Consider the following 72089-nt stretch of genomic DNA (forward strand, 5'->3'; position numbering starts at 1 on the left):
TAAAATCTTCATAGTTACTATGTTAACGTAACATTTATTCGGAACCTCAGTACCTTGCCTGTCTGCTTTGGTGGCATACCGGATCTTGCCTGTAGGAGCCTTCATTTTAACTTCATCATCTGTCCCTACTTGCCTGGTGAACTTGTACATTGCAGCTGTTAATGGGGGAAGTACCTGCTTTGTGTGCTTATTCTGCGTGACTGAGGTAATGGCGAACTTCTTCATATTAATTAGCAGCAGTCAGTACTCCTGCTTCAAAGCACTGGGAGTTTAAAAAAAATCACATTAGCAATGCAGTCTTTTTTACTACAGTCCCCTCTGCTGACAAATACAGAAGTAGTAGCATCACTAGAAGCAGAAAAATATTTTAAAAAACCCAAAAAGCAGCCCCCAACTCTTGAAATGCTAATGAGTCATGGGGGACAATAAATCAAACTGCTGATAGGAGAAGAGGTACCTTTAGATACCTGTGAGGAACTTCTGACTCATCTAAGTATGAGACTTAATGACCATAAGCGAGATGTGAAGAAATAGAAAGCTCAGCATTAAATCTAACGACAGGACCAATTGTACAGTTAGAGAGATTTTTTTTTTTAACATGAAACTCTTAGTGAATTAATTTAGGAAGATAATGGAAGATATGAAGATATGAAAAGAAAACTCAACATGCTGAGTGTTTAGCAACAGTCTAAGAAAGGAAAGGAAAGGTATTAAATCAAAGGAGGTCTAACATGTTATGTAAGTTATTGAATCAAATTATTAGAAATTGAAGATTAAAATTAAAGCTGAATGAGACTTCATGCCTTAAAACTGAAGACTGCCAAGAGTGTAGACTTCGTTATTATTATAAAAATACTAATTTGACAAAAAAAGTGTAATAGTGCAACACTGACTTTGGTTTGGCACTGGATAGGTACCCTGGGATTAATACTGGCATAATTATATCTGTAGTTTTAAGAGTGAAAAAACTCAGACCTTGAGAACCCATTAGTGACTTGCTGTTGGTTGGGTTTTTTTAATCCATTGAATGTTATTCAAGCTCATCTGGTGCAGGCTTGTTCTTTTGTTTTGTTTTGACCCATTGACCTTCATGCAAATTTAATTAGAAAGTAAGAAGGTAAAAGAAGAGAGCTGATCTCACACATAAGCTACGTTGTCTTTATCACTTTGGGCAACGTAATAATTCAGTCTTTAATAGGCTGCTAAAATTTTTAGTATTTGAATAGACATCAGTGAAGAAACTGTGTTTACTTGATCCTACTGCACACCTGTTTAGAAAGGATTCATCATGTTTCTGTGTCTTGGTATGAGTCTAATGAATGTTGCTTTGAAATCAATGACAAAATACATCTTTACTGGTAATGTGCTGGCTGGCTTGTTACAAGCAGGGTTTTAATTATGAGGAATTTTTTAATTTGGAGATTTTACAAGTGGTTTACAGAGTGGGCTGTGCATTTTTTCCATGCAGATCTCTTCCTTACCTTCTGTGTTTGCATCATAGATCGCTCTTTAGCATCTACAGTAATTGCCAGCTGGGGGAAGTTATCTTTTTCGACTATTGCAAGTTGTCTTCTCAGAGTTAACTGAGAGTTGTAAGGGTTTGGGCTGTGGTGTTGGGTTTTTTTGTTCAGATTTGAGATCAAACCTTTCTTACCTTCTCTAGCCATTAAGAACTTTATCTAGATTTTAAAAATGGTGTTGCTCCATGACTCTGAATTTAATTTAGGGTAATGTCAGGTCCTTGCATTGTGTCGTTGCGCTCTGTATGCTCCATGTCATTGCCTGGATGTTCTGGGACAGCTTCGCAAGACACTCCGCGTCTTACATGGGCGAGTAGCTAAATGGAAGTCTGAAATCCGCAGTCGTTACACACAGAGAAATGTGCTCAAAATCATGAGAAAAGTTCTGTCTCCCTGCGGCGAGGCTCGGGTACGGTCAGGAGCAGCGCAAAGGCGGGTGCTTCAGCTGGCTGCTGGCGCGGGACGGGCGAATGGTGCTGCGGTGGCTGGTGTGCGGCTTCCTCCGCTCTCCTGCGGTGCACGCTGTCAGGCTTCTGGTGGAGTCATCTTGTGCACCAGAGAGCTCTCAAAAAGTGCCAACCACCTTTTCGTAATAAACATGAACAGGAAATTCTGTCATACCTCTTCTTCCAGTAGTTACAGGAAAGGCGTTTTTGTTTCTTTTGAGTATCAGTTTCTTGTCCATTAACACTGGCAGATGCTGTAGGACCTTCCCCTTGTCCAGTTGCTGTTCTGCTCTTAAGATCCTTTGGATTCAGGAAGATACATCTTTGATCTTAGAGCCTTTTGCTAGATTTAATGGCAAAATCTAGTTAAACCAGAAAGGTAAGAGTATCCAGCTGCAGCTCATGCTGTTTTGGCAAGGGGGGGGAATCTGGCAGTTCTAATGGTTGTTTTTTTTAATCGTTTTAATTTAATCAAAGTTTTTTTTCTCTTTGCTTTGAGTCTGTGAAGACCTGTGTATCTGCCAGTTTACATTTCGGGAAGGGTGGGGAAGCCAGGTTGTCTCTCTAGAAATGATGTGACATACCAAATGTGACATTTTAGAAATGAGAGGAAAATGTCCCTTAATTTCTTCCAGTAGTAATTGGTGGTTCTAGCAAGTAGCTGAAAATACTTGTTTTAATTGTGATTTTTATCTAGCTCATGTGAAAATAGCTTTTTGTAAGTAGCTAGTCCAGTTCCTTTACAGTTGTACTGAAGTGCAACTTCCAGAGCCAAACTGATCTAAAAGATCAGATCTAATGTCTGTTCTTTGGCGTATATACCAAATAATAGAATTCAGTTACAGGTCTTGCTTATTTTGAAAAGACCTTGTGCACATGCTTTTGACTCTTTCCTATAGTTTTTTATTAGTCATTTAAACACCTGTGTACAACAGAAAAGAGATTATAAAGCTTTCACTTTTCCAGTTGATTTTTCAAACAAAGTTTGGGGAGTAAAGGCCTCAAATGCAGAGAGGTGTTTGTTGTGTTTATGGCATTTGTTTTGATTGTTGAGCTTGTTTTTGTTTCTTTGTTTCACCTCTTATTCCTATACGTGGCTGTTCTTAATTATTTCTTCATGTCTTTGGAGTTGCGGTTGGGGTGGGGTTTTTTTCCTTCTAGTTAGAATAAATCCCTTTTGTGTATTTTAGTAAATTATAATTCAGTATATTTAACCTTTTGTTTTTAAGGTGAAAAAGAAAACTATCTAATCAAAGAGCAAAGATGCAGAGCACTTCAAATTACCTCTGGCTGTTGTCTGACATTCTAGGACAGGGAGCTACTGCAAATGTTTTCCGGGGACGACATAAGGTTTGTGAGGAATTACTCATCTGAGTAACATGTAAAATTGAAATTTTTTCATATGTAAATAGTGTCATGAAATCAACAAAAAACATTCAAGATTTAGGCCTAAAGCAAATATATCTTTGTAACTATTCATACTAAGTTTTTAATATCCATCCATTGGATTAGAGTTCTATACAGTTATTTCTGAGGATTTGTTTTTGATATTGTATTATTTGTCCTTGTAAAATATTAACTGTTATTAATTCTTCATTCCTCCATTCTTCAATTTTATGGAAAAAATACTCCTTGCTTAAGAATTTAAATAGGAATAAGAGTCTTAGAAGTTCTTATTACATGATACGTTATTTTTTTATTTGTTAAACTCTCTTTTCATAGTTTTTCCCTGTTCTTTTAAAACCTGTTTTTTGTGATTTTTATGATTTTGTACTGTAAGTGAAATATTCTTAACATATTATCATATTGGATGAAGTTGCTGTTAGTCTTTGTCTGTAAGTCGATGCTTCATACATGTCTGTGACACCATCTTCTTGGTGACATGCCTTGAGTAATCAGTACCAAATAGTACATCTTTGAGCAGTTCTGCCATGTAAATGATACACAGTTGTGGTTTAAGCCTAGCCAGCAATTAAGCACCACGCAGCCACTGTCTCGCTCTCCCCACGGCAGGATGGGGGAGAGCATTGGAAGAGTAGAAGTGAGAAAACTCGTGGGTTGAGATACAGACGGTTTAATAAGTAAAGCAAAAGCTGTGCATTCAAGCAGAGCAAAATAACTAAAACTAATTCATTCACCACTCCCCATGGGCAGGCAGATGTTCAGCCATCTCCAGGAAAGCAGGGCAGGGCTCCATCACTTATAATAGTTACTTGGGAAGACAAATGCCATCCCTCCAAATGTGTCCCGCCTTCCTCCTTCTTCCCCCAGCTTTATATGCTGAGCACAACATCCTGTGGTATGGAATATCCACTTGGTCAGTTGGAGTCAGCTGTCCCAGCTCTGTACCCTCCCAACTTCTTGTGCACCCCCAGCCTGCTCACTGGTGGGGTGGTGTGAGGAGCAGAAAAGGCCTTGACTCTGTGTAAGCACCGCTCAGCAATAACGAGAACATCTCTGTGTTATCAACACTGTTTTCAGCACAAATCCAAAACGTAGCCCTGTACTAGGTACTATGAAGAAAATTAGCTCTATCCCAGCCAAACCCAGCACATTTTCCATCCTTTATTCCATACCGTTTACATCGTGCTCAGGTACCACACTATACGATACATCCTCATTAACCACCACCCCTGTTCCCATCCTTTGATATAATACACAGATGTCATTCCCCTAGTCTATGACCACCCATGTAAAATGTCCATAAATGTCCACAAAATGTCCACTGAGTTCATTTGAGGGAGATGATTCTGTCCCTCTGCTCTGGTGAGACCTGCGTCCAGCTCGGGAGCCCTCAGCATAGGAAAGACACGGACCTGTTGGAGAGGATCCAGAGAAGGGCCACAAAAATGGTCAGAGGGATGGAACACCTCTCCTGTGAGGACAGGCTGAGACAGTTGGGGTTGTTCAGCCTGGAGAAGAGAAGGCTCTGGGGACACCTTGTTGCAGCCTTTCAATACTTAAAGGGGGCTTGGAAGAAAAATGGAGACAGACTTTTTAGCAGGGCCTGTAGCAATAGGACAAGGGCTAATGGTTTTAAACTAAAAGAAGGTAGATCTAGACTAAGTATAAAGGAATAACTTTTTCACAGTGAGGGTGGTGAAACACTGGCAGAGGTTACCCAGAGAGGTGGTGGATGCCCCATGCCTGGAAACATTCCAGGTCAGGTTGGATGGGGCTCTGAGCAACCTAATCTAGTTGAAGATGTCCCTCATTGCAGAGCGGGTTGGACTAGATGACTGTATTGGATCTGGCTGAGGTGGATTTAATTTTCCTCATAGCGGCCCTCGTAGTGCTGTGTGCTTTGTACCGGTAGCTAGGAGGGTGTTGATAACACACCAGTGTTTTGATTACTGCTGGGCAGTGCTCGCACAGCATCAAGGTTGTCTCTCCAGCATTTCCCTCCACCAGTAGGCTGGGGGTGGGCAAGGGGACACAGCCAGGACAGCTGACCCAAACTGTCAAAAAGGGATATTCCATACCATATGATGTCAGCTCAGCAATAAAAGCTATGAGAAAGCACGAGGAGTAGGGGGCATTCGTTTTCTGGTATTTGTCTTCTGGAAACACTGCTGCATGTACTGAAGCCCTCCTTCCCGGGAAGTGGCCGAACATCACCTGCTGATGGGAATTAGAGAGTAAATCTTCTGTTTTCTTTTGCTTCCACGCACAGCCTTTGCTTTCTGCTTATTGAACTGCCTTTATGTTGACACACATGTTTGGGGTTGTTTTTTTTTTTTTTTTTGATCCTAATTTCTGCCCCCTGTCCTGCTGAGGAGGGGAGTGATAGGGCGGCTTGGTGGCACCTGACGTCCAGTGAAGGTCAGCCCACCACAATGACCTTTAAAGGTCCTTTCCAAGCCAGACTGCTGTATGATTTAGTCCATGACTTTAGGCTCCATCTGTTATGGTGGTCACGTAGGACAGGAGAGGTGGTGTGTTGTGAGGAGTTACGGAGCCAGCCTAGATTGGGTTACTGCTGCACTGGCACTGCTTCTTGTAAGGCTTGTCCTCCATTGGTTCGGGTGGTTACTGCTATAGTCATTCCTATAACATGCAACTTGAATAATGGGTTACAACAATTTAAAGGTATTTCCATTACAATCTCCACGCCTGGTCCCTTTGGGCCAGGTTGTAGGGTTTAACATTGAATAAACTCCCCATGCTCCTAGCCTGGCTAGCTAGGAGCTACAGTGTTTTCTATATTCCACATTTAACTGCGAAGCAACACTAAGCAATAATTTATCAGTTAATGTGCATTTCTCGGTGGGTGAATTTCAACACAGAATGTTTCCCCTGTAAAGCGTATGGTAGCATGGTTGCACCCCTCATCACCCTCACTAGTCTGAGCACGCGACCTTGGAGCTTATTGTCAGCAGGAGAAAACTTTTACCTGGGCACCAGTGATGCACAACACACCTAGCCTAAGCCCAGGAAGGCTTTGTCCTTAGGAAGAATCTGTCGCACGCAAGACTGCTGATGTAAGCTTATTCCTAGAGTGGGTGCAGGCAGGTACATTTCCCTAAGACGGACAGGAGTTGCACTCTCTGCTGGTCCTGGTGAGTGCCTGAGCATGTTGAGGCTTAGTCCCACTTGAGAACTTAAGTCTGAGATTAAGCTCATGACTGTTCTCCTGTCACTTATTCTGTGGGTTTGCATTGCTTCAGGATTTTGCGTGAGTGGTGTATAGTGCTTGACACTGCTGCCTTTGGAAAAACAAAATACTGTTTTATCAGTATAAACAGAACAACAAAGAAAAAGAAAGCAACGTTCAGCTTCAAAAGTTGCCTCTTAAGCAAGCCAAGATTCTCAACTGTAGTATGTGCATGTCTCTCATTGATTTGTGCAAGTGGCTTACCTCTTGCTGAAAAATTTATTTTTCAGCTAATTTTATGGGTCATTTGTAAATGTTGAATTTCAATTCTGATAGTCTGTTTGCTTCTAGTCTATATTAAACTAAACCAATATATACCTAACTTTTTTTAGTAGAATCTTGATTTCCACCTTAACACAAAATACTATTTTGAACTATTTCTAATCAGGGTATGCTCATATGCACAACAGATCTCAAAATGCTTAGATAATGGGTATGTGTACATTTACAATCTTATGCTTCTGTTGGATTAGTAATTTGTTTGTTTGTTTTAAACAGAAAACTGGGGATTTATATGCTGTCAAAGTATTTAACAGTATAAGTTTCCTTCGTCCTGTGGATGTTCAGATGCGAGAGTTTGAAGTATTGAAGAAACTAAATCATAAGAATATTGTCAAATTGTTTGCCATTGAAGAGGAGGTAATGAATTGTTGCAGTTGTGATCTAAGATGCATGGTAGTAACCACAGTAGCAGTCTTTTTGCTTTACACTTAACTACAGAGGATATAGTTACATTTTTAAGGAATGATAACTTATATGATGATACAAATACTCTGACCCAACTAACACCATTTTTTGTTTTTCTTTCTTTTTTTGTTGTTGTTGTTGAAAGAATATGCTTGCTTTTACTGTTTAGGCACGGGTTATGACCCTTCAAAGCCATCTCAAGAAGGCACTGTCCAAAGCTTTATCTTGAATTAGGATTTTTAAGATATCTACATGCATGAATATTTAATACATACTGATAGCTGGAGGTGTTTCAATAATCCTGACAATTTTATGCTTTTGCTTTGCAACCAACTGAATGACATAGGACATGTAGAACTGTATGTTGTGCTGAAACTGAGACTGATGAGTTGAAATGACCCAAATGCTGAGATTAGTAAAGAGGAGGACAGCTGATGCTCTCTGCTCTTCTGTGCTGTAGTTTCTCATTTGTCCACCTATCAATACTGCTGTCAGCCCTCTAAGTGCATAGGACTCGAGACTTTCTTGATTTTTTTTTCCCTTCTCTGAGTTAGAATACGTGAAACAATATAAAAATTCACCTCTGCTGCTTTTGAAGAAGATCACCAGAATGGGGTTTATGATCCAGATACAGATTTTATTTTTCTTTTTTTTTTAAAGTAAGATCCTGTGGTTATATTTAATGTATGACATTGTTTTCACAATAGTCACAAACTTCTCTTTTTAAATTTTTTTCCAGACAACGACTAGACACAAAGTACTAGTTATGGAATTTTGTCCATGTGGGAGTTTGTATACAGTTTTAGAGGAGCCATCTAATGCCTTTGGTTTGCCAGAGTCTGAGTTCTTAATTGTTTTGAGAGATGTGGGTATGTAAACTTTGCTCTTTAGTCTAATTTGTTGACTGAACGAACTCATACTTGTTCATCTTGAAACAGCAAGAGACGAGGAATTTGAATGACTGTCAACTAACTGAACAAATTAATGTGGTCATATGGAGTCACATCTTTTATTTATGTCTATATTGGTATAGATAGCTGCATTAAGAAGCCATTTCTGTTTAAAGCATTGCTATAATTCTTTTTTGTTTGTTTCAAGATTATTTGTCACATCTTGTACTTGATTCCTAATGATAATTAATCTCAGAATAGTAAATTAGAAAAATAATGAGGTTTACCTGTGTCTGCCTGTTACAAAATTTTCCTCCATTAGTTTATGGGAAAGATGTTGCTGAGAGCAAGAAATACCATAATTTAGCTGTTTGGAAGGAAAAAAAGGCAAAAAATGCTTTGAATATTCTCTGGTCCTGGTCTTTTTTTTAATTGAGTGTCTCTTCTTGTTCCCATTTTCCAATGAGAAAGTAAACACATATGTCTTTCTCGCCTCAGTTACAATTCAGTGCTTGTGCAGTCTGTGTCAACTGTGTCAATTCACACATGAATTCTGTACTTTTTTTTGTTTAAGTGGCTGGGATGAATCATCTCCGGGAGAATGGGATAGTGCACCGTGACATCAAACCAGGCAATATAATGCGTGTTATAGGTGAAGACGGTCAGTCTGTTTACAAACTTACAGACTTTGGTGCTGCAAGAGAACTTGAAGATGATGAACAATTTGTTTCTCTCTATGGCACAGAAGAGTATTTAGTAAGCCCTTATAATTTTACTTTCTGTTAAAGAAATGTTTGAAGCCCAGGACCCTTTTTGATGAGAGTTGAATAGGGTGAAGGTCAGACTGTTGGGAATTAGGATTTAAACCTTTGTATTATAATTGTTTTTATAACTTTCCACCTTTTTCACCTTGGGTCATGCTAGTTCTTCTGCTGATCTGAGTATGGTAGCCTTTAAATAATTTCCAGGTCCAACTTCCACTGTTGCCTTGTGTGAAAGGAAGAACAACAGTATTTTAGTTATGAATGTCTTTGCCTTTATCTCTGTACATATTTTTCAGTTTGTATTTGAGCTACTTGGATGATGTTAGGTGTAGTTAAGATTCACGTGACATCTTAGTTAACCAAAGAGAGGCAGGCAGAGAAGCATCAGTACAAACATCTTGGGCATAATTTTCTTCCTGCCATGTTTTCCCACATGTAGTATCATAACTGAGATTCTCCTCTGCTATGGATCTTTTTACAATTTGGTTTCTGTTGTTTCAAAGTCATCTGGAGGAATACTGGCTTTCCTCTCTTCATGTTTTATTCTAGTAGTCAATCTTTACCTAAATTTTAAAATACTTTTTGCAAACCCTTAATAAAAGTGGCTATCATACCTAGGGACACTTTTGTGATATTCTGTCAGAATAACTTAAGCAAATTCTATGATACAAGCTAACTTTGCTTTTTGATTAAAGAGCTAAAAGTTTAGAATGCAAATTATCTTGCTGTGAAATGATAGAATGGGTTTTTGTTCTTTATATTTTTCATAAAGTAATTCTAACTTCCTTTTTTCTGGGTTTTTTCCTCTTTTAGCATCCTGATATGTACGAGCGAGCAGTTTTGAGGAAAGAGCATCAGAAAAAGTATGGAGCCACAGTTGATCTGTGGAGCATAGGGGTGACCTTTTACCATGCTGCAACAGGGAGTTTGCCTTTCCGACCTTTTGAAGGACCTCGTAGAAACAAGGAAGTGATGTAGGTAATTTAAAAGGAGAATTTTATCTGTTCGTAAATTTAAGTCAGTCCATGAAATGCTTTTTATCAAGAAATCCTACCATCATGTAGTAAATACTAAAATAGTGAAAATATTTAAGGAAAAACCTTCTTTAATTTTGTTGTGGTTTAACCCCAGTAAGCAGCTAAGCATCACACAGCTGTTCACTCACTCCCGCGCAGTGGGATGGGGAAGAGAATTGGAAGGGTAGAAGTGCGAAAACTTGTGGATTGAGATAAAGTCAGTTTAATAAGTAAAAAAAAACCCCAAACCAACAAAAAACCCCCACCCCTAAACCCAAGGGAAAACAAAACCAAGAAAAACAAATGATGCAAAAAAACCCTCCAGTTGCTTACCACCAGCCAACCGATGCCCAGTCAGTCCCTGACAAACTGCCACCATGGCAGATTTCCCCCCCGCAGCTTATATTGCTGAGCATGATCTCATACGGTATGGAATATCCCTTGGGGTCAGCTGTCCTGGCTGCGTCTCCTTCCAACTTCTTGGCTGCCCCCAGCCTACTTGCTGGTGGGGCAGTGTGCGAAGTAAAAAAATGCCCTGATGCTGTGTAAGCACTGCTCAGCGATGGCTAAAACATCCCTGTGTTATCAACACTGTTTTGGTCATAAATCCAAAACACAGCACCATATGAGCTACTGTGAAGAAATTAAGTCTATCCCAGCCACAAACAGCACAAACATTCTACTTCAACAAGGATTTTACCGTGTGGCACCTTAAGACCTGAATTAACATCAGGGCACCCCCAAAACACTCATGTTTTTTCCAAACATCCTTCCTTCACCATGGAACTAGGCAAGTCTGTTGCAGTGTGGTGTATATAACTTAGATACTCAGGCAAAATTATGGTATTCCAAAATGGGGTTTCAGTGTTCCAATTTTTTAGTGTCCTTTAAATGGTTGTCTTCCTAGGCAATCTTGAAATGCATGCACTGCCCATGAGACTGACATTTTTTGAGTAGTATAGTTGTGGACTGAGGCTGAAGATAACAGGTTTCCAGAATTAAGTTGTGTCTATGATTTGCTGATTGGAACTGATTCCTGTTTCATCTCAGCCTAGCTCTATTTTATTGTTGTTGTGTGTGTTGCATTTAAAAAAATAAAGCAAGGTGGTACTTGGGAACTCTTGATAGGCTAATAATGTCTCTGTTCTGGTACTCCTTGCAAAGCTGACTCCCATTTTCTTAGTTTAAGGAACTGCACATCCTGTGATTATCCCACAGGCATTCTTGTTGTATCGGCTTGAGAGATAAGCAGGCAACATATGTTTTTTATGTACCTCATCCTCCAAAAAGAGAAAGCACAACTGAAATTTTCTGTTGCAAAAAGCCTATTGTTCCTGGTTCATTTCATGAGAAATTTGAGAAATACTAGCCTGTTCAGTACAAAGCTAGACAATGCCAAATCGTATCCAAATTGCTAGATGTTTCCAAGTTAAAGTAACTTCTCAAAGCCCACCTCCTGTTCCTTCTTTATCACCAAGTGACTCTGTGGTGGCTAAATGTCATGTCTTGCTGTGGAACATGCTAGAAGTTAGTCATGTAAATGCCTGAATTGAACTGCCTTGGAAATCTGACTTTGATTGACTAATTAACACTTGGGAAAAAACTTCAGCTTCCTTCAATGATGCCTGAAATCTTTCCTAAATTTTTCACAAACTTGAGGTAGACAAAGTTGCTTCTTCAACACAGACCGAAATGTTTCCTTTTCACTGTTTACTATTTTAGCACCACTCTCTGTCAGCTTGTAAGTGAAGCTTCCTAATTATTGCCTGACCTAGAAATTTAGGCCAACCTGTTGTTTAGGGTTATATTGTTGATCCTCCTTTCAGGATGAGTTACTAGACCTATGTATGTACAAGAGATAGTAGTTGATGTCTGTATTATTTTTATAATGTCTCGCAGGTATAAAATAATCACTGGAAAGCCTTCTGGTGCTATTTCTGGAATACAGAAAGCAGAAAATGGACCAATTGAGTGGAGCTGGGAGATGCCTGTTTCTTGTAGTCTTTCAAAGTAAGTTTGAACTTCTCAAAAAGTGTTTCAATGCTACCTGATTGGGCTTTTCCAGTTATTCTCTCAGAATTGGGTCTTTGGAACAGAGATCTGACTGTTGCTGTTGTTTTTTTTGAACTCTTCAGTAGATCGGTACAGGCTACTATTAGGTTTTCATGTGTTTTTTTCTTCCCACCTGTCCAAATAGTTTTATGACTGCTAATTTACAAATGAGCACCTGAGAATCTGAAGTGGTATGAGTAGAAGAAAGATTATTACTGTATTTTCTCCACCCTCGGGAAGGAGTATGAAGATTTAATAAACTTTGAATTGATGGCCCCCCTTTCTTGCAAGAATGTGACTTCAGATATAACAAGAATTAGGCAGGAGGAAGGAAATTATAAGAAAAGACAGTTCAGTGACTTGCGTTTTTGCCAGAAAACAATTCACATCTGCACATTTGACATATTCTCATGGTATCTTTTAAAATTTTGATCATCGTATTTTTGCTTCATATGTCATAATATTCTGTAGGAAGAGCCATCAAAGATCTAACGTCAATAAGATCTTGAAAATACCTTCCATAACCCATGTACCTATTTATCTTCCTGAGACTTCTTCAGTACTTTAAAATTACTACTCTTGCACGGTAAAGTGAGAAAGAAATTGTTCTGTGACGCTAGAAACAAACTTTTCTGAAAGACAAATACGTAGATCCATAAGAGGTGTAGAGTGGAAGTCTGGTTTATATCAATTCATTAGTTTATAATGTGCAGAACTTGCAATTTATAGATTTTTTTTCACGGTACTGCTCAGTTGTTTCCTTTGTTTATTCCACATAAAATAATAAAAGAAGCAATTTTTTTCATTAAACATCTGTTTACAGTAGTATTTTCAAGTAGCATTTAGACAGTATTTACTGTTATAAGTTTAGTACTAAAGTGAGTTTGAGCACAGTATCCACCAACCTCTAATGAGGTCTTCAGTGTGCTTGTAAGCCACTGGAGTTTGCTTCAAAATGGTACCAGTTTTACCGCTGAATTCATGTTTGGCGTGTACGTAATGCTAAAACTTTGAAGAAGTTGTTTGTGATAATGTAGGAGTAGGATCCATAAAGTTCCTTGCAATTCAAATTCTCAAAGTAGAAATACAAGAAATTTAAGCTGGCCCTTTTCCAAGAATAGAAGTGGCTGTAAGGCAATAGTTGCACATTTTTGTCTGCAGCAGTTGAGCTGCATGCATGGAGTACTTACTTAGCCCCATCTCAATCAGGATGAATTTTGTTAGTGTTGACAATTTAAATAATGAGTCTTTGCTAACTCAGCTGATTTTGATTGAAAGCAACATAGTGTGCTCAGACAAGCAGCTCAGCCAGCACACCATTAATGGCAGTAGCTTTCTTCAAAGCGATAAACTGTGAGAAGTGTGTGGGGTGAGCTGGGTAAAAGACCACTGCCCAGCAGTGGTAGAAGGTGACCTTAGCTCTACAACGAAGGCTTTTTAAATTGTATGCCATTTTTCCAGTGCCTTTGAAATTTGTCAAATACCAAGGAAAAAATATTTGATAGCTGAGCCTAAAAAGGAAAGAGATAAAGTACGTGTATTAATGAAAAACAATGGACATAACCATTGAACATTTTGTTGTTCAGTAGAGGAAAAAAAAAAAACACTGGAGTATTCTTCAAGGGATAATAGATTTGCATTCATGAGACAAGTCAAATGAAGTATTGCAATTGGTTACAAGGTAAAAAGATTCAAGTAGATCTAAGTTGTCTTATCTCTTCCTGGTGTCCTCTAGGGGTCTGCAAGTGCTGCTCACGCCTGTCCTTGCAAATATTCTTGAAGCAGACCAGGAAAAATGCTGGGGATTTGACCAGTTCTTTGCGGAGACAAGTGACATACTGCACCGAATAATAATCCACATCTTTTCACTACAGCAGATGACCTTGCACAAAGTTTATATTCACAGTTATAATACGTAAGTGTTCTCTCTCTCTATTTTCATTACTTTGGTCTTGTTCAGGCAGACAGTACTGTGACCTCAGATCACCAGTATTACAAATGCAGTAGCCTTTCCTTGGCAGTTTATCTGAGGAAGTGAAAGCTTGTAATTCTCCTGTGTAGCCACAGTACACAGAAGCATGTTGACTAAAAATAAAATCATTGAAGGTCAAATCAACGGATCTTAAACTTGGACGTAATCAGTGACAGAACACAGATTTAATGCTTGACATGTTACAATGTGTCTATGTTCATAATGGATACCAACTCATCCCTCATTTGTGTATGTTACTTATTTACAAAGTAGTTTTCAAGAGACTGTTCAACTCTCACTTTTCTTATCTTGTCCTCATGAATACAAAATGTGCACATCATCTGTGTCTGACAAAACTCCCAGAGGGTTTCTGCAGTTGTAATTGGTACAATTTAGGATCCTGAGTTATATGGACTTCACTTTATGGTCATAAAGTGCTGACAATAAAAGCTGTGAAGTCTGGTTTACAGTTTGATACAAAAATAAGCGCCTTTTCTCTGCCTTATTACAGATAATACAGAGCATGTGTTGTTCTGTAATATGTGAACAGATACAATTATTTCATCAAATGTGTAAATACAGTTCTGGCCTTTTCCAATTTTCCTTTTCTGTTCTGTCATTTGTATTTTGAGAGAGTCCAGATACTATTTTTGCAGAGAAACCTTGCCTGTAGCTCAAACTGCTATTTGTACTTTATTTTTTAAAATTATTTTATTATTATTTACACTTACGATTATTTATATACTAGCTGTAGTATTAAGAAGTGACAGTGTGCTAGTGCTGCACAGGAGGCAAATTGGTCCTTCCTGTTAGGTTTCTCTTCTTTGTGGGAGCTTTTATTTGTTTGTTGTTTTTTTCTTTGGGGGAGGGGGGAGTGTTATAAATTCTTATGCCTTGTATCCATTGATTGCTGGAAATAAAATAGCGAAGTGTCTTTGGTCTTCCTTACCACTACTCTTAGATAATCTGGCTGTCTGTTAGCTTGTAGGCTGAATTTAAGGTGTGTGCTTTTTGACATGTAAAACACCAGACTTTTGTCATGGAGAGACCATCCATCTCCTTTGAAGAAATGGATATGCCTGAGAAAACTGCAGTGTGCTTCCTTCCTATCATCTGGTGTCGCCTGTTTTTACTGACCTTCAGACTTCAGGCCAAAGCAAGTTTGTTTACACAGACGTGTTTTAATGGAAAATCAGAGGTAGAAAGGGAAGTTTGATATTTTGCAGGAAATAGCATTTATTTTTGTAAGAGAGCAACCTGGAGCCTTAGGCAGTGTGCTGTTTTTTGTTCTGCTTTTAAGTCAAACGCTTTATGTGTAAACCCAGTTCTTAATTAATCAGAAATAAAAGGGATTTTTATTTAGGTAATACAAAATCTGAGTTCTTGAACTATTGTAGTGAGTCTAACTACTACAGAATATATTGTTTGTATTACAGAGCTGCTATATTTCATGAGTTGGTCTACAAACAGACAAAAGTACCATCTCAGAATCAAGAGCTGATATATGAAGGTCGGCGTTTAATACTAGAGCCTGGGAGATTGGCACAGCACTTTCCCAGAACAACTGACGAGAATCCTATCTTTGTAGTAAGCAGGGAAGCTGTGAATATTGTTGGATTAATCTATGAAGAAGGTATATGACACTAATTTCCCCTTTCCTGTAGCTATCTTTTGTAAATAGTTTTGGTTTTTTAATTATTGTTTTATGTCTGTTCTGTCTTAGAAACAGTGTTTGAAAATTTTCTGTGTTGATACCTGAAGTTCTAAGTATGCAGTCTGATTTTTTCAAAAATGCTGAGTATCCAGCATATTTTTACAGAAACAATAGCTGCTTGTAATGTTCCTAGTGCTGTGAACCTGAGCATTTTGTGTGTTAAGATGTAGTGGTGCGTATGGAGTTCTGAAATTTTTTGAAGCATGACACTTTTAGCAAGTAGAATGGAACATTATAGAATGTAATTCAAAGCTGGTTCTTTTGTTCCATTACTCACCAAGTGGAAATTGAAGGTTTTATTTTATTTATTTATTTATCGTGAATGTGGTTAGCCGTTCAGTTAACAGGGGCGGTCTTAACAACTTACCTTTGCTTAGAAGATAAAGTAATGCCAGAACAGCAAAAAAAAAAAAGTTTTTTGCATTTCCATTTATCACTGAGAGGCTTATAGAGGGCCCTATGCAAGAGCCCATTTTTATAAGAGATGAACTGGAGGACATGCCTCCAGTTGAGAGGGCAGTGTTGCTTCCGTCAGTATGTCCTAGTGTCCACACTGCTTGGGCCAGCTGGCACTCACATAGAGGTGCTGAAGAGTGTGGGTAGGTGAACTGTTTGTGGAAGGATCAATAGGGCCTTTATATTGTGTCACGCCTTTCTGAAGGAGTCAATGACTATGAGAACAAAGGAGATTCAGCTGATAGAGGATACCCTAGGTTTTAAAAAGCTGTTATGTGAAGTCCTGCCCTTAAGAGTCTCAGTGAAACTAAGCAGCCAAGAGATATGAGGGAACGTCTCCCATGTGGGCAAACATAGCACTGAAGAACAGAAATGGTTGGCTTTCTCAGTGGAGAGAGATCGCTAGTGGAAACCTGCATGAAATCTGTGCAGCATGTTGAAAAGCGAGTCTGGAAAAGGAAGTGAAGGACAGTTTGCTGAAGATACCACATTATTTAAACCATTTAAGACAAAGGCTGGTTTTGAAGGTGTGCATGAGAACCACTTATTAAAAGGCTTGGCAGGAACAGATTAGATTAAAATCCATGTAGAAACACCTAAAACCGGTGTACAGAGTGGGGAGGGGAAACAGCCTGAACTTTTGAAGTCTCTTATGGAAAATAAGAAAATACAGATGTTTGCTTTATGTTTCAGTTTTACTTCCTAAAGTACATCAGCGTTATGATTTGGATGGGGATGCCAGTATGGCTAAAGTGAGTAATTATGATTTTAATTTATATACCTGTCTCAGATAATGATACTGAAATGAAAGCTACTTGATTTTCAGATTAATAATGTTAATGAAACTATTTTTAATACGCTAGTGAGGATTCTGATTGACAGAAATGTATTTGTTAGCAAGGGCTCCAAAAGTATATTAAAGCCATACTTTGTTACAAAATATGTTTGTATATTTTTTAAAAAAAGAACAAACCCAAAAAATAGCCTTCTGAAGTCCAAGTGCTTTGTTACTGCATAATTCAGTGATGGGGGAAAGGAGCCTGCCACTTTGGAGTCCTGAAGGTAGCTAGAAGATTCATAACATCCCCTGTGATGGTGCAAGACTTAACATAAGAAAAATAACATTAACCTTTCTCTCAAGAGAGAGGAGTCTCTAGGACTCTGCAGAAGAGTGGAATTTCTGTTGCCTCTCTTGCAAATTTTCAGAGTCTGTGGGAGACAAGTAGAGGTTGCTTCATTCTTTTGGTCATTTCTCTAAAACTACTGAATGTATGCATTGCCATGCTTTGACTTTGTCACCACCATTTATACTATGCCTATAAAATACTGGCTACTGAGGGGCCTTGTATATTCAGGCGTGGTAGTCCTGAATACCAGAAGTCTTTAAAATTAATAAACAGAAAGTCATCAGTTGATATCAATTATTTAAAATATTTTAAATCATCACTTCTGAAACTTTGTTCACAATTCTAAATAATGCAGCGAACTTGTAAGTGAATTAAGTGAATGAAGAGTGTCTGTAGCCTTAGAATTTAAAAACGTGTCATTTTTTACAAGTTTCTTTTAATGTATGTGTGTAATTCCTAAACTACTGCTGAAGAAATGTACTTATGACTTCCCAGAAATTAAAGTAAATCTTGAGAGTAAGTGGTGTCATTTTTGTTTATAAGAGACTTATTTTCATCCCTAACAGATATTTCAGCATAACTGGAAGAACTCATTACCATGTTTAGCTCTGCCTCCATAACGAGTGTTTGGTTATCTCCTGACTAAAGTGGGCAAAGTTATGCATTTTAAACTATCATCTTCATGTTGCTCTTTCTTTTATTAATCTCTGTTGCTTTGTTGTGATTAATTGACTTGAAACAATTGTTAAAAGAATGACAGATTACTACTAGTGTTGTTTGTTTTTTCCACCAGGCAGTAACAGGTATCGTATGTTATGCCTGTAGAGTTGCCAGTTCTTTGCTACTTTACCAGGAGCTGATGCGTAAAGGAATACGATGGCTAATGTAAGCAATTGATTGAATTTTGTTGTGCCTTTTTTTTTTTTTTTAATTGAGATATGCTTTGACTATCAATACATAATTCTGTGATCTCCCAGTACCCTGGGAGGTTTTCTTTACTGCTTGAATATGAATAGGCTTTCTGAATTTTTTTCCTTCCTTCTGTCATTAAGGAAACAAAAATCATTTTTTCTGACAATAAGATGGCAGTTGAATACTTTTGTTATAGACTAATGCTTCATTTTTTTAGTGAAATAATCAAGGATGATTACAATGAAATGGTTCATAAAAAGACAGAGGTTGTCATCAGGCTGGATTTCTGCAGCAGAAACATTGAGAAAGCTGAGAAAATGTGAGTAGAAGCACTACACTGAATGCATTGATTTTTCATTATCATCTTTAAAGACAGCAGTATTTTAAGTTATGTTTATTTACAGGGGTTTTGCATATAAAAATTAAATTTGAATTGGCATGGATTTGCTGATGGTGGTGTCTTGAGGAGATTTAGTAATATGCTTTACTCAGATTAGAGTGTTAATTTTGCTGCTTAACCTAGTAGGAACAAGTAATTACTATTGAGTACTAATTGTATGTGTTCTTTTTCTCCTTTCTTCTCTGACTCAGCTCATTTGCTGTTGTTGACTTTAGAAGCTATAGTAAAGCCTGGACAAAGAATCGAGTAACTTTCCTTTCATTAGTGCTTTAGTGCTTTTGTCACTGAGTTTGCTTGTGTGTGTTTATTAAAGATGACTTTAATATTGCCCCTTTCACAGCTTTAAGATCGTAGCATTTTATGCATAGAAGGAATTTTAATGTTGAAAAATAACACAGAGCAGCTGCAAAAAAAAAACCCCACAAAACAAAAACAACCCCAAAACCACCAAAAAACAAAGCAATAGGATATCACTAGGTCACAGTGCATGCACGTAGGGATGCCAAAAGTAAACTGCACAGGAAATTCTACTTCTGTCGTTTTTTAAAGTGTCTAACTATTATGTTATTTTTGTCTATCCTGGTTAATTCAAATGGCAGAGGTCTGTGTCACAGAATCTCACTGTTGCCCATATGGACCCAGTTAGATCTATATAGTAGAAAGTTTTTTAGAGCGCTTTCTTTAAAACTCACACAATTTGTAATAAGGAGCAACTAAAGAATTGTTATATTTTAGCATAGGAGACTTTCAAGTTTCAAAGACCACAGAAGACACTTATTTCTCGTCTTCTGTTTCAAGGAGGCAGTTGTTCTCCAGTGGTCAGACTCTTCTGCCCTACCCCTTTCAGTAAAGTGCTGTCTGTAGGAGATGGGATTGCACCATTGAATTCTCCCTCCAGGTTTCATTTTTTTCTCTCTCCCAATCTTTGTTGCATCTCCAAGTCCCACTCGATGGCTAAAGTCATATTTCTTTCCACTTTTACAGCGTCCTTGCAGTGTTTATTCAGTCTTCCCACAAAGCAGCATTAGCTCCATCTTTAAGGTGTGTTTTTCTTATGCAGTCCGATACAAACTTTAAACCCTGGCTCTTCACAGGATTCTCCTATGGGTAGTTATTTTCCTATTCAATCTACTGCCAGTCTCCTCCAATGCTGTCTTGGTCGTAGGATTCTCTAAACTGGCTTCCAGGCTGCTCTGAAAATGCAGATGCCCACAAGACGATCAGTGCACACATGTAGAGACACTGGTAAAGCCACGGTGGAGCTGCTTTGCATGTGTGAATTGAACAGCTTGTATGTAGTAGTTACGAATACCTAAGGATTTGTCAGATTTGCTGTGTGCTTGCCAAGCACGTACGGACTGACACACCTGGGCTTTAAGGTAGTTGCTTTAAAAAAAACCCACAAAACCAGCAGTGAAACTAGCAAAGTTGATAACTAGTAAGATAACAGTGTACCTGTGTAGCCTAGTTACAAATCACCAGGGCTGTAATCCAAACTCCTTTTCAAGCCAGTTTACATTAGTTGACAGGACTGGTTCTTGTTCACTCTGTATTTGGTTCAGATGGCTTCTTCCTGCATTCTGCCAGGTCCCCACGGAAGAAAGCCACTTAGAGCTCAGAAGAAACCGCTGTAGGTTCTGATTTGTGACTCCAGTGCATTCAGCAGTACCTAAGAGCAGCAATTGGGGAAAAAAAAAGTTCAGTTGCGAACTGGAGTAGTTCTCACGTGAACAGAAAGTTGCTATGTGTTTGCACATGGTCTTTCAGCCTCTTATGAAGGGGAAGGATTTTCAATTTATTTGACTTCAGAAGACTTTTATGGAGTTAGCAAAGGACATGTCCTCTTGTTTGTCATCCCTCTTCAAGACTATGCTTCAAAGCATGACAATGCAAAGCTTTTATTTGAAAAGGTAAACAAAGTATTGAGCTTGAGCAAAGTATGTTTGCTTGAGCAAAGTATTTTTTTGAAAGCAGCTGAGTTGGTTTTGATGGTGTTTTTAAAAATAAAATGTGCCTGAGACTCAACAAGAAAATTACCATCCTGAATCATTTATTTGGCACCTGAGCTATGGTCATATGGAAAGTATCAATATGAACAGATGGTGCTATTAACCCAGGTTTTAAGGTTTTGGTAACTCAACCAACCCAAGGTTTTGGTAACTCAGCTTTTCCAATAAGTTTCCACAGCAAAGCATTTTGGTGCACTGGAGTTTTTGGGTTTTTGTGTGTCATTGACTACTTTAAGTAACTTTAGTTTGGTAACCTTTTAAAAATTATTTGGTGAGAGGAAGTTGTTTTCCACTGCCTGTAGAGTACAAGTAATGAGGATAGAATAAAGAACTCAGGAATGGAAGTTTCAAAAGTAGGAAAAAAATTCAAGGAATTTTCATAACGAAGTTGTTTCCATTATTAATGGCCACTTAAGGTTGTCAATGTTTCATGGTTGCTGCTTGACAGATACTGTATTTCATATAAAAGAAAAGGTAGTTATTGTTACACTCTGGATTCAAGGAATATTTTGAGTGTATTCACTGCTTGGTTTTTTTTATTTTTTAACTGTGCTTTTTTTTGTGGTCAGCTATGAGAATTTGATGCAGATCAACCTGGAGGCATCAGAAGTGGATGAAATTTCAGAGATACACACAAAACTGTTGCGTGTAAGTATCTTACAAAGCCTGTGTCATTCTCAAAATGAGGTTTCTAAAGAAAAAGCCAAATAGATGATAACGCAGGCTTTTCTGTGAATAACAACTCTGAATTTTTTGAAGTAATCCTAGATTGCCAAAGGTTGTTAAAATGCCCATACTGAGATGTGGATATCTTTCTGAAAACAGAATAAATACTTTTATTAGCCCAGTGTAGTGAAAATAATAACAAGTTCCTGAAAATGCATTCTCATTTTCTAAAATTTTAACCCCAGCCAGCAACTAAACACCACACAGTAAAAAATTATAACCACAAAATATATTCTACTTCACACTTTTTTCCCTTTTCTTAAAGAATTTTAAACTACTTTGGCTTTCTAAAATGATACATACAAAAACACACTTCAGAGTGATCTCCTTTGAAATTTGCATTATATTTCCAGACAAGTAAGGAAAAATTGAAATTAACTTTACACACTGGCACCCTGGGAGCAGGTATAACATTTTTCATTCTCAAAGCAAAAGGTGATTAGTGCATTTTTATTTTGAAGGTTGTATGAACTGCGGAGAAAGAAAGGTATGAATTATGTGGATAGTCATTCTACAAATTCTTAACAAACTAAAAGAACAAGTGTAGAAGTAAATAGGGAATATATGAAAGGTAGAAACTTACTGTTGAAAGAAAATAAATATTAACTAACAGAAATGCCAGCATCAAAGATGATTCTTTCTTTAATAATACTATGCTTTATCTGTTTTTAGCAAAGCCAAGGCAGATAATTTGGCATATTTCTTTAATGAAGGTCAGTGAAACAAATGAGCCCATAGTATTGACGTGCTTAGTCTGTTTTCAGCCTCAAGTAATTTTTCACTTTACCCAGTGGTAAGATTGAACTTTTTTGCTCTTATGTAGCTCTCCAGCTCTCAGGGCACAATAGAAACTAGTCTTCAAGATATCAAAACCAAACTTTCTCCTGGTGGTTTACTGGCTGACACATGGGCAAATCAGGAAGGCATGCATCCAAAAGACAGAAAGTGAGTAACTGTGTTAATTGTTTTAATATATATTGAATTCTACATTGAGTTGTAGTTCATAAAACTGATTAATAGGTACTTAAGTTTTACAAATAAAAGATCTCATTTTCTTCCTTTTATCACTCTAGTCCAGAAAGGCTGCAGGCGCTGCTATGTTCCATCACAGATATTTATTATCAGTTCAAAAAAGACAAAGCAGAACGAAGTAAGTAACTTACTTGATTCACTTTTAACATAAACTGTAATGTAAAGGACAGGCCAGTCCTTTAGAGGACTCTCTTAACTCCTGAGAGTTAGTCAGCAACAGTGACTAACAGTCTGTAGGTCTTTCTTAGCGAGGTACCATCTTATAGCCCGTATGAATGAAACACCACTATTAATCTCACAGATTTGAATTGCAAGACTGGAGAGGGAAAAAAAAAAAGTAAATGACCACTTTTACCTATCAGGATAGAAGGAAACCATATAGGAGATGGGTAAACTTAGTGGAGTTTTACATAAATACAACTAACAGAATTAGACTGGTAATGTCTGTCATCTGCTCTGATCCTAGGGCTTCCTTATAATGAAGAACAAATTCACAAGTTTGACAAGTAAGTTTTGAAGTTACCTTTGGGAGATACCATGATTGCTTTCAGGTCCTTCAGGTGCTCTTGACAATAACCTCTTCTGTTTTTATTGTAAATTTTAACCTCTTTAGGATTGCTTTGTAAAAAATTTCCTTTATATATCTTAAATACATAGGGGTGCCAGCATATTATAATGAGGTGCTTTCTGGCAGTGGAGTTTCTTCACTGATAGACCTTCTAGATGTAGGTGTGAAATACTTGTTATCTGGGCATAAATGTCTTATAGGAAGTACATTTTTTTCCTGTTTTCTTAGGGAGGAAAAAGCCATCAGTAACAGTAAAGTGACTTTGTAATTAAGATGGAGATAATTTTCTACAGGTGAATAAAATATGGGCTAGCTGAATGACATTCTAACATCTTCCAGAAACTATAGCAAGCAAAACAAATTTTAACACAGTTCTCCATGCCTGTTTAAAATTGTCGCTTATGAGAGGTAGCCACATTAAGAGTCTGTATGTAACCTGGTTGTCTAGACTTCCGTTAGGCTCCACTGACTCTACTGACTAACTCTCAAGCAACTGTAAACCGCTGCTCTGCTCATGCTGCTGTACTTGTCTCAGGATCAGTTCAGTTCCTCATACCATACACAGATGCATAATACTATTTAAGGTGCCCTAAGGTAAAAAAAACGTCTGGATGGCCAGACCCAGAGAGTTTTGGTGAATGGAGTTAAATACAGTTGGTGGCCAGTCACAAGTGATGTTCCCCAGGGCTCAGTACTGGGGCCAGTTCTGTTTCATATCTTCATCGATGATCTGAACGAGGGGATTGAGTACACCCTCAGTAAGTTTGCAGACAACACCAAGTTGGGTGGGAGTGTTGATCTGCTGGAGGGTAGGAGGGCTCTGCAGAGGGATCTGGACAGGCTGGATCGATGGGCTAAGGTCAACTGTACGAGGTTCAACAGGGCCAAGTGCCAAGTCCTGCACTTGGGTCACAACAAGCCCATGCAACGCTACCAGCTTGGGGAAGAGTGGCTGGAGAGCTGCCCAGCGGAAAAGGACCTAGGGTGCTGGTTGACAGCTGGCTGAACGTGATCCAGCAGTGTGCCCAGGTGGCCAAGGCGGACAACAGCATCCTGGCCTGTATCAGGAATAGTGTGGCCAGCAGGAGTAGGGAAGTGATCGTGCCCCTGTACTCGGCCCTGGTGAGGCTGCACCCCAAATACTGTGTTCAGTTTTGGGCCCCTCGCTACAGGAAGGAGGTTGAGCTGCTGGAGCATGTCCAGAGAAGAGCAACGAAGCTGGTGAAGAGTCTAGAGCGCAAGTCTTAAGAGGAGCAGCTGAGGGAACTGGGGTTGTTTAGCCTGGGGAAAAGGAGGCTGAGGGGAGACCTTATTGTTCTCTACAACTACCTGAAATGGGGTTGTGGTGAGGTGGGTGTTGGTCTCCTCCCAAGTAACTAGCAATAGGACAAGAGGAAATGGCCTCAAGTTGCGCCAGGGGACATTTAGATTGGATATTAGTTCACTGAAAGGCTTGTCAAGCATTGTAATTCAATAGCTGTCATGTAAGATGTAATCAAATCCCAAACTGCAGTGTCCCAGTATCCCTTAGTTTCGCTTACTGCTGCAATGCATAGCATGGTAAGGCAGTTACACTGGGATTACTATCTGCAACACTAACCAGAATTGGGTTTTGTTTTGCTTTCCTGTCCTTGCTTTTTTCTTTTGTCATAAATTTAAGCTGACACAAAGATCCTGGGTTTTTCTTGCATGTATATTACTTTTATATATTATTAATTTATATATTTTTTATATAATTTAGATATTACTAATTATCTGTTACTCAGCACAAAGGATTATTCATATATGCTGGAAGTTCCAAGTGTCTGCAGGAGGCAAATAAGAAATAAAAAGGATTTCTGTCCTTTCCATTTAGAATCCCTTTTGCTTAAATATAGCAAAGGGATAAAATATTGGATAAATACTGGCTCAGAGAAGACATTTGACCTTTTCTCCATATACACATAATTGCTACTAAATGCTTCAAATAATTTTTTTTCTCCCTGCAAACGAATATTTTTGAAACATAAACTGTCAGTTCATGCAGTCTGTTGAATTCTTATACAACAGCATGAATAAACGTGGCTGAAGGGATTTTAAGTCCACACACATCTTCTCCAAGTTTCAGAAAGCAAGTTAGAGAATGGGGTTTTGAAAGCAGTATAACAGCGTTGTGGTTGTTTCTGTGTTGCAGGCAGAAGCTGTATTTGCATGCTACAAAAGCCATAGCTCTATTCAAAGATGAATGTGTCAGCAAGTATGATACATTTTTGGACAAGGCTGAGGACTGGACAAGGCAAGCTGTTGATTTCTTTAATATTTGGTAATGTTCACTGCACCGCTTTTATAAAGGAAGCTCTTTAAAAGAAAACTTTTTTTCTTTTAGGAAAATGCTTCACACAAGGAAGCAGTTACTCGCTCTCACCAACCAGTGTTTTGATATTGAAGAAGAGGTATCCAAATACCAGGATTATATAAATGAGGTAGAATGCTTCAAAATTATATAAAGTGTTTGCATAGATAAAAGACTATTCCACGTTGTTTAATGTCAAGAGTTGTTTATAGTGATTCTTACATTAATGCAGTTGTATTAAAATATAGGGCTGCATGGATGTAGTATTTGGTCCATAATAGCTTCATTGCTAATGTCAACAGTGGCATAGAGAGTGGTGTGATTTTTTGAACCCTGACTTGGTTTGGGAGTTTGGTGGGGTTTTTTTTGGTTTGGAGTTGTTGGGGTTTATTTTGGGGGGTGAAGGGGTTGGTAGCATTAGCATTCCCCCAAAAAAGCTGTGCATATGGATGTCGGTTCATTGAGAAGTGTTCTGTGTAACCGTTATCATAACGGTGTCTGTGCAGCTAGAGGATTGTCTTAATACTCTTACGAAGCATAAAAACACTACTCCTATATTGAAGATTAGAGGATACCTGCTAAACTAATGCTGCTGGTGGCATGAAAGAAAATGTTTTGTTAAAATTTGGATGCAAACTTGTCAAAATTACCTCAAAATTGAAAGAATGAGAGCACTTTCATGCAGTAACATCATTATTCTTTATAAAGGAAATATAAATTAAAGAAAAGCACCTAATAGGTGTAAAAGCCGTTAAGGAGTGGTGGAGAGCAGCATTTTACTTGTTAATTTGTTTGTATTTTAGTGGTACTACCAAAGTCAGTTATTGATTAGGATCCTGTTGCTTTAGAATATTTACAAACATAACAAATTGATAACTCTTCCTTTTGAGAGTTTATTATGAAAGTATAAGATAGTTAAGAAGATGGAACAAATCAGGGAGCTATAGGTCATGGCAATACAAAACTTCCATGACGATCTCAACTTGGGGAATATCAGCCACCTTACTACTGGAATGATTTTATGAGGCATCATAGCAATGGAGAGAATTTAAAGAAGGATTTTAAGGTGGACATCAAGATACATATGACAACTTACATTGTAACTTACATTTCCTTTTTATCTATTACAGTTACAAGATGCTCTGCCACAGAAAATGTTTGCAGCTTCCAGTGGGATGAAACATACAATGAATACAGTCTATCCAAGCTCAAACACATTAGTGGAAATGACTCTTGGGTGAGAACTTCGTACTTGGATTGATGTAATATTCTGTACCTGTTATACAGGCGAATTGGAAAAAAAAAATACCATTGACTCTGTGATTGCTGTATTAAGATCAAGAATTTTATATTGCAGAAAAAACTTTATATTGCTAAAGTGATGGTACAGATGTGGAAGCAAGTAGGGGACAACACTAATACATCATCCGTCACTTTTATAAGTGTCACAAATAACCAACCTGTTATCTGTCCCTTATTTTGTATGTAATGACAAGTTGCTGAAAGCCGCGTGATGGTGAGTGATCATAGCAGATAACTGTCCCTGTAAAAATTGTAACCTTTCTTTCGCTTCTTGTTACTACAGTATGAAGAAACTAAAGGAGGAAATGGAAGGCGTTGTTAAAGAGCTGGCTGAGAACAATCACATTTTGGAAAGGCAAGCAATTGTTTTCCCTTTTTGCACTGATACTAGAAACGGGTGTATTTTGTAGATCCAGAACTTAAACTAAGGGGCAATTCTATAACCTCTTTAACTGTAAATAGATTTTGAACTGTTGATTTGAGGTGTAATGAGAAAAAAAAAAAGTATTCAAAACCTTGAAACGTTACTGTAAAATCATTCTGACAGAGCATTGTGGCATTTTTGTTTTACATTACTTATGTTTAGCTAATAAAAACAGCTGTTGCACATACAGAGTCGTTCTGAATTTAAACACAATTGCAGCAGTCCAATGGTGTCTTTTAACCCCTCACTTTTAGACATAATTTTTAACAACTGCAGAATGATACCAATCTGAATGAATGATTTTGCAGTTTTCAGATTGCTTAAATAAAGTTAGGAGAAAGAGGCCAACATATTTCATAAAATCCTGAGAGGGTATTGTCGTTATCACATACAAACTGACTTTGGGTTTTTTCCTATGATGATGATAAAATATATTTAAAAAATGATCGTCTGAAAGCTTCAGGGTTAATAGCCGGTAGAGCTGAATTTAGCTTCAAGCTGAATTGGTTTTGTTTTGTTCCTAACCCTCAGTCCCATACTTGGCACATAGTATTCTCTCTTCTATTTTCTTTTCTTGTTAGATACAAATGCGTGTGTTGGCATGTGACAAGGGAAAGGAAAAATTCATAAGTTATAATGAATTAAGGATTGATTCTATAATCTAGTCAATCACCTAAGAATATACTGTTTTTTCATTTTAGATTTGGTGCTTTGACTATGGATGGTGGCCTGCGGAATGTGGACTGTATCTAGCTTTCAAAGTACCTGAAGAGGACTTGTAAATTTTTTTAAAGGGAAAAAAATACTCCTGGGACATTTAAAGGCAGATAATAAATCTGTATCCAGGTTTTTCTTCCCTCTACAACTGTAGTATTAAAAAAAAATGTAAATATGTATAATATGTAAATATAAAAGAAATATATATCTTTTTTTGGTCACTGTTAGTATAAAATTACTCCTGGCAGGGAATTTAGCCCCTTGGAGCATACTGTTGTTGATGAAATTGGCTTTTGTTTGCTTTGAATATTGCCCTTTTTTTCAGAATGCAATTTAGTCTTTATTGCAAGAGGACTTGCAGAACTCTAAACATTATGAAAAGTCTTTGAAGGGTGTTTTGGATTTCCTTTAACCACCACTATTATTTTGGAGTCTAGCTGAATGACTCTGATCATCACAGAACATAACTGTTTTAAATGAGATCTTTTTAAATAAGTGTAAATAGGGACTAAAAGCACAGGTAGGACGGAATGGAAATGCATTTCTCTTTCCTTCACATCCAAACTATTAGTTCACTTCTACTTGAGAAAACAAATTCACAGTATTTTTTTAAGTTCCTCTCCATATTTGGTGCCATGTTGTCTGTAATCATCTGACTGCTGTGTATATGGAGGTTTTGCACTCCAGGTTGCCAGACTGAATGTAAAAATTCCTTTTTTAGAGCATTTTCAGAATTTCCCCAAGATCTTGTGATTGCTCACCACAAGAGAAGTGGGTTCATAAGATAAAACAGTGTTTTCAGAATCTTGTTTGCAGGTATAATTTTTTAAAAAGATTAAAAATTGGTATTATGAGAATTTGTGGGCAGTCAGTAGACTAGTTAGCATCATGCCTCAGTGGCAACTGAATGTTGGAAAAATAAGTTGGAAAATCTAGTCAAGGTCTAGATCTTGAAAAGGGACCACACCCACTGCTGACTTATGACTGAGAGATCAAACTTAGGTGGAAAATTTAGTACGACTATGTATTTAGTCTCCAATATTGGTAGTTATTACTTTCAGTACTACATGATTGCGTTGCAGAGATGCAAAATGAAAGTCTGCTCCAAAATACTTAGGAGAGGAGAAAACACCCAAACAAACAAAAACTCAGAAAACATCCCTCACTTTGTTTGGATACTAGAGGTATACTTATTTGTTTCAGATGAAAAGCATGCAAATAACGGCAGGACTCATTCTTTCCCTGTGGAAACCTGCCCATGGATGTTTGGTGGTGTCCAGTAGCACTTCCAATTGCTATATTACATCTGTAAGAAGAGCTGGGCCAACTATATTTAGAATTTTCCACAATTAATGGTGAAACTTTTAGGTATAAACTAAACAGCGGTAACCTGTGATAGCATCTGATAGTTTTGTGATGCTTATTCCCTGATTATCTGTCCAGGTCAGAATACAAAACATTTCCATTGCATTTTTTTTTTTAAATATTTGAATAGAAACTTATGAAATTTGTAATTGATTCTTTCATTGTTTAATGAAGAGGAAATTCACTGCCTTGACGTCCAAGACCTGTGTTCCTGGTGAGATTAAATATTAAAAGGGAATTCAGGTATTTTTACACCCACATGAGCAGCTTTCTTCTTTGCAGGATTTGTCCACAAAAGAATCTAGCTATGCAAAAGGAGCGCAACAGTTTGTTACAGGTTTTCCCTTGGTTAGCCGTGGCATCCTTGACTGTTTGTTTTAAAATACCAGAATCGTGTCTAACTGGAATGTTTTAATGCCTGCTTGTACATTTGTTCATTCATGTCCGCAGTCTCACTGAGTGTCAAGTAAAACACAGGCACAAGTGTTAAAAGAATTGGGCTCTCCAGCTGTGCATAAATTGTATTTTTTCACAATATTATGTCTGTAACACTTTGTTGTTTCACAGGTTCTCTAATTTTGAAAGAAATCGAGAGTTAGTTGGAATATATCATTTTCAGCTTCTTTATACTGAAGCAGTCTGAAAAAGAAAGTTAATTGTAGTAACAATACAGTCTGTATATTGAAGTATGTGCCGCATTCTTTCACATGGTTGAAAATGTTTTGTTATATTTTACGTTCATTTTAAACATTGCTGGTTTCAGTGTTGCTAAATACATCAGTAATCTTACTCTTGTTAAAATTTCTTTTTCTAAAGCAATTTTAACTGAGCAGTAGCTAAAGAACTTGAAGTAATCAGTTCATAATCTACTGATTACGTTCTTATGATGCAACCATATTTTTCAAGTCAAAGTGCAGTGTATAGTACCATCCATTTTGGGCTTAAACTAAGTGTCCTGATATTATCAGTCATGCTACCGATTTGCCAAAAGAAGTAATAGAAAGTAATATATGGTTCTTCCTCCTGAAGTTGGTTTACTGTTTTGGGGGGTTTAGCTTACTATATTAATTATCTGTTACTTGAACAAACCTGTGTTCATATGAATTGTGAAAATGCATGAGTGAATGACTTAATGGCATAAATATGTCATCACCCACTTACTGTACGGTGTGTACTTACTTCTTTGTCTTTCCATAATTTCACTTTCTGTTAATTTCAGTATTGCCTTCTCATTTTTATTTCCTCATAAGTACAATAAGGAGCCTGAAATCTGAAGTAGCAAATTGCAGCTTAGCTCGCATTGGCCAGCTGGCCGGAAAACATGCCCTGTACAGCAGAATCACTAGCGCAGGCTATATGGTAGAGCCACTAATCCTTCTTATTTATTTTCTAACCACTCTGCTGACATGTGTCTGAACAATATTAGTTTTCTGTAATGGTGGCAAAATTCCTAGTCTCAGCTCGGTGTGAAACAGTCCACTGGTGGAGCTCAATCAGTATTAATTTAGTTAATCACTGTAGAAGTCATAATCATAATTTTGTATATAATACTATGGCAAGGATTAAAAAGGCTGAATGGAAAAGGTGACTTTCTGGGTTTTTTAGGCTTGAAGCCTAGAAGAGGGGAGATGCAGAATAAACTGCAGTTGCATAAACTTGTTTGGGTAAAGCTGAAGACAGAACTATTACTAAGTAGTTGCATAGCCTGCTGTTACTGTGTGGTCCCTTCCAGGGAGGGCACACTGATTGGTTTGGCTAGCCACACTGGGTTAGCTAAACCAGCGATGGCTTCTAGCTGCAGACCTGGAAATCAGTGGGATGGATGCCCACCCTGGTCTGTGCAGAGGAGAACTTGGTTTATCTATGACCAGCCCCATGAGGAGCACTTTTAAACTGGCTTATAAAAATTCAAAAAGATACTGGCCTCCTGAAGATAAGTTAGGTGAGAAAAAAAGAATGGCTAGGGTCTGGAAAACTCACCAGAGACAGGGCTGCAAAAAAATGAGAGTTGGTCAGCTGAAAGGAGAGAAGATTGGAAGAAGAGGGGAGCAAAAGTCTGCGGTCATCTAAAGGCTGTTACAGAAGATCAGCATTCACCATCCTGTCTGTGGTGAAAGGGTTAGAGATTATGAATATAAATTGTAGTGCACGAAACAAAAATAAGTCTACGAGTTTGGAAAAATCCTTCTAATAGTAAAGAGAGTCAAGTGCCAGAACAGATTGTTCTGGGACCTGAGCAATATGGGTTGAAGAGGGATTTTAGGCACAGGTTAACTTTTGGGAGCTCTTGTAGTTGATTCTGCCGTTGGCCAGGCTGCATGACCTTTTAATTTTCTGTGCTCTAAACAGCTTTTTTTGTTGTTATTTATTCCACTGATCACAAAGAAATGTGGTCGGGGTAGTGTCCCTCAGTGGAGTTTGCCACTTTGACACTGGTGCAAGCCCAGCCCGCAGCAGTTGTACTTGTAGATGCGCATCTCTTGGAGAACTTGGTACGGGTTGCGTGTCATTGCGGCCCAGCCATGGGAAATACTTCCCGGACTGGCTCCTTGTAGTGGCTGAGGCAGAGTGTTTTAATCAGAACCTGCTGAAGTGCGTCACCAGCTCTGCACCAGCGCAAGGTGTCCTCGAGTACATTTATGCTGTACGATGTGGGGTTTGTTAGCAACTGGGGAGCTGGCTACAAGCAAGCGTGTCCAGCTGCGTTAGCCCTGCGCCATGCTAGGGAGAGCCGAGCTTGGCACCTCGCTATGCAAGGCATTAGTTTTGCTTGGCTGGCACATTTGCTAACTCACGGTGAAAGAAGAGGATACTTCTTTCTTTTTCTTCTTTTTTTCCCCTTTATTTTCTTCTTTTTTCTTTTTCTATTTTTTCCTTCTTTTTCTTCTTTTTTTCCTCCTTTTTTCTTTTTTCTTTTGGAAAAATCTTTCCAAAACTCGTAGCCTGTTTTTTTCTTGTTTCATGCACTACAATCTATATTCATAATCTCTAACCCTTTCACTGCAGACATGGTGGCGAACGCTGATCTTCTGTAACAGCCTTCAGATGACGGCAGACTTTTGCTCCCCCGTTCTTCCAATCTTCTCTCCTTTCAGCCGACCAACTCCAGTACGCTGGCACAACCGTACTGCTGCTCCCGTGGGGGTGGCTGTGGGAGCCCTACAGCAGTTTGAGATTTAAGCAGGAAGGAGCAGTTTACAATCTTTAAAGAAATCAGATTAAAAGACTTTACTCCTCCCCTTTTCATTCCTTGGAACACTCTGCATAAACGTGCAGATGAATTGTTCATAAATCCTGCATCTCCGCAGCCTGAAAACGCATTGCAGTCGGGCTAAATCCCACCTTATACCACTTAAAATCTGTGCAAGGCCGCATTAAAACAGACGATATTTCTAATGCCTCGGAGACGTGACAGTCAAAGGTACCAGTAAGCTGACCGACAGGGTTTCCTGAGGCTGCAGGCTTGGCAGACCCGGGCTTTGCCGTGACTTGGCTGCCGGCTTGCTGCCGGGCTCGGAGGAGCGACCGGCGGGGTCGGGGCCCGCCCTGCGTCTACCGCTCCCTCCCGGCCCCGCCGCGGCCGCCGTTCGCTGCGCGCCCGGTGCGGAGCGGCTCCTGGCTCTCCGCTGCCGCGAGCGAGCCTCCCTGCGGCGCTTCCCCTGGAAACTTCAGCCTGGGAAAACCAACAAAAAACCCGCAAACAGCCCCAAAGTGGCCACAAGCAGTGTGTTATTAGGTCTTAATTGTTGTAGCTACGGGAGTAAGACGTACCTCCTGGAAAGGCTTCACACCTTCTGTTTGTGACAGGCGTTATCAGCGAACGCCTTGAAGACGGCGGCGGGAACCGCTGGTTACTTGCGGTGGCCCCGGGGAAGGTCGTTCCTCCCCGGGTCGCCTCACGGCGAGCGAACTCGGGAGCGGCGCTAGGGCCGCTGGCGGCGGCCGCGCCGCACTCCCCGGCCCGTACCCTGCCCGGTGCCGAGCCGAGCGGCGGTCGCTAGCTCGGGGGGGGTACGCGGGCGCGGCGCCGTGCGGTGTGTTCCCCCCCTGCCGCCTCCCCGCTCCCCTCGCCCGCGGGTGTCGTGTGCGTGAGGCGTCAACCGCCGCCCGGCCCGGCCGCTCCGCCGGGAAAGGCAGGCAGCGGCCGGCGCAGCCGCTCGGCATGGCGGCGGCCCCGGGCGACAGGCGGGGAAAGCCGCCGCGGGGCCAGGCGGCGCGGGCGGTGTTCCCGCAGCCGGACGCGCCCGCCGGCGCCCCAGGCCCCGCGTACGGCGTCCGCCGCCGCCGCCGCCCGCCGCCTCCGCGGCCCCGCCACGTCCGCACCATCTTCGAGGCGCCGCCGGAGCCGCCGCTGCCGCCGCACCGGTTCGGGCCGGCGGCGCCGGGAGCATGGTGCGACCTGTGCTGCCGCTTCGTCCTCTGCCGGGGCCTGCGCTGCGCGGGTGAGCGCCCGGCGGGGGCGGGGAGCGGCGGGGCCGCGCTCCCTCGCCGGCGGCGGGTTCGGGGCGGTGGAGGGGGGCGGAGCGCTGGGATATCCCGGGTTTCACAAAACTGAGGGTTCCGCCGCTCGGGGGCGGCAGGTCGGGTGTCTCCCGCGCCCGGCCCGACCGGGAGCCTGGGGTTCCCTCCGTGCGGCGCGGGAGCGTAAGGGCTGCGGGTGGGCGCTGGGAGCCCTGCCCTTCCTGCTGTGGGGCTGGGCCGAGGGCGTGGCGTGGGGTGACAGCACAGCGTGGGGCGGTGGCGTGGCGTGGGTGCAGCGTCATCCAGGTAAAAGCGCTCCATCTCCCCCCAAGGGGAAGGCAGTACCTGTTAGAGGGGGGGTGTAGGGAGTGCTGCTGCTCCGAAGGGCTCTCGTGGGCTCTCACCCGTGGCAAAAAAACATGGGGTCTTCTCCCTGGGCCTTCAGGTAGGCGGAGGAGCAGGCCGCGTCTTGGAGTATCGCACATCCCATATACACATCGTGTATGTGCCCTTTCGCTCTCTGGGCTCTGATTCATGATAGGTAAAGGTGCGTTCTCCTTTCCCTGCATAGAAAATGACTTTTCCGCTTTTCAGCCCTTTCGTTACCTCCGCTATACTCTAAACTAGAGTGACTTCATTCACCTGCTGGCTCCTGTCCTTGAGGGTAGGAGAACACGTATAATCTAGTGCTGGTGAAAAGTCCTCTCTTGCCACCCCTTGGCTTGTAAAGCATTTGGCCGCATTGTTGGGTTTCATGGCGACCCCGAGAGTGGTTTCGGCGCGGAGCCCCGCGGGCGTGCTCCCTTCTCTGGCCGTTCCTCGCCCACAGCTGCCCTGCCGCTGCGCTCCTTAGGACAACGTGGTGCTAACCCTTGTGGGGTGACATGTTAAGGTGTGTGGTTTGCTTTTGCTTCACGTCACTGAGCCTTTGTTTAACAGATGATATTTGAAACCCAAGGTGGGACAGAAAGGTCAATCTTTTCCTGTTGTTTTCTTCTGCCTTAAGGAGATGTAATAACCACATGCTGTCCTCTGCTGAGAGACAAAATTTCTGTTGTGCTATAGTGTTCTCACAGTTACACTCACTTTCGGTAGCTCTATTTTTACAGTTACTCTTGGAATTGAAATACTTTGGCTGTGAGAATAAAGTATTTTTTATTTATCATTTAAGTTAGTGCACCGTTCTGACAGGTTTTATAGTGCACTGATGTGAAAGTAGACCTTAAAAATCATACTTTTTCTTTTATGATCAAATGCTCTGTGGCAAGAACTTAAAGCGTCACATTGGATTATATATTTGCCAGCAGTGTTTTCTCAGAACGATTACCGCTTACAATGTTTTTCCTTCTCCTCCATGACAAGCTTCATTTTTATGAGGCATAGTACTTCAAGCTGCTCTCTTAAATTGCTGTTTAAGTAGCAGAGGAAGCAGTCAACATTTATGACCTAGCATGAATATAATGTTTAAAAGCTGTAAAGTGCTATGGAGATGAAAGGAAACAATAGCTAAAGCGCACAAGGATTGCTGCGAGAACCTCTGTTCTTTCCCAGTTTGCAGGCACACCAGCGAGCCAGACTGATGAGCAGATCTGGCTGAAAAATCAGCCGAGGGCAACGAAAGCAGTGGCTGTGTCAGGACAGCTCAGAGGCGTGAAGGAAGGTGTGGCTGGCTGCCCTCGCAGCTCAGAGCTGCTAAATCCGCTCCGTGGCCAGACGCCAGGCTGCACCCATAGTCACCGGCTCTTCTGTGAGTAAGTGAATACAGAAAAAGATGTCCCCTGGGTTGGAAAGCCGGCAGACACAGCTGTGCTCAGCGTCTAAAGTGTGTCTAAGCTGGCCTTGAGAGCTGCAGCAGATGCATCCAGGACTACGACTGAATTTGTGGCCGCTATGGTAGCCTCCGTGAAAATGCCATGGTCTCCTTTGGGTATCCCTTGCAAAGCAGAGATTACAACTGAGGACAGGCTGGATCCATGGGCCACGGTCAACTGTGCGAGGTTTAATAAGGCCAAGTGCAGGGTCCTGCACTTTGGCCACAACAACCCCATGCAATGCTACAGGCTTGGGGAGCAGTGGCTGCAGAGCTGCCCGGCGGAAAGGGACCTGGGGGTGCTGGTTGACAGCTGGCTGAACATGAGCCGGCAGTGTGCCCAGGTGGCCAAGAAGGCCAACAGCGTCCTGGCCTGTATCAGAAATAGTGTGGCCAGCAGGAGTAGGGAAGTGATCGTGCCCCTGTACTCGGCACGGGTGAGGCCACAACTCGAATACTGTGTTCAGTTTTGGGCCCCTCACTACAAGAAGGATGTTGAGGTGCTGGAGCGTGTCCAGAGAAGGGCAATGAAGTTGGTGAGGGGTCTGGAGCACAAGTCTTATGGGGAGCGGCTGAGGGAACTGGGATTGTTCGGTCTGGAGAAGAGGAAGCTGAGGGGAGACCTTATTGCTCTCTACAACTACTTGAAAGGGGGTTGTGGCAATGAGGGTGTTGGTCTCTTCTCCCAAGTAACTAGTGATAGGATGAGAGGAAATGGCCTCAAGTTACACCAGGGGAGATTTAGATTGGATATTAGGAAATATTTCTTTACTGAGTGGTCAAGCACTGGAACAGGCTGCCCAGGGAGGTGGTGGAGTCACCATCTCAGGAGGTGTTCAAAAAACGTGTGGACATGGCACTTCAGGACATGGTTTAGTGGGCATGGTGGTGTTAGGTTTACTGTTGTACTTGATGATCTTAGAGGTCCTTTCCAAACTTAATGATTCTGTGATTCTATGACAAGGTGTGACAGTGGCAAAAGGCTCCCAAATAACTCTGTGTTTTCCAGAGCCCACAAGTGGTAGGGACTTTCATTTTACGCCATCTAAAAAGCAAAACACAACAGCATCTTCCAGATGGTCCACTGCTGATGAAGAGGGAGCTACGTACTAAATTGTCATGATTCTGAGTCAGAAAGACATAGATATTATATTTATTTAAATTACTCTCTGAGTATTGGCGGAAGTCAGTTCTCACTAGATCATTGCCCTTTGGCAGAATCAGAGGTGCTGAATTTGGTGATAAGGATTAAAAGGCATGAGAAATTCCTTCTGGGATAGGGAATTAGTCAAAGGGCACATCAAAGGAGTAATTTTAAAGTACTTAGGTGCAGACGTTTTTCTAAGAGGAAAGCTCTGTGATATCTTTATGGGAGCAAGCGAATTCCTTCCAGTGTCTCTGCCCTGCCTTCCCCAGAGGGATGGGGAAGATACCTGAGCGGAGCTTCAGTAGAGGCTGGACTTTTGTCATTTCACAGTGGGGCTGTCGTTGTCTTTGGGTTTTTGTACGCTCCTTGGTACACGTCATAAAGTGAGGTGGGATCCCTGGAGTGAGTAAAGAACTACCGAGAAAAGGTCTTTCTGACTTCTGTGAGATTTTTGTTTGTAATTCACAAGTTTGTTTTCAGGCTTCTGGTAAAGATTGAAAAAATACTTTCATATAACTCAGGGAAGAAAGATCAGAATGGAAAAAAAATCAAGGAGATGAATGACCATCTGTTTCAATGCAGTGCACAAGGTGCACATTATTCAAGCAAGTCATTTCTTGGAAAAAAAATAAGTCAGCGCTGATATTTCTGGACGTCAGCCCAGGAAGAAAGCCAAGTGTAATGAAATACCTCTGAAAAAGATGCTTTGTTGAGCTCTTGCTGTTGTTTTGGATTCCTTTTCAGGAGAGACTTAATTGGTTTAGCAGTCCAGACTTGCTCCACTAGTCACCTTTTCACCTCTATTATTTGGGGCAAAAACCTACTGGGCAGATGCAGAATGCCATTGCCTGGCCTGGCTTCTCTGCACAACGTCGTTTGAAACAGAAGCAGTCAGGATTACTCCAGTTCATACCAGTGAAATCATGTGCAGTAAAGAGTGTTTTTTGTTTTCTAGCATTCAATTTTTCTTTCAACCTGAGGGTGCTCTGGAGTGAAAATTCCCAGTTTCTTGGTGCGTAGCGTTCTGTAGCGTAGGAGTGCTGAAGTTGTTGCACTGTTTCACCGTAACATTTGGCATTTGACAAATTAGGTGTTTCTCATGGTTTTAGATGAAAGTCTATACTGCCAGGCGTTGGAATACAGTTTTTGAACAGTTTTACTTTCCCCATAGTTTGGTCAATGGACTGGGTGTACATAGGTGGCGGGAATGTGAAAGGAATTATTTTGTGGACTACTTGCTCTGGACTTCCTAGTTCATTTCTCTAACTTTTCTTTTACCTTGCATTTTGGCACTTTGATTTCTGATGCACTATTTCACTGAACCAAACAGAAATGTTGCTAGGCGTTTTCAGACTTTTTACTCTTCATTTAAGAGAATACAGAGAAATTATAGGTCTTACATGACTTTTGGTTCAAACTTCCTGAAGATATTTAAGCAGATGATATTTAGAGGTACCATGAAAAACAGGTTGTTCTTTTCCAATATTTAGTGATGGAACACATTGGGAATTCACGGATGCTTTTGTTGAAAGCATGACCTCAATGAACTGATATATTACTTTTACCAACTGTATGTTGCCTGTGCAACAACGTATGTATTGGTGTATGTATTGGGTTCATGTGGCAAGGCTGGTGGAGGCTGCAGGAGTGAGAAGACCACTACGTTGTAATACTCCAAGGACCTTGCGAAGCAGAGACTCACAAATATTTGTTAAGTTGACTGTAAAAAGTTGCCTGCTAAAGGAAAAATTTGAATATTTCTGTCAGATTTCTGGTGGTTGGAGTCCTTTATAACGGTGCAGCGCAAACGATGAGCATCAAGTCAGTGGGTATCCTTTAAATACTAGCTGGAGGCAATGTCCCTCAGCCTGTTTCCCTCTTGCCTACGCTGTTACTCTATACCTGCGGCATTACGCCTGTAACGTTATCTGGGTGTAGTGTGACCTGTGCATGGGCAGACACCCCCATCCCGGTGTAGAAGCCTCTCCAGTTGCGAGGTGCTCTGCAGCGGTGCAAAAGCCCACGGGAGCAGAGAAGACTGCAAGTGTCCTCTTCCTCTCACATCTACCAGGCAGTCATTTCAGCTTTGTTCACTGAATCTTGTAGAATGTAGTGGGGGGTTAAGTTGCTACTTCTAGAGTTAGGACTTGAATTACCAAAACTGTTCTGGTTCGAAGGAGCCTCTGAAAGTTTTATCTAAAGAGTGAGAACTGGGGGGTGGATTAGAAATAGCGGCGGTGGGAGCCTGCTTCCCTTTCTCGTCCTTTCTGTGGAAAGTTGTTTAACAATGCGCAGCTCCCAAAATTTTCTTTATTTTCTTTTAAATCCAAAATTACCAAATTTTCTCAGAATCCGTAGGGGCTGGAGCAGCAGAAGGCATCAGGGTTTGGGTTGTGCTGGCGGAGCTCAGCTCAGAGGAATCCCCGGTTGGGTTTGAAGGAGCGTGGGTGATCTGGTGCCCTGGGCAGATCCCTGGGCATCTCTTTGTTCTCGTTTTCACCATCTCTTGAATGGTTAATTACTAATTATGGTGTCCTTCAGAGTTTGGGCATCTCAGATACAACCCTAAGAGACTACAGAAAATACAAGCAGTTTTTATTCAGGTTGCATAACAGTGAAGGGAAAAAATTTAAAAATCACCCCATAACATTCAGGTGGCAATACTGAAAGGCTCTGAAAATGCTGCGTGGTTTTGCCGCTTGTCTTCCTCACGTGCTTGGGAGCCGCTCTGTAGGGAGCTCCTGCAGAGGCTGCTACGAGTGGGCAGGAGCCCTCTCTGCCCAGGGCATCTTGACGTGGAGATACCCAGTGTTTCATCTCACACACAGGGTGGAAGGGGGCCAGATGCCATGCGGCTCGGTTTCGAACAAACCGGTATTTCAGAGCTGGTATGGGAGTAGAAAGGCATCTGCTAATGAGAAAGTGTTTCTGCAGGCAGTGTTCATAACCTGGGATGTCTTCAAGATGTGTAATAAAACATCAAAGCAATGATCTGTTTACAAAAGCAAAGATGTTAGTAATAAAAGTGTTATCATTACTCACCAGCGTGAAACCTCCTGATGGTCTGCTTGCTGAGAAAGCCTTGGGGAACCAAGGAGAAGCTTGACCTTGTCACGTGAAAGCTTTGGTGAGCTTGTTGTGTCGTGATGCCTATTTTATATAGCCCTACCATGCTCAAAGTTCAACAGATGGTTAGCACTGCTTGGCCAGGAGTTTGGGGCACTGTGGGAAGTAACAATACAGGTGCCTTTTAACTTACATTGTGCCTCCATCCGATTTGCATACTGTTAGTATCTGTGCTTTTAACACCCAGGGGAAAAAGGTAAAACTGAAGTTTTTACTGGATAATGTATTTTTTGATAAATTGACAACATAGTTCATCGCTAAGGGGTTTTTTTTCCGAATTTTTTTTTTTTTTTTGCATTTGCTGTTAGCAATAGGAGCTAATAGTCGGCCATGCTAAATCCTTAATAGAGAGTGTGCTTGCACAGGAAGAAGCAGCCCCTCCTCTGAAGTCCTACAAGCAAAACAGGCACAGATGAAAGCACTGAGAGGTGAAGTGGCTTTTTCAAGGCTACCCGTGAGGTCTCTGGCCAGGCCAGCTTTAGAGCTCAGCTCTGGTCCAGGGCCTGTAGTCATCTCTTCCTTCTGTCACTAAGTAGTGTTGACCAGAAACCTCCAGCCTGCTTGGATGGATCTCTTTGATTGCAGGTCAGCAGTGTGCACAACAGAAAGAAAATAACGATGATGGTTTTGGCCGGGTAGCTTTATGAGCTGCTGTATGTATGTCTACGTATCTGTTTTCTCCACACCATACCGAGTACTGACGAACGCCATTTTGATTTTGCTCAGTAAAGGAAGAGCACATCATGTATAGTAGCTTGGGAACAATAGCCTGACAGTGAGTGTAGGAGCTTGGAAGGAAGTATGAAGAGCTATAAAGAAAGTTGAGCTCTGTAATATCTCTTTTGTGTATTTTTCTCTTATATTCCAGTTCTAAGTATTTGCCTATTATCCAGTAGCTGCCATGGCTAAAGTATGAAATGTCCTACTCTTCTAAGAGAGAATAAATGTACAAGATGCACCTTTGTTAATCTCAAGTGCAAACAGCATGTAATCACTCATACCACATGCAGAGATTTAAAGAAGGACGTTCACAGCTTGCTTGTACCCTAAAAAATGATCAGGCTACTTCTGTTTTAAGCAGACCGCATTAGGATGAATAAACATTGTTTTAGCACAGTTTAACACACATTTTTGCTGTTCTGCCTCAATCTGATTTGCCTTAGTGATAGTTCCATGCAAGCTCTCACTGAGAAGTCTACTAATTTTGGCACAAAGTCACCCGAAGCCCAGAGGCAAGTCGGTCTATCATCCGCCGAGTCAAATCCTATGTGTCAAACCATGTTAACAAAGGCAACTCAGTACCTTCTCTCCAGTTTTAGCCTTGAGTTTTATTTTCCCTGCACTCTGTACACTGTGTGTAGCTGTGTATGTACAAAAGTGGTTTTCCTAAGGACTGTGTAATCATTTTCCTGAGTTTACTGCTACTGATATAATATCTACCACAAAGCTAAAATTAACACTAATCTGTTATTTTCACATTGCCCGACTACCCTCTGCGTTTAGCTTTTTAAACTTCTATTCAACTTTAATTTCGATGCACAAACCTGCATACATACAATCAGTAAGCCTGTAATCAAACTGCATTAAAAATGACAGTGACGCCGTGCCGGCAGCAGGCTCCGGGAAGTGGTGCGTTGTCAGCCCGGTGCCCAGCTGGATGCGGGCAGCGATGTCCTCGCTCACACGCTCGCTTCCATCGCAGCACTGTGCTGGTCCTGTCTGCCTCTGCGCACTTCCAGCATCTGGAAAAGAACATGAAGCATGTTACAAGAAATTTTACTGGTTGACATATTCGAAATGAAACAGGGAGCTGCTGTACAGTGCGACGGACAATACTGAAAAGAATGAAGAACCAATATTGCAGAAATACATCAAGAGATGTTCTTTTTTGTCTAACAACATCTGAAAATATTTAATGATAATGTGACACATTGTAGAGTGAAATAGGAACTAACCAGATGTGAACAAATGTGCTTTGGCACTGTGATTTTTTTCCTTGAAATCCAAGATGTGCTTCATTGGAGCTATTGCTTGGAAAAACCCCACCTACTCCTTACTTCTTAACGGGACAAATCCAGTTATTTCCCAATAGGTAGCCTGTAGAAGAAGTGAGCAATCCATCTCAGAGGACCTTGAGATGTGATTGATAGGCTGGATTTGTGTTACGTATTTTATTTTGAATAAATGGCATTTAAGGCCTGAAGAAAACGAACCAAAATCCCACCGCATTTGGAGAGTGCTTCTGTGTGTTTATGTCAGCACTCTGAAAGGAGACCTCCAGTTGTTGGCTGTCTGCTCTGGGTTCGGTCCTTCTTGGTTCGGTTCTCCGTTGCTGACAGAGGTGGCATACCTGAGGAACCTCGGGCGTGTCCGTTCAAGACGTGCGCAGTCGTGCCATAGAAGCGTCAGGACACCGCTTCTTCTCCCCACTGCTCCTCAGAGCCAGCGTCGAGAAGAACTAATGCTCTCCCAGCCTCTGACCTGCTTTTCTACGCCGGCACCCTGGCTTCTCCAGAAAGTGTGCGGGGCACACACGGTTCATCTCGTGGATTTTACAGCCTTACTGCGAGATGGGAATAAATATGCCCAAGAGACACTGGTCTTTCTCTACTGACTGTAGAAGGAGCCGTGACAGCCAGCTCAGCTGCAGACATCTGTATTCAATGAGACAAAGCCCAACTACCAGCTCATACAGAGACTTCCGCAGGCCCATGAAAAAAGGTTGAAACTTCTCGCGCTCGTTTAATGCTCATTGGCTTCCTCTCCATTTTGGATGAGTTTCGTCCAAATTTCATGCTGTTTTACTTAAAAAGTCATTCTAATCATAGGAATGTGTCTGGACTAGAAGCATTTTTTTTCAGAAAGAAACGTTGGATGGGAATTTCTAGTGATATAGATCTGGTAGTGGCTCAGTTTGATGTGCAGCAAGGCTTGGGTTGCATGGTCTTTTTATGGTATTTTTGTCTCTTAGCATAACTGTCATCCATTGTGTAAGGTTTTCAATATTTTTCCCCTTCTCTTTCGTACTTTCATATCACATTTATTACCTATTGGTGTATAAATTATTGGGAGCCTTGACAACAGAGGACTGAACATGTGAAATAATTTTGGTGTCACGGCTAAAAAGGTGTCTATACAATTCTGTTTTAACCTTATTTTATATCTACAAAGTAACAGATCATTAAATCTGATAACAAATGTGTTTTACATCAGCTTGAGTACTACAGTTCTTCAATTTCCATCTTTCAAATGGAGGCAAGGTTTTGCAAGTTGCAGATTGCCAATCACTGGTTAGTTTTTAATGCCTTCTTTTTGTTTATGTGCAGCTGCTGAGAATCAAAAGTTTTTTTAGAAAGCTCAAAAATATAGCTACTTACTTGGATTAGGGAGGGATGAACAGCTGAGCTGGAAATCGTAAGTATTATACTAGTTTTGCTGAACTAAGCTCAAATGCAGCAGTTTTTTGTTTTTCTACTTTTAATAGTTGTACTGTGTTCTTTATAAGCTTCCTAGCAACTGCATAGGTTTGTCACACATGATGATGTTATAAATTATGCTTTAGTATGAAATCTGTGGTACTGTGTCTTGACAGTGTCATGCAAGTGCAGTAGTGCTGAAGCCCAGGGACTAGTTAGGCAGGACCCCTCTCTTGCCACTTGGATGGAATTTGCTCTGAAACACAGCTGAACAGTGTTTGAGGAAGATCACAGCTTTTGTTTATAATTTCTATATAAATATGTTTCACACATTCAATTCTCTCCAGTGCATAGGGATATAATGATGGAGTGACTACATCAGTGGACAAGGGAAGAGCTACTGAGGTCGTCCATCTGGATTTCTGTAAGGCCTTTGACATGGTCCCCCACAACATCCTCTCTCTAAACTAGAGAGGTATGGATTTGATGGGTGGAGTGTTGAGTGGATGAGGAATTGGTTGGATGGTTGCATCCAGAGGGTAGCAGTCACTGGCTCAATGTCCAGTTGGAGGTTGGTGACAAGTAGTGTCCCTCAGGGATCTGTACTGAGACCATTGACTTGATGGTCAATGGAACACCTCTCCTATGAAGAAAGGCTGAGAAAGTTGGGATTGTTCAGCCTAGAGAAGAGAAGGCTCTGGGGAGGCCTTCTTGCTGCCTTCCAGTACTTAAAGAGAGCCTATAGGAAAGATGGGGACAGACTTTTTAGCAGAGCCTCTTGCGATAGGACAAGGAGTAACAGTTTTAAACTAAAAGAGGGTAGATTCAGCCTAGATATAAGGAAGAAATTTTTCACAGTGGTGAAACACTGGCACATGTTGCCCAGAGAGGTGGTAGATGCCCCATGCCTGCAAACATTCCAGGTCAGGTTGGACGGGGCTCTGAGCAACCTGATCTAGTTGAAGATGTCCCTGCTTATCGCAGGAGGGTTGGACTAGATGACCTTTAAAGGTCCCTTCCAACCCAAACTGTTCTATGATTCTATGCATGGATATGGTATTTCTCTGTCTAACCCAGTTATGGATTGCTAAAATCTTTTAGTCCTTTTCAGATCTCTGTCAGGCAAAAAATGAAGGGAAACAGTCCATTGAGGTCTGGAAATCTCTTTCTCTGGAAGTTCAGGCTCCATCCATAGGGAAAATATCCTTGTGAAGACTGGTTTGCGAATACCTCTCCACACTGAATTCTGCCTGTTGGTGTGGCATATAGCATTGTATCACATACTCACAATGTGACAGGTTGGAAAGACACCACCTCATTTTCCAAGTACGTTATTGTCTACAAGAAAGCAAAAACTCATTTTGCACCCAGCTAATAGGGACATTTGCTAATGCATACAAGCAGATATTCCTTAATACGTTTAGCTTTTCCTACACACAGTTCCCACTGTGAGTAGGTGCATAGGGATCTTTGTTCCTGAAACCAGATTACACGGAGAAGTTCCAGTTCAGTCAAAGCAAATGAAATCCTTTGCTCATCCCAGCCGTTTGCTGCCTAAGAGCTGGGAGGAGTGGAAATGGCAGCGACTACTCACTGAGGAAAAATGCTCTTCTGCCCCAGAGCAGAGAAAATTCTTCATCTGCATCTACCCCCCATCTGGTACCACTGTCTGGGCTCCTCATTGTAAGCCTTCATTTTTACGGTATCTCAGCACTGCTGTGTTTCTCTAACAAATGCTTATCAGCAAAAAATTTGCTTTAAAAATACATAAACTCAGCACACACCAAGAATATATTCCCAGTCAGACACCGCTGGTTGTTTACGGTTCATCGTTTAAGGGTATTTCAGGTAATGGCGAGGGTTCGTTTGGGTTTTTTTAGTATGCTCAGCTCCGGCAGCGGGCGCGGGAGGGCTACGGTAAGGCAGCCGCTGGGTCATCGTGTAGCTCCGTGGGTGGGGGTAGGCAGTGACGTGTCTCAGCCGTTTCACGGGTGTTTCGTGAGCACCCCTTTGCTTCCCACGGGGCGCGCACAGGTTTCCGTGTGGGAGGCGGGCTGTGGAGGGGATGCTGAGGGCGGTGGGGTGAGCCCGGCTCTCCCGCCCGGCTGGTGACTGGCCGCGCATCCCGGCCCGTGGCTGGGGAGCGCGTGGGACGGGCAGCGCGCGCGCGGAGCCCGCCCCTGCCTGCCGTGTCTGCCCGCCGCGGAGGCGTGCCGAGAGCTGGCCTCTGCGCCGCGGCGGGGAGGCGGGAGGTCAGGGGCTGCCCACATAGCAGAGGGGACAGCTGCTCACCTCCCTTCCCAGGCAGGTGGGACGGCAGCGCGGGCGGCAGTCGTGCCCTCCCCGCCTCCAGCACACTGCTTCGATGAGCAGCGTGTGACCTGGGCGTTGGAATCTGCTGCAGGGGAAAGCCTCACACGGAGTTTTTCCTTAAAGGGAGGCAGGGATCGAGAGCGTGACTCCGCTCACGTTCCAGGCCCGTCTGTCCTCCTCGGAAAGCGTCTCCGTGCGCTGCCTCTGAAGGAGGAAGGCGGAAAGGCACACCTGTAGCCCTGTGTAGTACCTTTTTAATACAGTGAATCCTTAACTTCAGGACTGCTTCGGTGGGATGTAAGCAGTCAGAGTTTTCTCAGGAGGGGCTACATGGGCTCTCCCCACCCAGCTGCTGTCGCTGACGCGGGCTGACAGCAGCGCGCTGCTGCGCCGAGCACCGTGGCTCGCGTTCTAAAGCCGTCATGTTCTCATCTTCCTCTGGTCACCTTCACAGACCGCTCACCCGTGAGCTGTGGGGGACAGGCTGTCATCCACTAGCTCTACATTTTGGCCCAACTAGGGCCTAGAAATGTAGAGTGATGGAGGAGTCATGAAATTATTGCAAGGCTAACTACCACTGCTTTGCCATGTTCTTACCTGTATTAGCTTTTGTTGCGTAGCATAATCATCAGATTCATCCAACTGACTTTTTTTGTATAGAAGGATTTCTCTTTGCCTTAAAGCAATATGCAGTGTTTGATGCCCTTGCCTATTTCTTGTTCCAGTAAGGCATTACACACTGTAAGGTGTAAACCTCCACAGGTGTGTTATTCTCATCAGCAAAGTCAGTTTGCCCCTTTATACTGTTATATTGTGATGTGTTTTACCCAGTGTTTTTTTTAAGCCTCATAAAATACCAGTAGAACAAAAATACTGTACTGGTGTTTTCTGTGGAAAGAAGTATTCCTTCATATCCTGCTAAAGATCATACATATCTGTATGGATTCTTTATGAAATTGTAGAACTAGCCATCTTAACATATACTCACTTATGGTCTGAAAGAGTATAGGGTTTTTTTTATGCCACTTTGATTTTAATTAAATTTTTATATGTATAAATTTCAGGGGAAAAATGTCATTGTTTGATTTGGTATTTGGCAGATGCTCCTAAACATTCAAACCCATGCTATTGCCTGAAAGAAGCAAGTTAGCTGTTGGGCCTTTAACTCTGCTCCTGGCATGTGCTGAACTGGGTGGCAGACCTCCTACTTGTGCTAAAACCGTCACTTTGCTATTAAATTCCTGCTGGTGTGACGGGGTGGAGCTCAAACAAGAGACAAGTGTGGCAGCCTCAGTCCTGCCTTCTGCTCTTTCATTGACACTGGCTGAAGAATTGTGGCAGATAAAGTATAAATGGAAATGTTTGTTTGTTTTCAGAGACATATTGACCAGAGGAAATGCAATCTCTCTAGCTTGGTCCTGAGAAGCAGCAGTATGTTAAAAATGTTGGATGTATAAAATGGGGTTAAATACTTCGCATATTTTAGCATAGAAAAATACATTGTGAATTCTAGAAGAGTTATCAACTGCGTGCTGTGAAGGTAGCTGGTATAACAAAGCCCTTACTTTCTGTAGTTTAAAGGTTGATATAAAAGGATCTTTGTTTTATAATGACATTAGTCTTGATTTGCAGTGTTTTCTACCATTCAGATCTAGCAGAAGAAAAAAAATCAAGTAAAAGGTGAGAAACTTGTGACATAGTCGAGGAAATCATACTAAGCTTGGGAAATGGTTAAATAGCCTTGCTGTTAAAAAGTGTATGCTGGAATTTGTGATAAACGTTGCGGGGGCCATAGCATCTCTGCATTTAGAATTTCATATGTAAATTCTTAAAATTTCATATGTATCGTGCTTGAAGCATGTGCAGTCTAAGTACTGAGATGCTGTTAATGTCTTTGGATAGCGATATGTTGACAGATGCTCGATTCTCAAGCCATGGGAGTGAATGATTTGACTCTTATGTTTGCCTTAAAATCCGCTAAGAGTAAAGTCACATTTTTAACACCCTGCGTATCTGTAGAAATCTCTGTTAAATTTCCTGCTAATAACCTTTCTAAGAAGGTTCTCTTTCTAAAGAAGATCCTGTTGATTTAAATCAAGGGCTTTTGAATAGGGTATCAGCTTTGGGGTTTATTTGTTTACAGCCTAGAAAAGGTAGCTAGAGATGAACAAATGAGCCCTTCAAAACCTTTCCGTGGAAAGCATGTCTTCTTTTAGCATCATCGGGAACACAGTACCAGGTTAAGACTCTGAAGCATTGGTCTTTCTTTAGCTGAAGCGTCTATTAATATAGCTGCTGCTGGTAATAAAGAGGGAGGGCTGGAGGGCTGGGAGCGGAGTGACGGAGAGGGAGGGGATTTAGGACTAACAGGTGGTCCTGAGACGCGCTGGCTGACGCTGAGCTCCGAGCGAGCGCACGCTGTGTGGGTATTCACGGGCTTTCCTCTCTCCCTCTGCGTACGCGTGTCTCTTGTTCCTGGTGTTCCTCTGGAGCCCCTTCAGCTATGGCAATAAGGAATGACTTGAGGAAAACTGTCAGGAGGATAGCACGTTTTTTTTACTGGTTTCCTAAATCATTGAGCAGTTCAAGGAGGAGAACAGTAAAACTTCTCTGGAAGTCTGCTGGTAAGTCTGCTGCTATGTTTCTTGAGACCTTTTTTTCTGCTAAAAAGGAACTCAAAGGGAAAAATAATTTATTTCCCTGCAGCTGGTTAACTTTTCCAGGCCAGCATTGTTTGCATCTTTCCATTCTCTGAGGCTCATTAGGCAAAACTATAAAAATATTTTGGAAATGCAATAGGAGGTTCGTTAGGCTTGCTCAGCTGAAGAATTACTCTTGCAGCTGTATGATTTATTCATATTAATATTCATGTCAGTGGTGTCTGATGTCTTGTTTTTTTGTAAACCTTGTTTCTCCCTTAGGTATGTATATATGAGCTCTAGTATGACTCAAATACCTTCCAGAAAATTATTTGGAATTGCCTTAATTTGTTAATAGACCTAGAAGGCCGTGTGAAGACACAATTGACTGAAGACCTTAATTCATTGTACCCAGTGTTCACACAAAGCAATGAGCAACTTAGAGAGGGCTTGTGTTCAGCAGTGATGCACTGTCCTCCATTTCCATTTCATCAGCTGAAATGCCGTACCGCTCCGCTCACCGGTTACTGAGAGGCATTGCTCCCAACGACAACTCAGTGCTTTGATCCTTGTCCAGTCCAGAGTTCGCACCTCTCAGGTGAACATTTTCACAAACACCATGAAAGCCCAAAGGCTGTTGTGTCCCTCTGAAGTGGTCTGTTAAAGCTGGGGCTGAGGTATATTCTTGTGGTATGGGGGTGGGTGTGGAGGACCATGCACTGCCATAGCTTAGAAAGCTGACTTCAATCTGTTCTTCTTCAAAGACTAATTACACAAGACCAGTTTTCTTGTGACGAGGACTCTTTGGACTGAAGTGGTGAACTTGTCAATTCTGCAAGTATACAACATTAATACCAAGTTTTCATTTGTATGGGATGGGATCTGGGTCAGTTCTGCAGTTGAGCAATCTAGTGTTGTACTTCAAATAAGATTTGTGACTCTGAGAGGGGAAGGCCCAGTCGGACCATCTGAAATCTGTGACAGAAACGTTGTTGGGCCACGTGTCTAAATGATGTGTTACTTCTTCCCATATGAAGATGTCCACAGGTTTCAAACATCCAGAGGGAAATCTCAGCTCACCCAGTCTGTGGCAAAACTTTCCTTGACTAAAACTAGAGCTTAAATTAACCTCTGTTTGAATGTTGGTAATCTCAAGTCCTCTCAATACATCAGGTCATCTTGAGTCCTCATAAGACGTCAGATCATTCCTGCATCTCTTTTGTTACTGTAAAAGCATAAGTGGCTAAAAAATAGCAATAAATGGTATTGAGAGCTTAGTTACCCATATGTGAAATTGTTTACATGCCAGTTATCTTTTCCCTCAGTACTACAAAAGAATCACTATATCCATGACTTGTTACAAGAAACGATGTGAACTTTGAGTGCTTTAAAAAGAATATTTTTCAGTGGTTTTTCTCCCATCTCCCTCTGCATCTAGTGGTTTGAATAAGGTTTGCCTTTCTACCCTCATTTTAACATATGTGTTAGCATCGCTATTGAGCTGAATTTGTGAACAGCGTCAGAAGTGCCCCACATGTCCTTTTCTACCCGTGCAGTGAGACGATTATCTCAGAATTGTGGTTTCAGTGGAAATGCGACATTTTAGCACAAGGTTGCATCCAAGCAGAAAAAAGCTCAGTGTGAAAATTCAACTCAAACTTCTCATAACTTTGCAGAAGCCCATCTCATCGAGTATGTCTAACGAACTGGAAGCTGAAGCCCTGGTGCTCCTCTTACAGGGGAGGGCGTACAGCTCCCGTTTGCACGCACAATTCCTGTTCAGTCTTTGCAAGGACAGCAAGTGGGATGAAACCTTAGCTACACTGAAGTCCATGAACATTTGTGCCCCTTTCTTGAGTGGCCAGAATTTTGCTTGGGTTCTTGAGGAATTACCAGATTATTCATACGCTTCCTTAACTCCAAAGCACCACATTTTTGTAACTTTTAACCAAGTTGCTCTTCTGTCTTTCTGAGAGAGTTCTCCAACACGCAAGCCTAGTCTGAGCAGTACTGACCATCTCATTACCTTGGTACACAAAGAGACTTACCCTCACCTCCAATATACTAGAGTTTTCAACTTCTTTATCTCTGCCTCTGTCTTTCTGCCAGCTTTTGCTCCTGTGTTGGCACTAACACAATTTTCTGGTTGGGTCAGCCAGGATGAGCCAGCAGAACAATTCTGCATTACTAGGCTTGTTCCACAGATGAATAACCCAGCTGATAATTAAAACTTTTAGTAATATTTATGGATAGTTTTTAGCCACTTATGCTGTAACAAATAAATGAATGTTTTAACTACAACAAAGCTGAAACTTTTGTGATGTGGGTGTGTTAGGAAAAGTACATTCTCTAATATGCTTTGTCATAGATTTTATGATATCTGCTGCTTTCATTCTGCTTCTGTCACTCTGTGTGGCTGGATGCCTTGTCCTCTCTGCCTGGCCCAGAAACAAAATCTGCTAAAGCACAAAATTAGTTTTTAAGTATGACAGTGTATTTAGTACTGTTGTAGGTCACTGTGTTCAGAAAGTTGCATTTGATGCAATTTTAGAAAGAGCTATCAAAGCACAATTAGGTTGCTCTTCCTAAAAATCCTTAATTTTCCACCCTGTCCTTGGGTGGATACTTTGGGATTGTTGGCCACAGACTATTGCCTACAGATAACGTGCTCCTTTCTAAGCTCTAAAAGAAGGAAGAAAATTTGAGGGTGCTCTTTAGTAACTGGTTTTGATTAAATTACTTACTGAAGGACTAAAATAATGTCTCAGGTGTTGTTCTGAATATGCTAAATGTAGCTGATGATATTTTAAGTGCCTTTAGTTTAATCATGGGTATATAACTTAATATAATGAAGTTATATAAGAGACTTAAACTGAGGGATGTAGTATTTAGGGGTTTGTACCCTTTATTTCTTTGAAACGTGTTTGGATTTTTTCCTACAACATCTTCGTAGACTTTGTGTTGACACATCGTGTGACTATAAGTTTTATCATGATAAAGTACGTAACCGGAAGTCAGGAAGGGGTACTGAAACACAAAGGAATTAGAAAAAATTACCATAGAGGGCCATGATAAGACTACAGAAAGCAGTGATAAAATCAAAATACACAAGTAGCTCCTATTTTCTCTGTCTTAGAGCAGAGGAATAAGGTGAGCAGTGACAAATGTAAGGCAGATAAAAGGAAATTTTCTTTTAATTTTTTATTCAGCATGTAATTAAATTGTGGAACTCATTACCAGAGGATGCTGCTGAGGTCAGGAATGTAACAAGATTTAGAGAGGGTCTGGAAGAATAAGAATATTCAATATTGTGACAATTGAAGCTACAAGAAAAGCTTTGAAAGAGACATAAATCTTCTTGCTTCAGGGTTTAAGCTAATTTTTAACAATTAGGGTTTATTTTGAGATAATTTTGTGGCTCAGGTCCCACAAGTGTTATTGTTTCTTGCTGGTTCTTCCTAAGCAACTAATGCTCATCCCTGGCAGAGATGGACTTATGATCTGCATTGATTTAAACCTTTATGACATTTTCCAGGCTTATACAGGAGAAAAACAGATTTTAGACCTGTTTAGAAAAGCATCCCATAATATCAGGTGGAAAACATGAAAACCACAATGCTTGCTCTCATTTTTTTTACTTTGACAAAACTGCCCCAGTGGCAAGCCCTGCTTGCTTTGAAGCCATTATAATAAACACAGCAAATTAAGTCAGTGTGAGGTGGGCAATTTTTCGTAGTTGTGTTTTTTGCCACATACTACTGGCTCATGAAGAGCTTTATTCTCAGCTCTCAGCTGGGGAAGGTTCTCATCAGTTTGAGCTACTGTCCTACTAGGTGTGTTGGAAGGCTCTTTCCTTCCAACAGGGCAGAAACTTTCTTCCCTCTCCCTTCCAAGAGGGCAGAAAGTGAGAATTTATTGACAAAATCTTAAACTAACTGTATTTCACACAGCCTGAAGGTGATTTGCTGTTGTTTGGGGTTTTTTTGTGATTTTTCTGCTCTAGTGTGTTATCCCTTTAGTCCTTCTCTAACATTAAAGTTAGTAGAGTATTTTAATTGATTTTGAAGGATTTTTGGTGAGGTCAAGCATCCACTATAAAATCACATTTATGTAAGAATACGTGTTACACAAAATAAATGGAAGCCTGTACAGAGGTATGGTGATATCTCTTAAACTTGCTACCTCCTAAAGGAATTAACGTATAAAGATTTAACAGATCAAAGAGAAAAGTCAACCTTTGAACTCTCTCTCCAAAATATATCCAGCTGACAAAATCAATCTATAACACATATGGGAATTTTAGTGTGATATGTCAATTTAGAATGGCTTCGTTTAAGATATTGATGAATTAATTTCTTACTTTCATGTTTGTCCAGCTAACATATGATGGCTTATGCCATAAGCACCTGTGTCCTTACATGACTTCTTTAATCGAGTTATTCTGGGAATAGTGTGGGTATGTAGAGGTAGCATATCCAGCATTTGTGAGTCTACATAGCTGGAAAATTAATGAACAGATAATGTCACTATATTTCTGTGTTCTTGGCAAAACCCAGTTGGTGAAAGCCACTGCCTCCCCTGCTCCCTCAGGCCAGCGGCATGTCACACCTCTAGAGTCCCTACAGTCAGGTCCGTGTCTCCTGCGTGGATACCTGCAACTGTCCAGTGAGAACCTATAGGTATCCTGTGTTTTTATAAAAAAAAAAAAATTTCACCTGGCTGTCCCCACAGTTCACTGAGGCCCCAGCTCTCTTCTGGGGATCAGCTGCGCTGTGCATAGGCGCAATGCTCTGTAGTGTGATGGATACATCAGGCCAAGTGAGGGCTTGCAGAGTAGTGCTCAGAAAGAGAGCATCCATCTCTGAGAACGATGAGTTTTGGCCCAACACAGATGCTAAATGGAGTGTAGGGGCATTTGGGAACTGTGACTCTGGAGCACTCAAGCTCACATGGGTGGATAAGATGGTTGCCTCCAAGAGGGTATCATTTGAAGGATTAATTATCTGTGTTTGGGAGAGGAAGCAGAAGGACACTGTCCAAGTGGAAGCCAGCTTGGATATAAATCAGTTATATTTAAACCTAATGTGGTAGTAGGCAAGGTGGGTTTATGACTGCAGGTGGCTGTTCTGGAACGTGGATCCAGCAACCCAAGGTTGCATCTCGCTGGGACCTGCTGGGGTGGGTAACCAAGCCTTCTGATCGAACTTTTTCAGACTACCGTATCTCTTTATTTCCTGAAAGTCTAGCTCATGGCTATGATTTATATAGTGCTGGAGATGGGTAGGGTACTGCAGCAGATTGGAAGCAGGTAGGAGATGATGGCCTTTTACCATCAGACCATAGATACAGGTTTTCTGCCTGCATTAGGACTGGGTACAGTCACAGAATCACAGAATCATTAAGGTTGGAAAAGACCTTTAAGATCATCACGTCCAACTGTCAATCCAACACCACCATGCCCACCAAACCATATCCTGAAGTGCCACGTCTACATGTTTTTTGAACACTTCCAGTGACCGTGACTCCACCCTCTCCCTGAGCAGCCTGTTCCAATGTTTGACCACTCTCTCTGTAAAGAAATTTTTCCTCATATCTAGCCTAAAGCTCCCCTGGCGCAACTTGAGGCCATTTCCTCTCATTCTATCGCAAATCCTTTCAGTTTGTATTTATTCATCTACTTCGGACATTTCAGCCCATTTTATCTGAATGTTCTTAATCATCATTTAATGGCCTGTGTCCGATGTTCATTTGAGAATACATATATTATTAGTGAAAGTGTGCATCCTTTGTGTTGTGAAAGCATGATTTTAGTTTCTGGTCTCTCTTTCAAAAGCATCTCTATATGTGCTTTTCCTATCTCTTTTAATTGTAAGTATATATATTTAATTGCTCTTGTATGATTTGCTTAAAAGTGCACTTTCCTAATTCTAGAGGAAGCTGTGCTGGCATCTGTAATAAAAAAGCATTTATTAACAAAATGAAGAAGATGGGTGCAGGATGTCAGTGTTAACAGGTCATCAGCGTAACTTAAAGTTAATTGTAGAAGGCTGTAGAAGAAACACATCATACTGAGTGACTGGGCAGTGAAACAGTGTTGATAAATACGAACTAAACCATATGGGGAAAACGTTGACTGCACATATAGAGCAGTGGCTTCTTATTTAGCTTTTATCACTTGGAAAATAGAAATAATCATGTGGACAGTTCTCTGAAGAGACTGTTCCTAACGTTCAAGGTAAAAGCGAACTGAATATATGGAAGTATTAGGAAAGAAATAAAGTGAAAACCCAGAAAATCGTGCTGTGTCCACAGGTCATATGAAGCGGTTAGGTCACCCTGCCCTCTTAAAAAGGGTATAGTAGTATTTGAAGATACTAGAGAAGACTTTGGATTATCAAAGAGATTAGTAAACTCCTACAGACCAGCACTTTTCTGCTTGGTAAGAGGCAGCTGCAAGAGAATATGCTTCTGTACTAATAAGAGCAGTGTGGAGAATTGAAAACAGCATTGTTATTTACCATTTCTTGTAGCATAAAAGTCAGGGCCATGCCATGAAATGGCCAAATAAGAGGCCTAAAACAAACTACGCTTTCACATGCATGCGCACACACGTAATTCAGTTGTGGAACTGACTGACACAGGATGTTTAGGAGACTAGGAACATAAATGTATTTGAGAAGAGATTAGATAAATTCATGGAGGAAAGAGACATCAAGGGATATTAAATAAAAAGATGCAGATACAGCCTCTGGCTCATTTGTTTTAAGTTGCAGAGTAGAAGGGCATAAGGGGGAAATATCACTCGAAATTAACATTTTTTTCCTCATGCATGTTCCCTCAGCACCTGCTGGCAGGTTCTTCCCAAGACAGGCTACTGGCCTAGATAGATCTTTGGTCTAACCCAGTCCATCTGTTACTGTGTTTTTCAAGTGCGACACTGGTAGAGGCTAGGGAATATGTAAACCTTTCTCGCTATTGTTGATTTCTGTGTAATTTTCCATCCATTAAATAGCTGTTTAGTTTTTCCCTTATTTGTGAGTCTGTATTTTTCCAAGGGAGATGCATTCTGTTGGCATCCAGATAAACCATGATATGTTTTTCTCCATAGTGGTTATCATTCACAGCTCTTACTAGTCACGTGGCTTTTGCAAATTGCATCATGTGTTGTTTTATCCCATTTCTCAGATAATTAGATGAGACGAGTGTGGCATCCCACTAAATTCCTTTTTCCTTGGCTCTACCAGTTTTAAATGAGACAAGACAAATCCTTTGCTTACTCTGCCTCCCTTTCAAAGGAAAATCCTGATTTACACCTGGAGAGCTATTAGGATTTTCATAAACCCTTGATAAATGTAAGAAAAAAAAACCTGTGCAGAGGCTGAACTTCATCTCATGGGCCCAGTGGCTGCTTGGATGTGGATTACCAAAGTGAATGTTCATAACACATGAGAGATGTCAGTATCAGCAGGAGTTGCTAGTACGCCCTATGCCTATTGTGGGCTTCTTCTTCTGAAGTACTTTGGAAGATGTAATTTTACTTTCTTTTTTTATGCTGCCACATCTCTTGTTTCCTTTGCCCATGTCGAGCAATAACGGTTGGAAGATGCTGTTTCTCTCCACTGCATCCATCCCTTTGCTGCCCTGGGAGCTCGTAGGAAGACAAGAGGAAGAAAAGAGGGTGACCAACTATGTGCATTAAACTAAGCACCTCTTCAGTACATCTGCTTCAGGGCCCGCTATCAGGGTGGGAATGATGACCTATGACATCTGAAATAAAAGCTGTGGATTGGTCATTTATGAAGAGGAACATTAATAAATTAGTAGTGTGGAATTACCTGTTTTAAAGAGATGCATTAGAATATTAGAACCTCATAAGTAAACACAGACTGAGCTTGGATGCAGCATGCGAAAGCACGCTCGGCACTGAGCTGTACTCAGCATTAGAGATGATCAATACAGCGTATCTGCATGAGCACAACTATTTTTGTATTAAGCTTTATTTAATTTGATGGGTTTGATTCAACTTTTCTCTCATGTCCCATGTAAATGTAACACTGCTGGGTTTGTTTGGCAGAAAGTTAAAATTTTTAAATTTCATGTGATGTGTCAGTTGAAGGTCTGGCTTCTGTCCTGCTAGGATGTAATCGCTGTTTTTATCACCCCTAACAGCGTGATCATTGATCCTTCAGCAACGATTCAGAATGAACTGCCAATGTTGTGGCCAGGTAAAGCAGGTACATCAGGTCTCTTCTGAGCTCTCGGGACCGCATTTCTGTAATCCATCCCCTCCGTGAACTGGAAGCGGTGTCTCTTTTCTGCTATGAATTGCAGCAAGAAGAGGGAGTTTATTAACTCAAGTCTGGCCAGGAACTCACAGCTCCTCGATGGTGCAGGCAGCTCGACCTAAGCCATAATTTCTTTCCAGTTCTTACTTTTTTCCGTCAGGTTTCTTCTAAAGGGAAACCAAAAGAAAGTGCCGATTTGTGAGTTAACTTTATGCTGGCTGTTTTGGGGGTTCAGCAATAGAGGGCACTAGAGTAAACGCTTTCAAAAAGCAGGTTTTTAGGGTTTTTGCATACAGAAGTGAGAGCACACTGCTTGGGGATTTTTTACGTGGAAGGGGTTTTCTCCCCATTTGTTTAGGTTTTTAACGTTGGAAAGAGACTAACAGTCAGAGCAAGTGGAAGTCCCCAAATACCAGCATGACACATAGTGGAACTGCATGAATACTTTGGAGCAATTTTTGACTTTTTAAACAGAAATTCTGCTGTTACTTTCCATCACATTTGCAGTGCAGAAGTGTGCGCAGCAATGTGTTCCCCAGCCAGGTGTTTGCGGAATGTAAAATCTGATGTGCACCCACGTCCCCATCCTCGTTCAGGCTCTGTTCCCTCGGAGATCAGGAATTCAGCACTTGCTCTGGGCTGCTGTGTTTTGTCATTTCCGTATGAAAACGTACTTTAATTTAAAGACAACCTGGGCTGCTTTTAAGGCATTAGTAGGCTGTACCGAGTCCGGTAGATCAGGTTGGTAGTTAGGCTCCGAATGCCACTGGGCAGATTTGTCGGGGGAAAGGGGCTGTAGCTCCTATATCACCACCGTAGCCATGCTGCTGCCGGGTGGCTGCTGCAAGTGTAGCTCAGCGCGACGCCACGGCTCCTCTCCGGCTGCTTGGTCTCGTGGAGCAGGTGGGAAAAGGCAGAGAGAAGCCGTCGGCACTGGCTGGGCAGCCGCTGGCATCCGTCCCTCTGCCCACTTCCAGCCCGGCTTGGGGGGCTGCGAGCCGGCCACCGGCCAGGGGCTCGCACCGTGCTCTTACCCCGTGCTGCTCAGCAATGAGCCGGTGACTTCTGCAGTCTTACACAAATAAGCATAAAGGAATAATTACTAGTTCTATGGGAAATCAAATGTAAATGAATTATTGCAAGTTGCTTTCCAGGGCAGGTTGGGTCTAGGATTTATCTACAGGGCACTTTTTCCTTTTTGTGGCGTAGGTTTCCTGCAGTTTGTTAACATCACAAACAGAGAATAAGGTTTATGTTTTCTGTTCTAGAGATGTAGTCCTTTTCCTCTCGAACTGAAGAAATACAGCAGCTTTGTGGTACCTTGGTTTTGCCACTGCCACACATGGTCAGTAAAGCCTGTCATTCTCTAGGTCCCTCAGATTTCCACTGGTGTTTTCTCCTGTGAGCCTGTATGTCTTGATGGGAGAAGACATATCAGTTTTAAACTAAAAGAGGGTAGATTTAGACCAGGTATGAGGAAGACGTTTTTCACACTGAGGGTGGTGAAACACTGGCAGAGGTTGCCCAGAGAGGTGGTGGATGCCCCATCCCTGGCAACATTCCAGGTCAGGTTGGACGGGGCTCTGAGCAACCTGATCTAGTTGAAGATGACCCTGCTCATTGCAGGGGTTGGACTAGATGGCCTTTAAAGGTCCCTTCCAACCCAAAGATTCTATGATTCTATGATTCTGTGGTTCTGTGGTTCTATGGCTCTGTGATTCTGTTCTATGATTCTATGTGATGGGTGCATGGTTCACTGTGTCGCCAGTAGAAAAGCACTCTGAAGTCTGTTCTGAAAGGACAGACAAGGTGGTACATCACGGTATCTACCGAGTTTTGTCTCTAATCCCTTGTTTGCAGTTACTGCACAGAGGAATTTGGGCTCCCCATCCCTATGTGGTGTGGAGAAGTGGGAGCTGTGGGCTCTGCCTGCTGGGTGGAATGAGCAGTTACCTCCCTGAGGTCTCGTCTCTGGAAAGGTGCTAGCGGCAGCTGAGTCATTCCCTTCGCGTTTGCTGTGAAGCGTGGGTATGGTTTGCTAGTCTTTGCATTAACAGGTCAAGTTGTACCAGGTCCCACCATTTTAATCTGTGGAGCACATGAAATAGTAGGAATTGCAATGCTCCAAGGTGTTTAAAAAATCTACTAAATCTTAAGGTTATCTTAAGGTTTTTGGCAAAGTGTGACAGTGTCCCTAGAAGGAGACCTCAGAAAACTAGCCAGGTACATGGGGAGAAGCTTCAGCCCCCCTTTCACAGTTTCATCATTTCATGTTTGGTCTCAAAGCTCAGGGCAGAAGGAATGTTATTGGCCCAAGGAGCTTGTTTCTCAAGGCGTGCATTGCAATTCAGACCATTTTTCTGGAAGGTTGTAACAAGCAGAGTCAGCTTCAAGTCTGGAAGTTAAACTAGCTGAAGAATGCCATGGATGCTTGTATATCAAGAAGACCTGAGGAGGAAGGAGAAATGATGTATCTCCTCTCCTTCACACACAGGCATTGTTGTGTGGCGATCCCATGCCCAGTTAACTCCAGAGGAGCCCTTACAGGGAGGAGGAATTTCAGACTGGGGAAGGAGAGCTCAGCCCTGCGCCCCTCAGCCTCCCTCCCAGAAACAGGCAGATCTAAGAGCTCCCAAAAGCACGGTAGCCCCAGGGTAGCCTCAGGGGGGGACGTGGCCCAGCTCTTCAGCGAGCTGCAATGCTGAGACAGATAAGGGAGATTGTGAGTAGTAAACATAACCTAAACTTGTATTTTCATGCCTTGTGCTTTTCTTTTTAAAGTGTTGCCACCGTTGCAAATGTATGTTTTAACCCTTACCTTGGTTGAATGAAGTAAACATTTTCAGCCTTGTTGGCAAACAGATTTTGTGATTATTTCAGGGTGGTCTGGCAAACACTGGGTGTTCTGTTTCTGCGGGAGCGGTGACTGCAAACAGGACTGCGTGCAGGGCGTTATCTGCCCAAAAGAGGTGTAGGAGTTTTCAGGGGCAGAGGCCTGTTTACAGGCGGGTTGTATAGGATCCCACATTTGTGCAAGAGTCTCCTGTGACAAGTCTTAGCTGGAGCCTGTTGGCAAGTGCTGGAAGGAGGGAGAAGACCTGAGACTGTTGTCATGTTGATAAAAATACAAATGGGCTTTACAAACAGATTAAATTGACTTTAGTTCTTTAATAGGACCAGAGTGAATCAATGGGATTTATGTTCTGACGTCACTTAGGGCCAGGTGCTCAGAGATATTTAAGCATCTGAGAGCCAGGGTGGAATTTAGTGGCTGAAGATAGGCATTAACCCTTCCTCACGCACGGTTTTTACAGTCGCTGGTGTGAAGAGTGGACAGTCCTCCCTCAGCCATCGGGGACCTTCTCTGTGGCCGCTGCCAGCAAGCTTACCTGGCTAACACTGGTCACTCGAAGATGCTTCATCCATGCAAACTCCTACATCCCAGTTCTTCAACGTGCAGCTAGATGGCAACGTCTGCTTCCACTCCGGGGCGGCTGCTGGGCTGCCCTGGTGTGTCAGTCCTGCTGGCCTGGCTCACTACCCCCACACCAAGGATGGCCATGTCCACAGGACGCATGTGTCTTGGTGTTTACCAGTTATCAAGCAAACTCTCTAGCACAACTCGGGTTAAGATAAGCTCATAGAAAAATAAGTACTTAAAAGCTCCAAAATAGACTACAGGATTGTAGAAGTTTGTAAAGGTACCAGTGGCAGAAACTGAAAAAAATCTGGTTTAGGCTGTTTAATCTTAAATGCCTGTCATTCCATCCTGTTTTGCAGTTGGGAAGCTGAATTTATTTATTAACCAATTGTTTATTACCTCGCGCATGGGATCAGAGATGTGGTCCCTGTGTTGCCAGGCAGCAGGGTTGTTAGATAGTCCAAGGCTGATGGAGGTTGCTCATTTTTATACCTCATCTTCTCCTTCGAGCCTCCCTGGAGTTCTCAGTTAGTGATTCACTCAAGAAAGAGTTTTCTCATCTTCTCACCAAAAGGCTGATTGCTCCCTCCTCTCTGCAAATGTAATGTCCTCTGGACGTGGCAAAGACAGGTTATTGCCTGCCTCGATGATAGATAAGCTATTATCGAAAAACTCTGAATCTTAAACTGGTGAGTAATATAGCATTTTTTTTGTGCAGCAACCAAACTTTAGCTTGGTAACACACTTCGCAGACAAAAACCCAGTGAACTTTTGGTTTGGGTCCTGGTCTGCTCTGTTAGAGTTAAAGCACCTGCCTTCTGCTGAGGTCCAAATATATGCAAATACATGATGGTCTGTGCCATAGGCACTCCTGTTAATTTTATGTCAATCACCATGAGTAGCTCCTAAGAGAGCCTGTTACAGGAGTTTATCCTGTTCCCAGGCCAGGGTTCCTGACCCTGAGTGGGGCAGTGGCAGTTACAGATGGGGTTGTGCAAGCCTGGCAGAGATTCAGTTTTATCTGGTGTGTATGTAAATGTTTGGGGTTGCACAATGCTGGGATGCAGGGTTGAAAAAATCAGCAGCCAGGAAGAAATGACAACTGCTAGTATACAGATCCTTGAAAAATCAGCATAAACGTTATGTCAATCATTTCTTGTGATTCAAAAGCACGAAAACTTCCAGAGGTGCCCTTTTTGGCTTGGTGGGACTGCAGGATGGGAACCAAACTTCAAGTGTCTTCTTAATAATTTCTTGCTCTTCTGAAGAGGAGCCTTGAAATTCTGATTCTCTAGTCAGCATCCAGACTAATTCTTATGTCTGTTGATCTGAAGTCAGAAAGATATAAGTCAAACAACAATCTCAGATAGGAATTTGCAGAAATACCATTATTTCCAGATAGTCATTTAAACTTGGAAGTAATTTTGGTGTCATATGTAGACAGGTAACTTTTTCTCCTCATAGAAACCAATTGAACTGAGCATGTTTTGAAGTGCCATGTGCATTTGATTTATACTGCAATATAAAAGCTGCTCCTGTACCCAGTACATGCTCTTTCATCAAGGACAATATTGGTACAGTCAATAACTGGTCTCATTTTAGTTTTTCAGTATGACTTTATCTGTTCAAAATTATTCTGCTCACTAAATCAGTATTAAACATCAAGAGTAGTGTATCATTTGATGACTTTTCATGAACTAGTATTAACAAAGCTGCAGTTCTTTAAAGTCACAGATAGATCACGGTTTAACTCTTCTTAATAAACCACCTATCTGTAATTATATTCCTTTGATTTTTAGCTTCAGTTTTAGGGTTTTGTGACAAATAACATTTTATAGACTATTATTTAACTAGTAAAATGTGTGAATATATTAGATGTAGTGATAGATGAGCATTTGAGATGCTTTTGTTTGTTTTTTACTAATTGAAGATCGTAATCCAAATTATATTTGCCAGCTGTGCGAAAGCAAAAGGTGAGGATTTTAGCAAAGCTGAAGAAAAAATGCATTTATAGAATGAAGTCTGTCCTGTCAGCTGGCCGCCTTCTACTTTCATTTGCTTCTTTTTCATTCCTGTTCAAAGCCACATGGATTTCTGTGCTCTTTCTTCTTCTTTACAAGTCTGCCATCCTTTTGATACTAAGATGCTATGAACGTTAATAATCTTTTAAGCTTCGTGTAGTACATTTCTAAGAGTCAACATCACCGGCATTTTGGAAAAGCAGTATATCAGATATTCTGCTCTTTATGACGGTTCTTTTTTTTCACAACAAGGGTGGTAAGACACTGGCACAGGTTGCCCAGAGAGGTGGTAGATGCCCCATCCCTGGAAACATTGAAGGTCAGGTTGGACGGGTCTCTGAGCAACCTGATCTAGTTGAAGATGCCCCTGCTCATTGAAGGGGGTTGGACTAGATGGCCTTTAAAGGTCCCTTCCAACCCAAAGATTCTATGATTCTGTGCTTATTCTGTAAGGAAAGGGTGAATAGGGATACTTGACCTATTGTGGCTTATCCAGGGCAGTTCATGTATTTGCATGAGGAAGGAAACTGAGGTTGATTATGTAGCTTCCCATGCTCTGCAGTGCAGGAGGGGAACAGGCGACAGAGAATTTGACATAATGGCTGCAACTTTCCAACCATGGTAATTGCATAATGATGCCTTCATTTGTCCAAGACATTCCCTGTAAGCAGTGAGTGCCACTGCCTCTGAGGATGACTCCAATTCTGCGTGGGTGTTTAAATTATAGATTTGGACACCGAGCTTTAGCACCAGCACTTTGAAAGTCTTCATCCTTTGCTGTTTCTATCCATGCTTGCCTGCTAATATTTTCAAGTGGGCTGCAACAGCCATTAGGAAGTGGGAACTGAATGGGGGAGACTACCTGCTTTCCAGCGAAGAGTATTCATCTGCTATTTTCTGGTCTAATTCAGAGTCACTGAATCAGACTAGTCACTGAATTAGCCACCCAGTGTCACTCCAGTAACAAGGCGGTTTTACTGTCTTTTTAGAGATTCTTGTAGCAGGCTTCTTGGAGCATTTCCCTAGGAAGCAAGTAAAGTCAGTTACTGGCTCTTTCTGTGCCTGGGAAAATGATAGAGGATCCTCTCTACGGGAAGCGTATGTCACATATGGGGCCTCATGGCCAGTGGCCGTGGCCATGGCCAGTGTACCTGTTGAAAGTGGAGTCTACAGAGAAAAAATGGATTAGAAAACTTTGAGTGGCAATGTGATACTTGTGGATAGGCAGATTTTTACAGGGGTTTGGAAGATGCAGGCTTTGCTGTACTACAGTCTGATCTAAGCCTTGCCTAGCTCCGTAACAGGGAAAGAGCACAAAACATGCACAGAGATCCCTCGGGGAAAAGGATGGCCATATGGAGCTCGGAAAATCTGTCTCATCTGTAATGATCATGATCCCTTAAAAATCACCCATGACTCACTAATTGGGAAATATGGTTACAATGAACTTTATTTTATAATCTCAGGCTGATGTTAAGTGAGACTAATAAATAAACGAATAATCAGAAATAAAGGGAATTGCATAGAGATAAAACCAATGTTACAGAAGAGCTCCACCCCCACGAATCTGTGCTTAACACTTTCTGAAGCCTGTTTATCCAAATAGGTTTCTCATTCCATTACAGCTTCTAGCAAATTGCTAAAAAAGGTCTTGGTAGCAACTTGAGCGTCAAACCAGAATGTAGGCATTTTAAGCATCAGCAAAAAGGAGAACAACGCAACATATATTAAGTACAATGAGGGTGGTAAAACACTGGAAGAGGTTGCCCAGAGAGGTAGTAGATGCTCCAGCCCTGGAAACATTGAAGATCAGGTTGGACGGGGCTCTGAGCAACCTGATCTAGTTGAAGATGTCCCTGCTCATCGCAGGGAGGTTGGACCAGATGGCTTTTAAAGGTCTCTTCCAACCCAAAGATTCTATGATTATTATGATTCTATGTGAGGTGTTGATATCAATATATTGTAGAAATACAATGCGATTTGGCCTTGCAGGAGAAATATTGCTGAACTTCATTCTCCTTCCTTTTGTGACCTGCTGGCTGAAAAAGGATTAAGAATTAAAGCATTAAGCACCTTACATAGTTTGAATATTTTTCCAAGAAGCTTTGCCAGCATGCTTTCCATACAGCAAGCACAGCAGTGATCTCTCTTCTGATTGCTTGGGAACCAAGCCACAAGCTCTCAAGTAATGATTTTACTTGCTAACTTCTTAACACACACAGAGTAGCAGAAGCAAGTTGTACACCCTTCTCACGCTTTCTAACAAAGACTTCTTCAACCCAACATGTTGATAAATGATGCAAACATAAACACAAGTTCGGCTTTGAACTTTCCATGTGCTTCAGTTGCTCAGGCACAACATACATTTTGCATATCCACTTGGGAGTTAAATTTGTCTGGGCCACCACAGAAATGAACACACACATTTCCTAGGCAGGGAGGACCACAGCAGGATAGAGAGGCTTTGCTTCTGAGACTCTGCCTGCCTCTGCCTGATTCAGTAATGCTCAATTACAAGGGTCTGATGTTGAAGTATCTGTTGGGTCGCCTGCCTGCTCACTCGCTTGCTTTCTGCTGTGCCGCCCTGGAGCAAATCAGTTATGGGAACAGCTATTTTCAAGTTATCAAGCAAAATCAAGTTTCAGGTGAAGAAAACCCAAACATCAGGTAGGGACTGTAGATGTGAAATGAATGTGTTGAAGTCTTACAGTTCACCCTTGTGAAGGCAGGATAGGAGTCGTCTTGATTTCACGTAATTGTAAAATTTGCTAAGTTATTCTTGTTCTGTGACTCTAGTCAAGCCATTGTTGCAATTGAACAATAAATAATAAGGTGTTACATTATGTCTCAGTAGTTGACAATGAAACTTTTAAAGCATAGTATTTCTGTGTTTAATAAATGCATACTTTGCATTTCCTAACAACGCAGGACGATTATGCATATTCGATGTGCATTGATGCATCGCTTTCATAAATAACTTCAGTGTACAGGACAGTCTGAGCATTTGTAAAATAATCCTGTTAGCTTTTCTGAATGTCAGTGAATGCTTTTATCAACTGTGCCCAGTTAAAGCCCCCAGCTCTTTGAATTCAAAGGATAGCATTCATTTCAGACATCAGGAAAGAACACCTGGTTCTGATTGCTTTCCAAGCAGAAATAATATGGCAATCCACAACGTGATGACCAAACCAGTCTTTCCAGAATAATAGCTACTTTTTGAATTCCTGGCAATTTTGGGAGCGGTCCAGTAAAGGATTACCAGAAAAAGACAGTATTTTTAATTTGATGCTACCTGGACCTTTGTGAAACATTGTATGCCATGAATGGAAAAAAAAATGTGTTTAAAGCTAAAATAAACAGGAAGAAATATTTAAGTATTACTTTTCTAGAAAAAAAATCCTCCTTTTTCCTTGTCTTACTCATTAAACTTATAATCAGTATGTTAAAATCTAGTTTATGATCGAAAGAGTTTCAGAGATGAAGCTTTTACGTTTTCTGCAATTATGCCTGTAATAGCCAGGCGGAAATTATGGGCTTGTCTTTCTTACAAAAGACATTATGGGCTCACAAATTAAAATGAATATAAATGACAAACAAAATAGCATTGAGAGATAATGTTTCCTAACTTAATTAGTAAACCTGTTTCAGAACACTGTTTAGCAAACAGATTTTTTCCTAATATTATTTGTGAAAATTCGGCTTTAGAATTGGTGCATGCTCAGTATATATGTTTGCATAATCATAGAAAGAGGGGGACTAGTGAAGCTTGGTTTCCTACAGAGTTGTGCCCCGTTCCCCGTAACCTCCTCATCACGGAGGCGATGTGTTTAGTAACTGGTTGTCCAGACATTGCCAGACAATGGCGTAATGGCTGAGTTTTCCCTGCCTTGCCTGGAGCCTGGGTATTAGTTTGGGTATCCCTCCTTTACCCAGGAGATAATTTTCATAAAAGTCATATGAACTTAATTAGCTTTTAGACTGTATGTGTCTGAAATTGGTCAGCTCTCTTGGAATTGCAGGGGGAAGGACAGAAAGGTAGAAAAACAGTGCTATCTCATCAGCACTTTTTCTTATGGAGATGATAACAGGTGGAGTAAAGAACTCAGAAATGAAGAAAAATTACAAATTCAAGTATTACTTTCATTTGACCTTCTTTTGTATGTGCATTACAATGTCATTTTTAATTAAGTGCTCCCTTTCTGGTTTTCCCATGGAGCTGTCCCGCTCCCTCACCCAGTGAACAACGGCTCCAAGTTTTACTTAATCCTGTTGGGTATGGGTGAGGCTTTTCAACTGCGTCTTATGGGTGCCCTCCCAAATATAAGATTATTATCTTCTCTCAAGGGCACCACAAACACGAGTGTCCTTTTGGTTCCGAAGTCCTCTGCGAGGTGCCTGAGTCATCTGAAAAATAATCCCAGCTGCATAAACGTAAAACAGAGCCCTGGGAAAACCTCATTTGGGACAAAAGCACAATTCTCCCTGACTTAGGTCGAGGTTGTGAATGCTCCATGTTTCCTGCAAATTGGATGAAGTAGCTCAAACACGACACCCAGGAGAAATTGGGCTGCCACTGCGGAAAGTCTGGCATGGCTTGGCGGCGTCACGCAGGGGTGCAGGGCCGACTATCGTTTGTCCTGGGCACCACGCAGCTGCCTTAACCATCCTTTTTTCCCCTCTGTAGTCTTCTGCCTATTTTGCTTCATGTTTTCCGCATTCTGCATTAAATACCATGATGCTTTTAGACAGTTAGAGGTTTTTTTCAGTGTTTTGATTTCTACTGCAACAGGGTCCTTCTTGCCCCATAATTAGCCGGAGGCTATTTGCGGATGTCCCAAGAGGAGTGTGACTTGAGATATATTATTGTGATATAGTCAGTCTGGTTTAAGGTCAGAAACATCCTAGTTATCTGATCCAGAGTGCTGATTCAGGATGGACTCACTCTGCTGGGTCACTGGTATTGGAAAAGTTTTGACAGGTTGGTTTGGTATTGGCAGACTTTGTACCAAATAAAATATATTTAATCTTGCTTTAGTGCGAGTGCAAGTATTGGTTGGAAATGGGAACCCTGAAGAATTTATCCTTCAGGAACTGTAATGAGAATCTAATCAAACATCAGGGAAACTGAGATTTTTGAGAGGCTGATAAGAGAACAAAAAAAACCCCATCCAGAATTCAGCTTTTGCTATAAACCAGGGAAGTGTAAATCTTTGTAACCAAAACAAGAAAAAAATCAGGAGTAGTTTAGTTAGGGAAAATGAAAGCATTTCCTCCAAAAGTCATTCTTGGAAACGGCTGAATTGTTTTAGCCAAAATGTTCTAAAACAAACAGCATGATGTTCCCCAGCATGGAAACTCGAAGTACAAGTGGTTGTTCTTTGGCAAAATTATAAACAATTTAAAACCCAAAAGTAGAAAGTGGCATTCTGTGCTAGACAAAGGTGGTATCGTAAACTCTGCCCAACTTACATAGAAAAACAGCAAACACAACAAGGCTTCAGAGCAGATATAGGTTGTTTTTGCAAATACTGTTAAAGTGATTCTGTTTGAGATTAGAGGCCATATGAATCATCTGATTTTCTTACTAGAGAGGCGGCCATCTGCCTCTGTTGTAATGAATTTACGTTTCTCATAGCCATCAACTAAGATTTTGCTAGCCAGCAAGTGAAATTTCTGAATTGTTCCTGAAGGCAATTTTGTGATTTAGCAGGTTAATTATGGCTTCAGATAAGCTTCTCATTCCGTTTTCAATATTCATGTGCATATTTTTAAGAAAACCTAAGTTTAAAACATGTAAAACCATGTAACAGTGATTGTTCTTGCATAGAAATTTTTCTCTGAAAGTCGTAATTTGTGTCTTTTCTGAGAACGGCCCCTCTCATGCTCACATTACAACAGCTAATACCTAGCATGTGGCACGGACTTTTTGCAAAAACGTCTCACCGAGGCAGCCCCCGTCTAACTAGTGGGCTGCATCACTGCAGCTGTGTCAGCGTGACACCAAGGTGTGCTGCGCTGTCACCTTCACTCCATTGAGTTTACATCGCCAGTAGTATGTAGCTATTATTATCTCTGCATACGGACGGGGAGATTCAGTCGAGAGGTGGTAGTAGCATCCCTCTCTGAGGTCACGTAGCAAATGAGGATGTGCCTTGCTCCGAGGTTCTGCCTGCAGCAACTTAATTTCTAAGCGCTTCTTTTTTTTCTTTCTTTTTTTTTTCTTTTTTTCTTTTTTTGTATGCCTGCGTGCATGTTTCAGATTGCAAATACACCTGCCACGCTCACTGCCGAGATCTGGTGCACCTGGGCTGCCGCCGGAATGGAAAATTAATGGACTGCCTCGCTCCTCATGACACCTTAGATCCATCTTACAACAGCAGTCAGGTAATAGTTCTCGTGTTCATGTAATTACTGCTTTGTCTTGTCAGTTCTGTAATGAAGTGTGGTCTGCCTGCCTCATCTGGCTGCTGGGGAAGAATGTCTCACTTGGGCATGGCCGGCAAAGCTGAATTTCCCACCCAGTGCTGTGATTTTACAGAGTGGCCGGGTCGAGCTACAACTGGCTGCTGCCAGCTGGGTCACTCCTGCTCCGATTAGTTTTCAGCTAAACTGGCTGAAAAGTAATCCCACAGAAAGGTGTGTTTCCTGGTGACTTGGGTGACTGTGGGGTTAGAGCAGGCATGTGCGGCAGAGGGTGAGAACACGAGGCTGGAGCTCTCCTTCAGGTAGGCTCGGCCATACCGTGAAGCAGCTCACAAAGTGAGCTTGATGACCCAGGTGCCCTGTGCTGCTGAATGTAGTGCCACGAGGTAGCAAATAAAACTAAAGGCTTGGCTATTTGTGGCCATTAAAGATCCTAATAGGTTCGCCTGGGTTTAGAGTTACTCCCCCCGTCCTCATCAAATCCCTCGTAGGGCAGTTTCAAATTTCCTCGCCCGGATTCCCCAGCAGCTTCAGTGGGTCGCAGCGTGCCTCCTCACTTCCTTCCTTAAACCACCACAGAGCATCGCTCCTTGCATTCCACCCTTGACATCAGGGCCTTTGTTCAGGGAACACATCAAAGCAGCACGCTTCCGCAGACAGAGCGGGGCTTCCTCTGAGAAGCAGGTTCATACACCGATAATGAGCCCTACGGACCTTTAGTGCTGCGGTAAAGGTTATATTGTGCTAATTAGCTCATGCCTCTGCATTTTCAAATACATTTACCTTTTGCCCTCCACGAAAGTCCACCCAAACTTAATCGGATGCTAAGCCCCCAAAAATTTACACCCAACCAGTAGAAACTTCTGAGAGGGCACCAAAATTTCTCTTTTCCTTGCTGAGCTTGTTGCACCTGCTCCAGGTCAGCACTGAATTTTCTCTGCAAGTGCAACATTTATTTGGCAGGGGCGATGCTTGCTCCTGCCACCTAAACTGTGACTGAGGACGCAGTGTCTCTCGTGAACTCCTCATGACTTGCTATTGGGAAGAGCGAAGGGGAATAACTCGGATGCTGAAAGGAGGAGTAGGAGGAGTGGGAGGAGGAAGGACATGGCAACACAGGTTTTGGAAGTGGGGGTGACTATCAGCAAGAAAATACGTCAGAGGCAGAAAGAGAAGGCCGTTAAAAGCCATTTATACTCAAAAAGGCATGTACAGCTTGGCCACGAGAGATCTAAGAAAGAGCTAGTGCTGTCTTGGGGAAACTGGCTATCAATACTGAGCAAGGAAACAGTTTCTTGCTGTTTGAGCCTTGCAGCACCCAGGGAAGCCAAATTTCGTGTGCATTTGTTTGTATGCAAAAAGGTTGCATCAAAGAAGTACTGGTTTTTTCCTACTGATTCCTTCCTCTTGGAAGAAGTCAGAATTGGGCTGGGCTGGTTGCTGTGGATGAGTTCTTGCAAATCTCCACTTTCCTCACCAGTGTCTGGGTCAGTGTGTGTCCGACAACTGATACAAGTAAGCGAGGATTCAAGTGCTACTTTCAGCATTCATCAGCCATTGATTTTGAAGCAGCCATCATTTCCGTGCACAAAACCTGGAACGCTTCCTACCGGGTGAAGTAATTTTCTCTGTGCGCGGCGTGCACAGCGCTGACACAGCTACCGATGGGGGCTGCAAGGTTTCGCTTCGAGCCGTAATTTTTAAAAATAATTTTAAGATCTGTGAATGGAAAACGTTGTTACAAGAGCTGGCATTTGCAGGTTACTATTCAATGAAATGCAACTCCCAGCTCAGCTGCCTTTTCAAAATTACTTTTCCCTTCCGTGCTAAAATTTTCTGGACTCAGTCTGAGCCTTAAGGTGATTTTTCCTGTCTGTTTAAAGTTTGAACCTCCATCTCACTTATACAACTGAGTAGGTGTCCAGGATAAGATAATGAAGGAGTCAGAGGACGGGAAAAAAGCTGAATCTATTTCCTTTACAACATTATTCTTGTGTTCTTGTTCTGTGGATGGCATCTATTCCGCAAGGTTTTAGGTTAGACGCAGGAGTGTGCTTTTGAAGCAAATCTTCCAATTGTCCTTGCTTCCCTTGTTTTCGTTGATGCCAGCGAGCAGTCTTAGAGCACATAAACTTAATTCCCTTTCAGATGAAAATTAAGCTGCTTCCTGAAACCTCTGAGGAGAGGCACTCCAGGAGCCTACCTAGCATGCTCAGACCGCTAATGGGCGTTCAGTCCACAGGATCAAAACAGAGATTGTCTTAAGTAAAACCTGTGAAGTGTTTATATTGAGGATTTTGGGTTCTCAGCACCACTTGTTTTGCTTTAGAGAGCTGCTTGGGTTGCACCACGGTATTTGCTAACGTAGGCGTCAGATACTTGGCACAGCACAGTCCCCAGCGACAAGCAAACCGATAAGGTTCCAGTGATGCCTGCTTTTGCTTTATCTACATCCTGACTTTGAAAATTGCATGGTATGCAAAACCAGTTAATTTTGCAGGAGCTATGCTAGTAAAATGCATAGCTGCAAAGACCACGTGTGTATTTTGGGGATATCCCACCCATACAGTGAGCATCGACTGAAAATATGAAGGGGTTTAGGAGAATTGCGGGAAATTTATTGTATTTATGGAGAGGAAAGCCTTGCTAACAGGCCTTAGTCCTGAGCTTTGTGCATTTTTTTCCTGCTGCAATAACCATTTTATTTTGAAGTGTAATTTTTTTTGCTAAACAAAATATTTTTTGCTGGGCAAAGCACTAGTTTGAAGTTGTTACATTGGCGTTCTTATGCTGGTACAGCTTAAATCTTCTCTTGTAAAGGGCCAAGGCACCTTTATACTTGTGTATCTTCCCACACACAGGTAGATGATTGCTCTGAGTATGAAGGTAGGCAAATGCTTTGAGACCTAGCTCTGTAAGGCCTAAGACCATTTTAGACTGGTCGGGCAAAGTGAGTGTGTCTCCTACTAGACCTGGGTGATGTATGCCACACTTTGTCCTGCCGCAGGGACCTTGTGGTGCCCTGACTGCAGCAGAGCTTGCGGCTCGGCTGTAGTTCCCAGTCCCAGATGCTTGTTCGTGCCCGGACGCTGTTGTGTGTTCCTCCCAGCCCTTCCACTCCCAGCGGTGCCAGTGCTGCTGCTTTTGGACAACGTGTTTTAATATGGGTCAGGGAAATGGTGTGGCTTCCAAGGTTTGCTCTTGCAAAGCCAAATCAGCTCTTTAGTTCGCAACACAGCGTGTGAACGGTGCTGTCAGCACAACGGGCTGGGTATCGCGGCGTGGCTGGAACACCCTAAGCTCCAAATAACCCTGAACAAACGTCTTTTTGAACCACAGTTTGAGAATCTGGGCTTAGGATTTCCCTTATGGGGAAGAGGAATTTCTTACAGGCACTTAACTTCTAATTTTGCAAAAGGAGACAAGAGATTTCTAAGAGATTTCCATCCTGTGCAATTCTGCCAGTGACTGGAGCACTTTGGTGCGCCCACGAGTGGTCAGATAGTCTCAGAATCTGGAATATGGACACACTGCTTGACTTTGTTAACAAGTCATTGGAGCTCAAAAGGCCTGAATTTTGAGCTCCTTTCTCTGCGTGTGTATATGTGTGTACATATATATACACACACATGCATACTTCGTTGTAAAAAGATCTAGGACATTCCATTATGTACCTATTTTGAGAGATCACTAAGGCTGCGGGGCTAAATACCTGCAAATTAAACTCACAATTTCACACCTACTGCAAGGACCTGATGGCAGAAATATATGGCTCAGGTGAAAAGGGGATGATCTCCTGTACTAATTGTGTGGCCTTAAATGCTTGCGTCCTGAAGAGGCTTCCTATAGAGATTAGAGAGGAAATGATGGATATAGGTTCTCTGTGATTTTGAGACAGAGCACTCAGAGAGCTGCAGAAAGACCTGCCAGGTCTTTTCCCTT

At 41.7% G+C, this 72089-nt stretch overlaps 1 protein-coding gene across 3 annotated transcripts; it reads left to right on the plus strand.

Moving 5' to 3' along the window:
• Window positions 1–3229: 3229 nt before the first annotated feature.
• On the plus strand, window positions 3230–27756 carry TBK1 (TANK binding kinase 1; the record flags this gene model as incomplete). 3 transcript variants are annotated; one of them, XM_082003318.1, is made up of 20 exons in its annotated part: window positions 3230–3316; window positions 7119–7259; window positions 8047–8176; window positions 8772–8953; window positions 9775–9935; window positions 11877–11987; window positions 13765–13944; window positions 15438–15634; window positions 16865–16923; window positions 18092–18183; window positions 18428–18529; window positions 21189–21267; window positions 22169–22290; window positions 22419–22495; window positions 22844–22883; window positions 25119–25247; window positions 25311–25407; window positions 26408–26514; window positions 26863–26934; window positions 27705–27756. In XM_082003318.1, 20 exons carry the CDS (start codon window positions 3230–3232, stop codon window positions 27754–27756), a joined length of 2217 nt encoding a protein of 738 aa, XP_081859444.1. The 3 variants fall into 3 exon arrangements, with proteins under 3 accessions (XP_081859444.1, XP_081859446.1, XP_081859445.1); XM_082003320.1 differs by having other exon boundaries at window positions 25119–25220; XM_082003319.1 differs by lacking the exon at window positions 27705–27756 and having other exon boundaries at window positions 25119–25220; window positions 26863–26989.
• Window positions 27757–72089: the final 44333 nt, after the last annotated feature.

The sequence above is a fragment of the Phaethon aethereus genome, assembly GCF_964289735.1.
Source record: "Phaethon aethereus genome assembly, chromosome: 1".
Taxonomy (NCBI): Eukaryota; Metazoa; Chordata; class Aves; order Phaethontiformes; family Phaethontidae; genus Phaethon; species Phaethon aethereus.